Source organism: Coregonus lavaretus (assembly GCF_964263955.1).
Source record: "Coregonus lavaretus genome assembly, chromosome: 1".
Classification (NCBI taxonomy): Eukaryota; Metazoa; Chordata; class Actinopteri; order Salmoniformes; family Salmonidae; genus Coregonus; species Coregonus lavaretus.
In genome coordinates, this window is record NC_139988.1 from 67,450,929 (window position 1) to 67,523,017 (window position 72,089).

At 42.5% G+C, this 72,089-nt stretch overlaps 2 protein-coding genes across 2 annotated transcripts in view; both read right to left on the minus strand.

The window, feature by feature from the left end:
* Window positions 1-14,001: 14,001 nt before the first annotated feature.
* Window positions 14,002-58,444, minus strand: LOC311099584 (carnitine O-palmitoyltransferase 1, liver isoform). The gene is made up of 19 exons (XM_084140278.1): window positions 58,302-58,444; window positions 31,792-31,934; window positions 30,238-30,377; window positions 29,831-30,002; window positions 29,341-29,442; window positions 28,591-28,728; window positions 27,995-28,072; window positions 27,500-27,607; window positions 25,408-25,495; window positions 21,989-22,184; window positions 21,523-21,711; window positions 21,147-21,252; window positions 19,002-19,118; window positions 18,520-18,684; window positions 18,169-18,297; window positions 17,703-17,858; window positions 16,990-17,103; window positions 16,638-16,730; window positions 14,002-16,441 (listed from the first exon to the last, which is right to left on the minus strand). The coding sequence occupies exons 2-19, from the start codon at window positions 31,930-31,932 to the stop codon at window positions 16,322-16,324; spliced, it is 2,352 nt and encodes a 783-aa protein (XP_083996404.1). The 5' UTR covers window positions 31,933-31,934; window positions 58,302-58,444; the 3' UTR covers window positions 14,002-16,321.
* A 9,016-nt stretch (window positions 58,445-67,460) lies between these two features.
* Window positions 67,461-72,089, minus strand: part of LOC311133799 (serine/threonine-protein kinase BRSK1-like) — a gene marked incomplete at both ends in the record, with an annotated part of 10,826 nt that continues 6,197 nt past the window's right edge. The window contains 8 exons of the mRNA XM_084167371.1: window positions 67,461-67,684; window positions 68,150-68,226; window positions 68,635-68,852; window positions 69,219-69,342; window positions 69,513-69,561; window positions 69,847-70,474; window positions 71,316-71,376; window positions 71,673-71,826. Coding sequence (XP_084023497.1) covers window positions 67,461-67,684; window positions 68,150-68,226; window positions 68,635-68,852; window positions 69,219-69,342; window positions 69,513-69,561; window positions 69,847-70,474; window positions 71,316-71,376; window positions 71,673-71,826 — 1,535 coding nt within the window. The remainder of the gene's footprint in view (window positions 67,685-68,149; window positions 68,227-68,634; window positions 68,853-69,218; window positions 69,343-69,512; window positions 69,562-69,846; window positions 70,475-71,315; window positions 71,377-71,672; window positions 71,827-72,089) is intronic.

A 72,089-nucleotide genomic window follows, 5' to 3' on the forward strand; every position in this document is an offset into this window, starting at 1 on the left:
CCATACGTCGGGACTACCGGCCGTGGTGACTCCTTGCTGTCCCCAGTCCGCCTGGCCTTGCTGCTATTCCAGTTTCAACTGTTCTGCCTGCGGTTATGGAACCCCTACCTGTCCCAGACCTGCTGTTTTCAACTCTTAATGATCGGCTATGAAAAGCCAACTGAGATTTATTCCTGATTATTATTTGACCATGCTTGTCACTTATGAACATTTTTGAACATCTTGGCATGGTTCTGTTATAATCTCCACCCGGCACAGCCAGAAGAGGACTGGCCACCCCTCATAGCCTGGTTCCTCTCTAGGTTTCTTCCTAGGTTTTCGCCTTTCTAGGGAGTTTTTCCTAGCCACCGTGCTTCTACACCTGCATTACTAGCTGTTTGGGGTTTTAGGCTGGGTTTCTGTACAGCACTTCGAGATATTAGCTGATGTAAGAAGGGCTATATAAAATAAAATTGATTGGTTACGACACCGAACTGCAGTCAGGTCAAGACCCTGGTGAGGATGACGAGCACGCAGATGAGCTTCCCTGAGACGGTTTTTGACAGTTTGTGCCAAAATACTTTTGTTGTGCAGACCTAGTTTAATCAGCTGTCCGGGTGGCTCATATCAGACCATCCCTCAGGTGAAGAAGCCAGATGTGGAGGTCCTGGGCTGGCGTGGTTACACGTGGTCTGTGGTTGTGAGGCCGGTAGGACGTACTGCCAAATTCTCTAAAATTACGTTGGAGGCGGCTTATGGTAGAGAAATGACCATTAAATTCTCTGGCAACAGCTCTGGTGGGCATTCCTGCAGTCAGCATGCCAATTGCACGCTCCCTCAAAACATGAGACATCTGTGGCAGTGTGTTGTGACAAAACTGCACATTTTAGAGTGGCCTTTTATTGTCCCCAGCAGAAGGTGCACCTGTGTAATGATCATGCTGTTTAATCAGCTTCTTGATATGCCACACCTGTCAGGTGGATGGATTATCTTGGCAAAGGAGAAATGCTCACTAACAGGGATGTAAACAAATGTGCTTTTTAGGCATATGGATAATTTCAGGGATCTTTTATTTCAGCTCATGAAACATAGGACCAACACTTTACATGTTGCGTGATATTTTTGTTCAGTATATTTGCTTGAAAATAATTTTTTGCCAAGAATGCTATTTTTTTCTTTATTTTAGAATTTGTATTAATGGAAAACTATTACAGTAAGACAGTGGTGTAAAATGTACTGAATTGCCATACCTGAGTAAAAGTAAAGATACCTTAAAAGAAAATGACTCAAGTAAAAATGAAAGTCACCCAGTAAAATACTACTTGAGTAAAAGTCTAAAAGTATTTGGTTTTTAATATATTTAAGTATCAAAAGGAAATGTAATTGCTAAAATATACTTAAGTGTAAAAGTCTAAATCATTTCAAATTCCTTATATTAAGCAAACCAGACTGCACCATTTTCTTGTTTTTGTTATTTTTGGATAGCCAGGAGCACACTACAACACTCAGACATCTTTACAAACTAAGCATTTGTGTTTAGTGAGTCTGCCAGATCAGAGGCAGTAGGGATGACCAGGGATTTTCTCTTGATAAGTGCGTGAATTTGACAATTTTCCTGTCCTGCTAAACATTCAAAATGTAACGAGTACTTTTTGGTGTTAAGGAAAATGTATGGAGTCAAAAGTACATTATTTTCTTTAGGAATGTAGTGAAGTAAAAGTTGCCAAAAATATAAATAGTAAAGTAAAGTACAGATACCCCAAAAAACTACTTAAGTAGTACTTTAAAGTATTTTTACTTAAGTACTTTACACCACTGCAGTAAGGTACTTATTTGTTACCCAGAAATGGTTTGATATGGAGATAAAAACGGCTGCATTGGGTCTTTAAAGAGAATTGTTCAAGACAATTTGCCACCATGGGAGTTTGGGTGTGGATTGTCCTGTTCAGAGCAGGGGAGCAGAGCATCATTATTTTCCAATCATTCCGTTCCCGAACTGAGCTGATATTTTTTATATTCCGAAGCCGAAAAGTGTCCAGACCAGAGTAGTAACTCCCCTTGCCAACATCACAACCAAAGTAAAAAGGGCAACAGTCAGGGGCGGTGTGTTCATTAGGGCGATATGGGCGACGCACTGCCAAACGGGAAAAGGAAGGGATTTTTTTCTAATCAATTATATCACGGCAACAGTAGTTATCAGTGTTCTAATCTAGACGTCTGATCTGCCACTAAATGTCCAATCAGGCTAAAGTCGTGCTTCAAATGCCCCCCCCCCCCCCCCCCTTTTGGGGCGATTTCAGTCAGGTTGAAAATCGCCCCAGAAGTCTCTCATAGACTCTCATGTAAAAAAATTTTTTTTCAAATATCAGAGCTTTCAATACAATCTCTATGGGTTTCTGAGGGCTTGCACTTACGCGCTTTCGTCATACGTAACATAACCATGAACGTAACTAAGAAAAGAGCGGGTAGCAGCGTCAATCAATTCACGTACTACTATCAAGATGGCTAACGTTCAGTGCAACTCGATTGTCTCTTTGAAAGAAGTTCACATCAAAGACCATTCAAAACGAGCTACTGGAGTGTATGCTAGCGGTCATGAGGGAACATATTGTGGAGGAGGTGAAGTCGGCGAACTTCGTAGCTATCCAAGCTGACGAGACCACGGACGTTTCTACACAGACACAGCTGGTGCTTGTGCTGAGGTACATAGATAGCAACCACAAAGTGCAGGAGCGCTTTTTTGAGTTCCTTCCCATCTCAGAATCAACCTCAGTCTCAATCGCCAGTGTGCTTTTGGAGAGACTGAACGGTATTTTTGCCGATGACGAGAAAGTCAAACTGTGGTGCACTGGCACTGTACCAGGTTCTCATGAGCTACAACCTCCAGGAGACGTTCTCTGAGACTGTGACTCTGTTGAACATCCTCATAACTACTCCAATGACAACAGCTGAAGCTGAGAGATGTTTCTCAACTTTGACACGAGTTAAGACATTCCTGCGAAATTCAATGGGCCAGGAACGTCTGAATGCACTGGCCATGCGTTCCATGGAGAGGGAACTAGTCCTCAGCATGCCTGATTTCAATGAGAAAGTCATTGACCGCTTTGCTGCATTGAAAGAGAGAAGAGAACAGTTTCAGTACAAGTAATGTAGCCTCTCTCTCTCTTTGTCCCTCCCTGTCTGTCTCTTTAACACACACATGCCCAAATCAGTTCACAGTTGATGTTGTTTAAAATAGTTATTTTTCATTTTAAAAAAATAATAATAATCTGTTCATGTTCATATTTACAAATCTATACAATTGGCCAGAATATGGTTGTTCATATTTACAAATCTATACAATTGGCCAGAATATGGTTGTTCATTTTTACAAAGCCATACAGATAGCTGTGTTTACCTTTTCTAGAAATTATTTTCAAATTCTGTTTTCAGGCAAAATGTCTATCACTGTTCATTTTCACAAATATATACAAGAGGGCAGAATATGGAAGTCTATAAAAATTTCTTATTACCAATAACTTGCATCAATGTTTTCAGTAGCCTCTATCAAAAGCTCCTGCTTGCTTGTTGTGAATTATGCTCAGGTGCACATATTTCCAATTCAACCATGAGGCAAAAAATGTGGTAAAAGCTCTTGTTGATCCTGCAATCTGAACAAATACCAAGATGCTGTATTTTCAGCTGATATTTAATTTGTTTATGGAAATGCATATTGTTTATGCAGTGTTGAGGAATGTGAAAGAACACCCTTGATTATTTTTACTGTGATAACTTATTTTGCTTTTGTAAGCCAACACTTTTGAGATCAGTCAATAAATGCTTCTGGCATTGACTTATATGCTGCCCCTGTCTTCATGTTGTTGCTGGACATATCTTTTTGAAAATGTGTGTAGGTCACCTAAATCATCAGAAAAATTGCCCCCCCTGAGAATTTTTTCAGGAGCCGCCACTGGCAACAGTGAAATGTAAAAAAAAAAAAAACGTTAAATCGCCTGGGTTGCCCCTATCACTCCCATAGATTTTTAGCTAGCGGTGGCTGAAGTTAGCTTAAGTTTGTAGTGGCTGTTTAGAGAAAACCAAACCATACAGTTTCTCCTGGCCCATAAACTTCTTTCAGGGTGAGGAACCATCGAACAATAAATTGTAAAATACTGAATTTGCCCTTTTAAAGGCCATTGTAGAATTGAAGTTGGACAGAGACTGATAGTTTAGTAGACTCCTGAATTCTTTAGTGGACTCCTATATCAAAATTGGGTAGTATAATAACTAATGTTACAAGTGGAGGTTGCTTAGAAGCTGCAGTCTGTGATTAGTATAAGCACAAAGATCAAAATTGCAGATTTTTGTTAAAAATCTGATCTAACAATCGGATGTTTAGAATGTTGAAGAAATCCCATTAAAGCAGATGGAAGGTTTTTGGGAGCACAAAAAACGTAAGAGTTGAAGCAACAGAGACCATCTTCCTCAATGTTATAAAGAAAATGTGTGTGCTTGCTACAGCAGTCATCATTTTTCATGGTAGTGGAAGAAGTAGTTATAGTTTATTTTATTGCAGTAACAGTACACTCTTAGCACCTTTTTTTCTATCTAGAACCAAAAGGGGTTATTCTGCTGTCCCCATAGGAGAACCCTTTGAAGAACCACTTTTGGTTCCAGGTAGAACTCTTTTGAGTTCCTTGTAGTAGTACAGCATCAGTAATGTAATGTACTGTAATGGTAGTAGTAGTGACTGTAGTGGAAGTAGACTGTACTGCCTGAAGTACAGTAATATTGACTTTATAATGTTTTATTGAGTATTTTCAACAGTCGGAAGATTTGGTTTGAACAGTGGATTCACTCCACAGAGACCCCAGCGCTGAGCTGAGCGCAAATGCAGATCCGAGTCACATGGAATCATGGTAAACGATGTCACGCTGCTTGCTTACCAAGTACCGCTTCCCCCTAATTTGGCTATTAACAAAGCTCGAACTCAGGACCTCTGCCTCGCAAACACACGTGACCACCCTCCTGAAGCGTCTCTACCCATTGCTATATTGAAAATTGCGTAAGGTGAAACACTTCAGGCTGAGGAGTGAATTTCACATATTCCCCATCTGCTTCACATGCTTATGTAGAGGGATAAATTATGAAAAGGGTATTCTGACTTTGATTCACTTTTTCTATTCTAGTGACAGACGTAACAGAACCAGTAAACGAAACTATGACGGCTGCCCCTACACCTGTTATGACAACAAGAGGTAATAATGCTGCACCCCATGTGATATGATAAATAGGTCTACAGTACCCTATAGGGGAGAGTGGGGTATGTTGAGCCATTTTTTACATTTAGCATCACTACGTCAAGGAAATATAGTATTCTTTCTAACAAATATATATACATACAGTGAGGGAAAAAAGTATTTGATCCCCTGCTGATTTTGTACGTTTGCCCACTGACAAAGACATGATCAGTTTATAATTTGAATGGTAGGTTTATTTGAACAGTGAGAGACAGAATAACAACAAAAAAATCCAGAAAAACGCATGTCAAAAATGTTATAAATTGATTTCCATTTTAATGAGGGAAATAAGTATTTGACCCCTCTGTAAAACATGACTTAGTACTTGGTGGCAAAACCCTTGTTGGCAATCACAGAGGTCAGACGTTTCTTGTAGTTGGCCACCAGGTTTGCACATATCTCAGGAGGGATTTTGTTCCACTCCTCTTTGCAGATCTTCTCCAAGTCATTAAGGTTTTGAGGCTGACATTTGGCAACTTGAACCTTCAGCTCCCTCCACAGATTATCTATGGGATTAAGGTCTGGAGACTGGCTAGGCCACTCCAGGACCTTAATGTGCTTCTTCTTGAGCCACTCCTTTGTTGCCTTGGCTGTGTGTTTTGGGTCATTGTCATGCTGGAATACCCATCCACGACCCATTTTCAATGCCCTGGCTGAGGGAAGGAGGTTCTCACCCAAGATTTGACGGTACATGGCCCCGTCCATCGTCCCTTTGATACGGTGAAGTTGTCCCGTCCCCTTAGCAGAAAAACACCCCCAAAGCATAATGTTTCCACCTCCATGTTTGACGGTAGGGATGGTGTTCTTGGGGTCATAGGCAGCATTCGATTTTGGTCTCATCTGACCACAACACTTTCACCCAGTTCTCCTCTGAATCATTCAGATGTTCATTGGCAAACTTCAGACGGCCCTGTATATGTGCTTTCTTGAGCAGGTGGACATTGCGGGCGCTGCATAATTTCAATCCTTCACGGCGTAGTGTGTTACCAATTGTTTTCTTGGTGACTATGGTCCCAGCTGCCTTGAGATCACTGACAAGATCCTCCCGTGTAGTTCTGGGCTGATTCCTCACCATTCTCATGATCATTGCAACTCCACGAGGTGAGATCTTGCATGGAGCCCCAGGCCGAGAGAGATTGACAGTTTCTTCCATTTGCGAATAATCGCACCAACTGTTGTCACCTTCTCACCAAGCTGCTTGGCGATGGTCTTGTAGCCCATTCCAGCCTTGTGTAGGTCTACAATCTTGTCCCTGACATCCTTGGAGAGCTCTTTGGTCTTGGCCATGGTGGAGAGTTTGGAATCTGATTGATTGATTGCTTCTGTGGACAGGTGTCTTTTATACAGGTAACAAACTGAGATTAGGAGCACTCCCTTTAAGAGTGTGCTCCTAATCTCAGCTCGTTACTTGTATAAAAGACACCTGGGAGCCAGAAATCTTTCTGATTGAGAGGGGGTCAAATACGTATTTCCTTCATTAAAATGCAAATCAATTTATAACATTTTTGACATGCGTTTTTCTGGATTTTGTTGTTGTTATTCTGTCTCTCACTGTTCAAATAAACCTACCATTAAAATTATAGACTGATCATTTCTTTGTCAGTGGGCAAACGTACAAAATCAGCAGGGGATCAAATACTTTTTTCCCTCACTGTATACATTTCCCTCTGTAATTATTGAGAGAGTGAAGCATTTTTTCTTCTTTTGTCTCTATACTTCAAAACCTTGGATTTGAAATCAAACAATGATTATGAGGTTAAAGTGCAGACTGTCAGCTTTAATTTGAGGGTATTTTCATCCATATCGGGTGAACCGTTTAGAAATTGCAGTACTTTTTGTACATAGTCCCTTCATTTTAGGGGAACAAAAGTATTGGGACAAATTCACTTATATTGTATTAAAGTAGTAAAAAGTTTAGTATTTGGTCCCATATTCATAGCGGTTCACCGGATATGGATGAAAATACCTTCAAATTAAAGCTGACAATCCGCACTTTAACCTCATAATGATTGTTTCATTTAAAATCCAAACTTTTGCAGTATAGAGCCAAAAGAAGAAAAGATTGTTCACATCTCGAGTTCATATGCATGACATTTTTCTAAAATACTATGCATATTACTGACAAAATGTAATCATCATTTGTATGGGGTATGTTCAGCCTTTGGCTCAACTTGCCCCTGGCCAAATGGCACAATTGCCACAATTTACCCCAAAGCAACGTTTTGATTATATTAGCCCACACAGCTACAAGTATTAGGGTTGCAAAGCTACCGGATAATTTACCAAAGTTACCGGAATCTTCAGTAATTTTGGTAATTAACTGTGATGAGGTGTGAATGACAGAGTCAGGCGAAGGAGGTAAAACACCGAAATCCAGAGTTTATTCAGTGTACATGAATAAAGTGCAGCAAGCGTCAAAACGAAACTAGCACAAGGGAAAAATCCACCTTGGCTACATACAAGGAAAGAGTAGCTCAACCGAGCTACTCACTCTACCAATGAACAATCACTCACAAAGGACAAGCGGGCAGAAGGAACACTTATACACAGACTAATGAGGGAATGAGTACCAGGTGTGTGTGATTGACAAGACAAGACAAGACAAGACAAATGGAGTGATGATAAATGGAGCGGTAGTGGCTAATAAGCCGGTGACGACGAACGCCGAAACCTGCCCGAGCAAGGAGGAGGGGCAGCCTCGGCTGATTTCGTGACATTAACAAAAAACCTATGGCAATCTATTGTAACTTTGGTCATTTATACTTGAATAACTTTTTTTATGTATTTATATATAGTATTAATTTATTATATCTGTGTCCACATTGTCAATGAGTTTGTAGTGGATAGACCTTATGGTTCAAGAGAAAATAACCTAATTAATTAAAAAAAGAATTACATCAAATGACATCAAATCCTTGAAAGATACCAAAATTCTGGTAGTTTACTGGTAAACATCGGAAGTTTCCAGTAATATACCCTCCCTTTGCAACCCTAACAAGGATGCACTTTCATGCTAGGTTTAGGACCTCATATTGTAGCTTATAGAGAACCCAACTAATGTATAAAACAGTCTTAAAACTATCTACTTTGGTTTAGATACAAGCATCATGAAACGCAAACACAAATTCATTTGACATTGTGAAAATCAGTTTTTTGGACCTAATTAGCTAAGATTTTTCATGTGGTTTCTTCCTTCACAGACAAATGATGATCGATGACGATTTATCCCACTCTCTCCTACTGCTTGTAGTTGAATCAGAGCCCTCTCCCCTACTTTTAGTTAGTGATGGAAAGATTGGGTCTTTTTACTGACTCTGATCTTTTCAACTTTTCAAAAGAACAAATCTATAGACTCTTTATATTAGTTCCTTTGATTCAATAATGCCCAGAAGCCAAAGCATGCAGGACCCCTACCAGCGAACGATGAACTGAAAACTTGAAAGAATCATGATTCTACAAGACTCTCATTCACATTAGGAGGCTTAGTGGAGCTGTCATTTGTTACTGAGACTAATAAAAGTGTGCTTCAAACAATGTACATTTGTGATTGCTAAACATACAAATAAGATTAGTTCTTGATGCCTTTAAAACTAGTTTTAGTTGCAGCCGCAACCGGACTAAATCGCGAATGACTCGTTTTGGCGGAATGCAATTGCTTGGCTACTGCAGGGAGATTAGCAGATTATCGCTAATATTAACTGCAGCGACCCCCCCGAAACAATTAGTTATTGAGTTTGAGTTTGTTGAGCAGAAGCAGGCTCTGTATGTTTTGGTATTACACAGCCGTGTCCATCAATAACCTTCAATTATAAATTCATTGCATTCAAAATTAACAAATTACTCGTAAAAACAAACCATGACTCGAGTCAGTAAAAAGAGTTGTGCAGTTTGAGAACGATTTGTTCTCACTACTTTCAGTGAGCGTGAAATAAACACCCCAGAGGCTAATGGGTAGGCCAACAGCTTTTTTAGACATTGGGATATTTACTTATTATTCATAATGATGTACTACTTTATTTTCTATTTATAGATTGTGCAACAACACCTTTTTGCCATCAAGCACACCATGAAGACTTTTCTCTTCTCTATTTTGACATGTACCCCTGTCAATCTTTATGTCTTCTCCAGAGATGCCCACCATCCGCATGGTGAATGGCATCAACAGCTGCCAGGGCCGTGTGGAGGTGTTCCACATCAACCAGTGGGGCACGGTGTGTGATGACAGCTGGGACCTTCAAGATGCCCAGGTGGTGTGTAGGCAGCTGGGCTGTGGCCCCGCCATCTCAGCCATGGCTATGGCCTACTTCGGCCCCGGCTTGGACCCTATCCTCCTAGATGACGTAGACTGCAAGGGAAGTGAGATAGATCTCACACACTGCTCTCACTTGGGCTGGGGAATGCACAACTGTGTCCACAATGAGGACGCTGGAGTCATCTGCACAGGTAAGGTATTCGATTCTGAGGAGATGTGCGCTTTTACTTATCAATGGCGAACATGTACAGTTGAAGTCAGAAGTTTACATACACCTTAGCCAAATACATTTAAACTCAGTTTTTCACAATTCCTGACATTTAATCCTAGTAAAAATGTCCCTGTCTTAGGTCAGTTAGGATCACCACTTTATTTTAAGAATTTGAAATGTCAGAATAATAGTAGAGAGAATGATTTATTTCAGCTTTTATTTCTTTCATCATATTCCCAGTGGGTCAGAAGTTTACATACACTCAATTAGTATTTGGTAGCATTGCCTTTAAATTGTTTAACTTGGGTCAAATGTTTCGGGTAGCCTTCCACAAGCTTCCCACAATAAGTTGGGTTAATTTTGGCCCATTCCTCCTGACAGAGCTGGTGTAACTGAATCAGGTTTGTAGGCCTCCTTGCTCGCACACGCTTTTTCAGTTCTGCCCACAACTTTTCTATGGGATTAAGGTCAGGGCTTTGTGATGGCCACTCCAATACCTTGACTTTGTTGTCCTTAAGCCCTTTTGCCACAACTTTGGAAGTATGCTTGGGGTCATTGTCCATTTGGAAGACCCATTTGCGACCAAGCTTTAACTTCCTGACTGATGTCTTGAGATGTTGCTTCAATATATCCACATAATTTTCCTTCCTCATGATGCCATCTATTTTGTGAAGTGCACCAGTCCCTCCTGCAGCAAAGCACCCCCACAGTATGAAAAATGAATGCACTCACTAAAATTGTAAGTCGCTCTGGATAAGAGTGTCTGCTAAATGACTAAAATGTAAAATGTAAATGATGCTGCTACCCCCGTGCTTCATGGTTGGGATGGTGTTCTTCGGCTTGCAAGCAATTCCTTTTTTCCTCCAAACATAAAGATTGTCATTATGGCCAAACAGTTCTATTTTTGTTTAATCAGATAAGAGGACATTTCTCCAAAAAGTACAATATTTTTCCCCATGTGCAAACCGTAGTCTGGCTTTTTTTATATGGCAGTTTTGGAGCAGTGGCTTCTTCCCTGCTGAGCGGCCTTTCACGTTATGTTGATATAGGACTCGTTTTCCTGTGGAAATAGATACTTTTGTACCTGTTTTCTCCAGCATCTTCACAAGGTCCTTTGCTGTTGTTCTGGGATTGATTTGCACTTTTCGCACCAAAGTACGTTCATCTCAAGGAGACAGAACGTGTTTCCTTCCTGAGCGGTATGACGGCTACGTGGTCCCATGGTGTTTATACTTGCGTAGTATTGTTTGTACAGATGAACGTGGTACCTTCAGGCATTTGGAAATTGCTCCAAAGGATGAACCAGACTTGTGGAGGTCTACAATTGTTTTTCTGAGGTCTTGGCTGATTTCTTTTGATTTTCCAATGATGTCAAGCAAAGAGGCACTGAGTTTGAAGGTAGGCCTTGAAATACATCCACAGGTACACCTCCAATTGACTCATATGATGTCAATTAGCCTATCAGAAGCTTCTAAAGCCATGACATCATTTTCTGGAATTTTCCAAGCTGTTTAAAGGCACAGTCAACTTCTGACCCACTGGAATTGTGATACAGTGAATTATAAGTGAAATAATCTGTCTGTAAACAATTGTTGGAAAAATTACTTGTGTCATGCACAAAGTAGATGTCCTAACCGACTTGCCAAAACTATAGTTTGTTAACAAGAAATTTGTGGAGTGGTTGAAAAACGAGTTTTAATGACTCCAACCTAAGTGTATGTAAACTTCTGACTTCAACTGTAAGTGTTGTTATTGTGAAGTGGAAACGTCTAGGAGCAACAACGGCTCAGCCGCGAAGTAGTTGAGCCACCCCTTGTTTCTAGGAAACCAGAATGTGCTTGAGCACTCTGCGGTCCCGTTCTGTCAGCTTGTGTGGCCTACCACTTCGCGGCTGAGCCGTTGGTGCTCCTAGACGTTTCCATTTCACAATAACAGAACTTACAGTTGACTGGGGCAGCTCTAGCAGGCCAGAAATTTGACGAACTGACTTGTTGGAAAGGTGGCATCCTATGACGGTGCCACGTTGAAAGTCACTGAGCTCTTCAGTAAGGCCATTCTACTGCCAATGTTTGTCTATGGCGATTGCATGGCTGTGTGCTCGATTTTATACACCTGTCATCAACGGGTGTGGCTGAAATAGCCAAATCCACTAATTTGAAGGGGTATCCACATACACTATATATACAAAAGTATGTGGACCACTCTTGCTTTGGTACCACTGATGAATTCAGCCTTATCCCCAGATAAATAGCATGATGGTCTACCTGTCTGTGCTGTCTATTGACAGAGACAGAAACTAAGAGGAAAGTGATTGTGAGAGTGGAGCTGACCCGATTCACCTACGAACTTCAGTGATCCTGCCGTGAGTGAGGCCATCTTGCAGCAGGTGAGTCTCACCCTCTACTCAACTGTATGTTGGGCTTTCTCAACTGGCGGACTCCCGTCCCAGCAGGAACAGACCCAAAGTCCAATGCAATTCTTTACAAACATATTTCAGCTTTAAAATGCAGTCATAGATCAATTAAGAGTATATTATGGAACCCTACAATAGTATATCATATATTCAGTAAATGACGGTCTCTGCTTTTCAGATGAAAGCCAAACTGAGAGCTCAGGGGATGTCTGACGACATCAAACTGAGTTGGAAAGTGCAGCCGGATGAAGAGATTTTCCACAAGAAGGAGAAGGGAAAGAAGAGCCCGAAAAAGAGGAGGAAGAGGTCAGAACTTTAAATACACATAGGCAAATATACACAGTGTACAAAACATTAAGAACACCTTCCTAATATTGATGTACTATGCACTGTATTCATTGATTATTTATTTGTTATTATCTACAGTAACTGCTATGATAATGCTTGATATTGAACTATAAAGCTTACTATTGAATTTCTTTATATAATCATAACATATATTATTCTTGCTTAGAATAATTCAGAAAAAAAAAGTTATTGTAAATGTGTGATATACAGTTCAATAATTGAAATAAAATGTTTAAAGGACACAGGACTATTTTTATCTATAATTTACACGATAATGAATTACTTGAATTAGCATGGAGCCTTACTTGAAATGTGAGTGAGATATAGGAGTAACGATGAAAGACAGGGACAAACTTGCACACATTTATCTAGTAAAACATGGTCATTCTTTGAACTTACATTTCTATTTGAGGCATACCTCAGAGCTTTTCTCATTGCTTCCGAGGTGGAACTGCTTTAGAGCTGTCAAATCCACAAGCGGCTCCCGGCGTTATACCTAAAGCGGACATTGCCATAACCCAATGCAGTGCCACCTCCAACACCGTCAAAATGACGTCTGGGACCGTCAAGATGCCAAGGTGGTGTGTAGGCAGCTGGGCTGTGGACCCACCCTCTCAGCCAAGACTCAGGCCTACTTCGGCCCCGATCCTCCTAGACAACATGGTTTTGCGAGGGAAGTGAGATAGATCTCACAAACTGCTCCCACTCAAGCTGAGGAAAGCCCAACTGAGGACGCTGGAGTCAACTGCACCACATGTAAGACTGGGGCTCTGATTCAGGTTTTATGTAGACCCATCACAAGAGGGTTCTAAGTTGAACCAGGCGTCTAAGTAGGAACCTTTTTGGTGCTACTTAGAACCTATTTTGGAACTTTTTGTTTTATCCCTGTAGGCAGGTGTCAAACCAAAGATGTAAATATAAACTCAACTACCTACTTTGGCAAATAACAGTAGTGTTTTTGCTTTCAGCAAGCACACTAATAAGTCACAAGTATGTCAAGTAATAGCACACTAATAGCATGATGGTATATCCGTTTGTGTTGCCAATAGGTACAGAGACAAAGTGTCACAGCTCCTTCCCCCACTAAGACTCCTGTGGAGAAGAAAGAGATCGTACTTTTCCTTGTGCGAGCATGTGCGTGCTTTCTTGATCCCATTGTTTAGGAAGTATATTGGTAGTGGGGTAGGTTTCTCAAAACAAACTGAAATCACAAAAGAAGTGTCTGGACACTTCTATAACATGCCATTTACATGAAAAATTGAAATGTGGTTAGCAAAAAGTGGACTGCTTTAAGTCAGATTTTCACACAAATGCATTAATGTTAATCAGAGATTTGCGCAAAACTCAAGTTATGCGAACGGATCTCAAGTTAGGATTCAGCCCTTCATGAATAGCCCTATATAAACCATTAATATATAGTTATATACACAGCAGTGATGAACACCAATGAAATACTAATCATAACCAAATAGGAAGAGGAACATATGCATATCTGTCACAGATGAACTGACACAAAAAGTGTGACTGAATCTCTTTTTAATAAAATAGAAAATTCATACGTTTTTGTTTTTCCATTACATTTAAGAAAAATAAATGCAGATAAAATAGTGACACACTCAGCTGTTCAGTGGTTGATCTGGAGTGAGAAAAGATAACCAGCAAAGACAAAAGGAAAATGAGTACGTACGTATACATACGTATTATGAATGCAAAAAATACAATTTTGTACACAAAATGTGCCACTGGTAAAATGTACTGGCCGTTGAATCATTCAATTTAAAATCAGGCCGATGGACAGAAAGAGGAAAAAGACACACTAACGCAAATCTCCAGACTCAAGATCACTGCGTTCACTGGACTATTAGCACTTAAATCACTCAAAAAATATTATCAGCTTGCTGAAACGTAACTGAAATGTACAAAGAAAAAGCATCATTACCTAGTAGAGGTTTACATCTGGTAGTGAAATGACTTGGTGAATTCAGAAGAGATCACAGCTACTGTAATACACCATCTCTGGCCATGGAAAGTAAACTGTAAAATATTTGAATATATAAAAACAATATTAGGGGTGCTAAACAAATCCAACATTGCATGGACCGTATCATTCAAATGGATACTCATAACAAAAGTCGTTTTATTTAAATCGGAGATAAGAATTCCTACAGTTAAAAGAAAGATAAGAGGGGTCGAAGTTGACTTATTGCTTTATAAATGGCTTTATAAAAAGGTTAGAATCATTTGGTGAAGAGTACAGAATAAACCAGGTCATTTCACCACTGTGTAAAAGTAAAAAGCCTCCTGGACAGTGCAGTAACGATCTAGCAACATACACCATAGTACAATCATGTGTTACTCTGCAAAACAGAGTTAAATATGAAGAGAAGATTTAGCTAGGAAACCCTGGTGTTTCCGGGTCCACAGAGTTCGTTTGTTTCGTTTTGAGACTCAACATTCAAATTGTTGAAATGGACATTTCTCTTTTCTTCAACACTTTTCTACAAGCAGTTGCTTCACAGCCCAAAGACCATAGGGAGAAGCAAAGTCCCACTAAAAACAATACTTGCCATGATGATGCCAATTAAAACTGTGCTGTGCGTTAATAGCGGCAGTCCTATAGCGCTGCAGGACTAGTACTTCAACCCTCTTTACATAGACATTTTGTAACCTGAGGAGAAAACCTCTACCATCAACATGGATTATTAAAATGGTGTAAAACAAATGCCATTTTATTTGCATTGTTGTGCCTTTTGAACCAATTGGAGCAGAAAATTAAAAACACTTTTGCACTAGGAGTCGCGTCATAATGAGAGGTGATTTGTAGGGTCCTGTGTTTTGCGAAAACATGTGACATGCCTGGATTTGAGCCTTTATTTAAAGCTTTAACATCAAACTGTCACCTTTTCTTTTTATGTCAGATGATCCAGCACCATCCTCAGACAATAGCTTTCATTTTTGGTGCAATTCTCATTTCTGGATAAGGCTTAAAATACAGGTTCAAATCTTGCTATGACACATGAATGTGCAAAACATAGGGCCCTAGAATTTGGTAGATGTGGTTCTAATCTGTGTTCCAACGTAACGGTCATGGTTCGGGCACTGCGTTCAAGTAAAACGTTAATAATGCTTTGGAAGTTAGGTCCCATCTTACAATAAGTGTCCCTAACGACTACCTATGGTAGTTACATAGGCAGGTACAATGTTATTACCGTGCAGGCCTATGTACTGTATTGTTAGAGTACTTCAACAGTCAGGCCCCTTGGCAGTTTGTGTAATTATAAATATTAAGATTTTTAAACAAACTCAAATAAATTGTGGCTAAACCTCTCATGCAAATTATTTTTGAGGTATTTGTAAATACTTTAAATTGTGAATGTCACTAACAATGTGTACCTACACAGCAATTTAGTTTTTGTAAGTACTATATACTATTAGGCACACTTATTGTAAAGTTAGACCAGAAATCATATTCAGTTGTAAATAAAAAATAAAAAGGTTTAAGGATTTACCTATATATCCATATCCCTCTTTCACGATTTTATAAATTCATGTTTAAAAAAAAAAAGGTTTTCATCTAATTCATTTTTAATAGATACTGACCCTTCAATCACCTAACACATCCATCTTAAACCACAAACACACACTAAAACGCCAGTCTCACCCTATACCACTCATTGACATCATCCAAACGTTCTTCAACGTTCTTCCGACGCTCACCATCAAATTATCACAACCCCCTTTTCTTCTCCCCCCTCTTTCACCCTCCCCCCCTTTCATCCTCCCCCCTCTTCTCCCCGTTTCCTCCTCTTCCCCCTTGATTCTGTTTCTCCTCTCCAGATCTACAGGTCCTTCTTGGTCTGGCTCTGGTCTGTTCTAGAGGGTTCTCTTTGGTCTGGGCAGAGCAGCTGAAGCAGGTCCAGCAGGGCCTGCCTGATCTGACCTCCATACTTTTGGGAGCCCTAAGAGAGCATGAGAGAGACAGAATAAATGAACAAGAGAAAGACTAGTCCCAAGAATTGTTTGCTTAGCCAAAATATGTATCCGTTATCAAACTCAAAATCTCAATTAGCTTAGGAAATGAAACAATGAGGGCATTGTTTAGGTTTGGACATGTGGTGTAAAGTACCTCCCTGTGGACCGATCAGTGGTACTCACAGTCTGTGGGCAGGAGTGCTTGCAGGAGATGTGGAAGTTGATCATGTTCTCTCCCATGATGATGTAGGACACCCCGTAACCATCGTCTGCCACCTAGGAAAGACGAGCACATACTTCGCTCTCTCGAAGCCCAGCTTTGTAGCACAACACAGCTACAGTATAGGTTGGCATATGCTATAACACGATGTCTTGCGCATGCAGGCTTCTGCACGGAAACACAATCTTTCTCCAAGTTGAGCTGATATGCTCGTTGACAAATGATGTACTAATGTTGTAAGCATTCGGTTATTCCACCAAGTTATGCAATTAAAGAGGTGTTTGGAGACAAAGTGAGAGACCGAGAGGTACTGACCGGGCCAAAGCCTCCGCCACAGGAGATGTACTCTGGGTGGTTGACCATGTCAAACAGCTCCACCTGCTGGACAGGAGTCTGACTGGTGGAGAGATGCCATGGCTCGGACAGCACCTGGGACAACACAGGCAGGGACAGTGTTGTTACTCTACTAAGCTAGACATGTCACCACAGAGATGATCAAACATGGCTGATGTTATAATTAAGCAATAAGGCCTGAGGAGGTGGTATATGGCCAATATACGGCTAAGGGCTGTTCTTAGGCACAACGCAAACCCTGAGGTGCCTTATTGCTATTATAAACTGGTTGGTTACCAACATAAATATAACAGTAAACAAGTATTTTTGGGTCATACCTGTGGTATATTGTCCATTATACACACTGCTGAAATGCTGTTTCAGCCTATCAGCATCCAGAAACCACACTACCCAGTTTATAATACAACGTTGTTGTAACAAAGGCTGTTGCGCAAAAGGTGTTTCTGACTACTGCCAAATGAATATGTCAGTGCAGATTTTTCTCTGATTATAATATATACCACTGTGTTTTCTGGAACTATTTATTTAAAAAAGACTATCTTCTGATATATATCATGGATATAATTATTATTTATTTGTGTAAGACTGAACTGCTTAAAAAAAGAACAGAGCCATGAGTCAGTCGTATGGAATCGAAATGTTCTTACAGAAAAGCAACACAAAAAAACCCACACCTCTTTCAGGAAGGGAGAGTCCACGCCAAGGTATTTGGAGACCACGTAGAGACAGAAGAGGTGCCTGTCGATGCCGGCGCCGGTCATGGCATGTTTGTACAGGTTCTGGTGCTTCTCTGAGGCTTGGCGGAAAAGCCTCCTGCACACCTCTACCCCCTGGTGGACAGAGGGGGGAGAGAGCGGGAGGAGGGAGAGAGCGAGCGAGCGAGCGAGCGAGTTAGGACGAGAGGGGGAGAGAGGGAGTTAGGGGTAGAGAAGGAGTTAGAGAGAGAGGGAGTTAGAGAGAGAGGGAGTTAGAGAGAGAGGGAGTTAGAGAGAGAGGGGAAGGGGGGAGAGGGACAGAAAGAGAAAAGGGTAAAGAGCGAGAGAGATGAGGGAGAGTAATTTTTTTACGAGTTAATATTGAGTAAATATCATGAGGAAGTATTGTGAGAAAGTATTCCGAGTAAGATTCCATGCTCCCTACCTCTCCTCCCTCCAGGGCTTTGACGAAGGCACAGCTTTCATTGGAGCAGGAGCGCACAGTCTCGGTCCGGCCCTCCCTGAACAGACGGGTCATGGAGGCCTCGTAGGTCAGACAGAACATGCCCCTGTCCTGAGAGGGGAGTGGGGAGAAGGATGGGATGAGAGATTGTAAGGAGGCAACAGAATCGATCATGTTTTGTGCTCATTTACTTTAGTTTACATTTGCCAATGTTAAATTGTTGTTACATTGAAGCCACACTAAGTAACATAGTGCATAGGTCATCCCCCACCACAAAAAAAGTATACGCGTGTGTGTACGTGTGTTAATGTCCGCCTAGAGCGGTCCCCTCACCCTGTAGTAGGCCAGCTGAAGGGCCAGCTGGATGTAGGCGTCGGGACTGATGCGGCACTTCTTGATCCTGCCCTTTCCAAAGTCCCGGAAGGAGAAGACGTGGAAGTCCACATCATCGGCCAGGGCCTGGGCCACCCCCAGAGACTGGGAGATCTGCTCCTGACACTGGGACAGAGAGAGGATGGGAAAAGGAAACACTGGATCATAAGACCACTTGGTGTCAAAGAAGAGTTTAGCGCATGGCCATTGAGGTGTACATGTATATACATTGATGGGAAGAGAATTTGTGTTCTCATTGGAATTACACATTCGTATGATGCACGCATGACGCGTTATGAAATGAACGATTAAGAATATGGGCATTACAATGTCCAGAAAATATTCCTATAGTCAAGGAGAGATTTCCAAAGGATGTGGATGGATAATTGAAAGAATGGATAGATAAATGGATGGATGAAGAAATTAAAGGAAGGATGGTTCACCTCTGGGGTGATGTCCCAGCTCAGTCTCTGAGGTCGGGGTAGAGAGGCATCCACCTCTCCCTTACAATGGCCCTCTTCATTGTACCCCAGCTGGAAACTGTCTGTGGCCAACACATACTGAAAACAGACAGACAATTAGCTAAGAAAAATGAATTAACTTATTTATTCAGTATATATATATATATATATATATATATATATATATATATATATATATATATATATATATATATATATATATATATATATATATATATATATATATATATATATATATATATATATATATATATATATATATATATATATACATACACACACATACACACATATACACACACACAACCGTTCAAAAGTATGGGGTCACTTAGAAATGTCCTTGTTTTTGAAAGAAAAGCAATTTTTTCCCCCATTCAAATAACATCAAATTGATCAGAAATACAGTGTAGACATTGTTAATGTTGTAAATGGCTACTGTAGCTGGAAACGTGTTCCAATGGCACGTTGTTTGCGCTAATCCAAGTTGATCATTTAAAAAAGGCGAATTGATCATTAGAAAACCCTTTTGCAATTATGTTAGCACAGCTGAAAACTGTTGTGCTGAATAAAGAAGCAATAAAACTGGCCTTCTTGAGACTAGTTGAGTATCTGGAGCATCAGCAATTGTGGGTTCGATTACAGAATCAAAATGGCCAGAAACAAATAACTTTCTTCTGAAACTCATCAGTCTAGTCTTGTTCTGAGAAATGAAGGCTATTCCATGCGAGAAATTGTCAAGAAACGGAAGATCTCGTACAACGCTGTGTACTACTCCCTTCACAGAACAGCGCAAACTGGCTCTAACCAGAATAGAAAGAGGAGTGGGAGGCCCCGGTGCACAACTGAGCAAGAGGACAAATACATTAGAGTGTCTAGTTTGAGAAACTGACACCTCACAGGTCCTCAACTGGCAGCTTCATTAAATAGTACCCGCAAAACACCAGTCTCAACGTCAACAGTGAAGAGGCGACTCCGGGGTGCTGACGTTCTAGGCAGAGTTGCAAAGAAAAAGCCATATCTCACACTGGCCAATAAAAAGAAAAGATTAAGATGGGTAAAAGAAAACAGACACTGGACAGAGGAAGATTGGAAAAAAGTGTTATGGACAGACGAATCATAGTTTGAGGTGTTCGGATCACAAAGAAGAACATTTGTGAAACGCAGACCAAATGAAAAGATGCTGGAGAGGTGCTTGATGCCATCTGTCAAGCACGGTGGAGGCAATGTTATGGTCTGCTTTGGTGGTGGTAAAGTGGGAGATTTGTACAGGGTAAAAGGGATCTTGAAGAAGGAAGGCTATCACTCCATTTTGCAACACCATGCCATACCCTGTGGACGGCGCTTGATTGGAGCCAATTTCCTCCCACAACAGGACAATGACCCAAAGCACAGCTCCAAACTATGCAAGAACTATTTTGGGAAGAAGCAGTCAGCTGGTATTCTGTCTATAATGGAGTGGCCAGCACAGTCACCGGATCTCAACCCTATTGAGCTGTTGTGGGAGCAGCTTGACCGTATGGTACGTAAGAAGTGCCCATCAATCCAACTTGTGGGAGGTGCTTCAGGAAGCATGGGGTGAAATCTCTTCAGATTACCTCAACAAATTGACAACTAGAATGCCAAAGGTCTACAGGGCTGTAATTGCTGCAAATGGAGGATTCTTTTGACGAAAGTAAAAATCATTATTTCTAACCTTGTCAATGACTACATTTCCTATGCATTTTGCTATATTTCCTATTCAAACTCATTTCATGTATGTTTTCATGGAAAACAAGGACATTTCTAAGTGACCCCAAACTTTTGAACGGTAGTGTATATATTGTATATACCCCTTAAACTTAACTCTGGACCTCGAAGCCAGTTCCACTGCATTTTTTCGTTGTTTCCCTCTAATCAGGGACTGATTTAGACCTGGGACATCAGGTAAAACAGAAAACCAGCAGGCTCCGGACCTCGTAGAGTAAGAGTTGAGTACCCCTGGTATATACATTGTACATACGTTTGGAATATATTTAGATATAAATAAAAAAAACTCTTACCCTACGAGGTCCGGAGTCTGCTGGTTTTCTGTATATTCATATACATCTATCTATTGTTATATCGTACCTCCCATAAGTGTGCTACCACCGGTGCATCGGCCCATGAGTGCTCAGCGTTCAGACCGATCTTCCCGTTTTTATAGATCACCACGGAGAAAGACTTGTCAAACCACCTGGCAAAAAGAGGACAGTGTGCACAACTTTGATAACCAACGATAACTCTAACAAGGGTAGAACCATGTGAGTGATTGAGGAGGATAGACCTTATTTAATTGAGGTATTAAAGGAAAATAATGAATGAAACATGCTAAAACTGGCTTTGTGGCAAGTGCGCCCTCTATCCATCTCTATGGCTGGAAATAAGCTTTATTTATTTTTTTAAAGGTAACTAGCTACCTTACAATGTCTTAACATTGTGGAAACCATTAGTCTGGATGACTCACCTGTCGTAACACTTCCCGTGGAGCAGGGACTTGGCGTAACGGTCCAGACTAGCAGCTGAGTCTTCTCCCATCACGCCTTGCTCGTCATCGTCCAAGGTCACAAAGAACGCTGCTTTCTCGATACAGTCGAGCGACCGCTTGTTCACGCCCGAGCTGAAGTATTCCTTCCTGGCCTTAGCCCAGGGAATTCTGAGAAACAAAAGATATTGCTTAGGAGGGACAGGTACAGCCAGGCACACAGACCTGGGTCATGTTCAGTAGGTGGAAAACATTTCCAGACTGAGTGAAACAGAGAGGTACTACCGGAACCTGTCCAATAAGAAGACCGATTTTTCATATTCCGTTGCAAACTGTTTTGCTATGGTGTGCCCTACTGAACACAACCCAGATATTTTCCATAGGGGATGTTTTGAGCCACTGCTATCAATCAGTTGACTGTATATTTACCAAAACATCTATGACTCACCTGTCTCCAGCCGTCAGGGCCCCCAGCTTCTCCTCTCCCGGGGAGGGGGGCGACGGGTCATCCAGGATCCTCTGGAGCTGTGACTCGATCTCTCGTGGTGACAGCGGCCGGCTAGACGAGTACATCCTCAGGCGGAAGTAGCGCCCCCGGTGGTACACCGCCACATAGTCACTATCCTGCCAGTGCTGCACCGTGTCTACACACAGGAAGAGGGAGAGAGGGGAAGAGGGAGAGAGAGAGAAAGGGGAGAGAGGGAAGAGACAGAAAGTGGGAGGGAAGAGAGAGAGTTATAGTACAGATGCCTTGGAGCAGATGGACAGGGGCAGAGGGTGAGGAAAGGGAGGGAGACTGACAGCCTACAGAGGAAGGAGTAACTGACTGGACACTACAGGACCAGCTGTAGACAAGGGAGCTTTCAACATGACCATCACGGAACAATAATACAGGACCTATATTGATATCAGTAATGCCAATGTCAAAAGCCCCACTTGCTCACAGTGTTTGCTGGCTGGAAAAGAAGATTGAAGTGGGAAACAAATTGCCAGAGTAGGGGACAATATTTTATAGTCATGACAAAGCAATGGTACAGGTTTACAATTCTGGCCATTGGAGGGCGCTTACATCTGCAGGTTCTTATTGTAGTTTCAGCTCAAATCAATAAACTGAAAGATTTGGTTTGAGAGTGTGTATTTAGCAAAGGGAAATAAAGCGGTAGCAAATCGTCCAGTAGCTAATAATTCCCACCAGGAATTCAAATACGATGTGACGCAAGTCCCTAAAATCAGCTTTAAATTACAGTACCAGTCAAAGGTTTGGACACACCTACTCATTCAAGGGTTTTTCTTTATTTTTACTATTTTGTACATTGTAGAATAATAGTGAAGACATCAAAACTATGAAATAACACATATGGAATCATATATTTACCAAATAAGTGTTAAACAAATCAAAATATATTTTAGATTCTTCACAGTAGCCACCCTTTGCATTCTCTCAACCTGCTTCATGAGGTAGTCACCTGGAATGCATTTCAATTAACAGGTGTGCCTTGTTAATTTGTGGAATTTCTTTCCTTCTTAATGCATTTGAGCCAAATTAGTTGTGTTGTGACAAGGTAGGGTTGGTATACAGAAGATAGCCCTATTTGGTAAAAGACCAAGTCCATATTATGGCAAGAACAGCTCAAATAAGCAAAGAGAAACGACAGTCCATCTTTACTTTTAAGACATGAAGGTCAGTCAATCCGGAAAATTTCAAGAACTTTGAAAGTTTCTTCAAGTGCAGTCGCAAAAACCATCAAGCGCTATGATGAAACTGGCTCTCATGAGGACCGCCACAGGAAAGGAAGACCCAGAGTTACCTCTGCTGCAGAGGTTAAGTTCATTAGAGTTACCAGCCTCAGAAATTGCAGCCCAAATAAATGCTTCACAGAGTTTAAGTAACAGACACATCTCAACATCAACTGTACAGAGGAGACTGCATGAATCAGGCCTTCGTGGCCGAATTGCTGCAAAGAAACCACTACTAAAGGCAATCAATAAGAAGAAGAGACTTGCTTGGGCCAAGAAACACGAGCAATGGACATTAGACCGGTGGAACTCTGTCCTTTGGTCTGATGAGTCCAAATTTGAGATTTTTGGTTCCAACCGCCGTGTCTTTGTGAGACGCAGAGTAGGTGAACGGATGACCTCCGCATGTGTGGTTCCCACCGTGTAACACGGAGGTGGTGGAGTGATGGTGCTTTGCTGGTGACACTGTCAGTGATTTAATTAGAATTCAAGTCACACTTAACCAGCATGACTACCACAGCATTCAGCAGCGATACGCCATCCCATCTGGTTTGCTCTTAGTGGGACTATCATTTGTTTTTCAACAGCACAATGAACCAAAACCCACCTCCAGGCTGTGTAAGGGCTTTTTGACCAAGAAGGAGAGTGCTGCATCAGATGACCTGGCCTCCACAATCCCCCGACCTCAACCCAATTGAGATGGGTAGGGATGAGTTGGACTGCAGAGTGAAGGAAAAGCAGCCACCAAGTGCTCAGCATATGTGGGAATTCCTTCAAGACTGTTGGAAAAGCATTCCAGGTGAATACCTCATGAAGCTGGTTGAGAGAATGCCAAGAGTGTGCAAAGCTTTCATCAAGGCAAAGGGTGGCTACTTTGAATAATCTAAAATCTAAAATATATTTTGATTTATTTAACACTTTTTTGGTTACTACATGAATCCATGTTTTATTTCATAGTTTTGATGTCTTCACTATTATTCTACAACGTAGAAAATAGTAAAAATAAAGAAAAACCCTTGAATGAGTAGGTGTGTCCAAACTCTTGACTGGTACTGTATATCAAAGTGATTTGTTGATAACTTGTAAATGTTTTACTACAACAATTGGGTAGTAAATCCTAGTCAAGCGCTTCAATACCTAGTGAAGAGCACTATAAACAGGCTATCCATTGTCATTGTCAACATAAACCAAGCAGGTGGGGAATTATTAAATACTGGACTGATTTATAAAATAAGGGCTCCTGTTTGTAACCGGGCAATGGCGCGGTGGTAAACGCAGGGACTTTGCAGAGGGATGTCACAACACATGGGAGATACAAGGACAGGGATACTACATGTGTGTCCCAAATGGCACCATATTCCCTATGGGCCCTGGTCAAAAGTAGTGCACTATATAGGGAAAAGGGTGCCATATGAGACGCAACCTACATGTATTGAGGAAGTGTTAATACCTGTGATCGTCCCGGGGATTCGACAAGAGTCAAACATCCTCTCAAACTGATAGGAACAGCAAGGAACCGAAGACATCAACAACCACTGAGCGATAGAAAAAACAAAGAAATATGGGGAGGATAGAGGAGAGGAAACAATGGGATGACAGACAAAAACAAGGGACCAAGTGAAAGGAAAGAGAGGAATAACAACAGAACAGGTGGGAATAATGAAAAGGAAAGAGGTGAACCAAACAAATATAAAAGTGGATAGATAAAAGAGAAGTCAGTTAGAGGCAAGCCCTTTCCAGAGTGACGGCACAGACAACAGACTTGAAACAGGAAGGATGAAAGACAGTGAAAGATGACAGACCAGTTTTGTGGCGGACATTTTGTGACTGTGTGAAGTACAAACACCCCTCTCTTCATGCAATGGACAGGAGACCACACACATTACTGCAAATGTCCAGTCAGTTATGGTATGGCTACCCTCTCCAAATAACCCTTCCTCCATGATGAAAGGGGGGCTTGAGTAAAAAAGTTTGAAAAGCACTGTCTTATTTGAATGGCTACTGATATGTGTACAGTAAAACCTATAGGTCTGTGTTAATGTGTGCTTTGAACGCGAGGCATGTATTGTACATATAGGTACTGTGTTCAGAAGTGTGTATTGATGTAGATGACTCTACATATGTGTTTACCGGTCTCCTCTCCAGGAGTGCGTGTGGTGTTGAACATCCTCTCACACTGAGCTGCACACAGAGGAATGACAGTGCCTGGAACACGACTCTGGGGAGGAACAGGAGGAGAGGGAGAGAGGGGGGAGAGCAAGAGAGAGCGAGAGTTCAGAGAGCGAGAGTTCAGACCAGAGAGCGAGAGAGAGCGAGAGTTCAGACCAGAGAGCGAGAGAGAGCGAGAGTTCAGACCAGAGAGAGAGAGAGAGAGAGCGAGAGTTCAGACCAGAGAGAGAGAGAGAGCGAGAGTTCAGACCAGAGAGCGAGAGAGAGCGAGAGTTCAGACCAGAGAGAGAGCGAGAGTTCAGACCAGAGAGCGAGAGAGAGCGAGAGTTCAGACCAGAGAGCGAGAGAGAGCGAGAGTTCAGACCAGAGAGAGAGCGAGAGTTCAGACCAGAGAGAGAGCGAGAGTTCAGACCAGAGAGAGAGCGAGAGTTCAGACCAGAGAGAGAGCGAGAGTTCAGACCAGAGAGAGAGCGAGAGTTCAGACCAGAGAGAGAGCGAGAGTTCAGACCAGAGAGAGAGCGAGAGTTCAGACCAGAGAGAGAGCGAGAGTTCAGACCAGAGAGAGAGCGAGAGTTCAGACCAGAGAGAGAGCGAGAGTTCAGACCAGAGAGAGAGAGTGAGAGTTCAGACCAGAGAGAGAGAGTGAGAGTTCAGACCAGAGAGAGAGAGAGAGAGAGCGAGAGTTCAGACCAGAGAGCGAGAGAGAGCGAGAGTTCAGACCACAGAGCGAGAGTTCAGATCAGAGGGAGAAGGACAGGAAAAGAAAAGAGAGAAAGAAAGGCCAAGGGAAGGTACAGAGTGTGGGGGTAGGGAGGAGAGATGGGGATGGTATGAGACCATGAGAGGGAATGGGTTTCAAATAAACTGGAAAATCAAACCTCTACACACGGAGGGAGCTATAACAAAATGGACGGATGGATTGATGCAGCTCACACACGAACATGATCAGTCCACACCAGCACACACTCAAAATGTAAACAGACAAACACACATGGATGAGTTCATACTCAACACATCTTTCCTAGATCGGTATGTATTTAAAAGTAATCACAATAAAAACATGTACACACCTTGGCACAGGCCCATATGTAAAATGGGTTTAGAGGGTTTTGATTAGGGGTGTGCCGACATGGCCATACTCGTATCCGTAAGTTGTCAGTTGCTAGTCGGATCGGAAAAAAGTGTTTTAATATGCCTAAATAGATGTTGGCAAAATACCTCCCTGCACGCTGTCACTGCAAAAAACTCAGTCAGAATGGGCATTAGCGTTTCATATATTTTCCCCCTACCCTTGCCCCACTTGTTAGATATTACGCACATTGATAGCAAACGTCCTCGCCTTGTGATGTATCATAGTAGCAGGCAGCAGCAATCTAAATGATCAGACCGAAAACCTGCGAGGAAAAGTGCTCGGGTGAAATTATGAAGCGAGTGGACGGTGAAAATACAGGTTCACTCTATTCCAATCAGAGCAGCAGCATCAACATACAGCCCGCCCTGATCTGTACAGAAAGGCAAACTAGCCAGTTATTTAAACTATGCACATGACTGACTCAAAGACAGTATGGTTTAGAAACTCTGATTGGCTGACAGGAGAAAGATGCTTGCTGGCACTCCCCCAAAAAAATACTCTGATCATAATCGTATCCAGAAAATTGCCCATATCCGTTATGATACCTCTTTTGTCTGACTACTCGGCACACCCCTAGTTTTGATGTGTCAAATGAAGCTTGCTGATTGGTGCACCAAACCTACCGTGATCACACAGCAGCCATCGAGGCAATACCATGAATTATATATGGTATTCACTGAACAATGCATGATGTTCAAAGGCCAATGGTATTTTCATGCATAGGGCTCCATTTTTAATTGGGCATCAAATGGAAGAAAATGGACAGAAACAGGGAGGACTATCTGGACTTTAAAAAAAGTATATTATATTGTAAAACGTTTGTAAACGTTTTCCATTGCGTGCCCTAATGAATATGACCCAGGTAAAACTCCAGGCCCTATCACGCGTTAATGGTGGAGGTTGACTGGTTGTTGAACTCACAGGCTTGAGCTCCTCTCTGTTGAGCTTCCTGCGGTACATGAGGAAGGCATGGAGGGTGTTGCCTGCCCTGGCAGCCTGGATGGGGGTGGGCGTCACATACAAGAAGTCCTGGGGAGAAAGAGGGGGAGAGACAGAGCGTGTGAGAGAAAGGGAGAGTCACCATCTTGACAACGCAAATAAGCATTGCTAGTGACAAACCAGAAAATACTATTAGTATGTGAAACGCCTTCCCCATTTCCATGAAAGGTGGCAATGATTTATTTGAGAGTATTTCAAGTTTATCAAGTGCTTTTTGGACTGTAGGGGTACTGTTATAAATATATATGTTGTTTAATGGACCAAACCATGGTCATCGTTCAAGTAGAATAGGGAATCGTGTTTGCTCTATTTATTCCATTTCTATCTGCAACGTTGTGAACGTTTCACCTCACTGAACACACCTCAGCTATTAGCAGACAGAACGTGGGGAGTATTCGATGATTTGTTGATACGTACCATGCCGTAGTAGTTGCTGTTGACCATGATAGGGCTCCGTCCTCTCAGGTAGATGTACTCCTCCCACCAGTCGCTCACCTGAAAGGGAAAAACACACCACCAGGGTCGTGTTCAGTAGACACAAAATGGACAACAGGGAGGTACCATCTGAAGTTGTCCAATAAGAAATGGTTGTTTTCTTGATCCATTACAAAATGTTTTTTTACGAAGTACCCTAATGAATACACCCCATAGAAATCCTCTGTAACACAACCACGCAACATCCTGTCCAGGGCCACAGCCCTCACACACCCTCATCACATCCATTACAATGAATAATTCAAAATGGCCTCCGACAAAGATCTACATTGTTCATGAGATTTTTTTATGCGCATCTATTGTCATCAATGACTTAAAACATTACCAGCCGTCAAATCTTTGCTTCCTCCGACCTTTGTCTCACCTCCTGCTCTCTTAAAGCTCATTGGAGGAGAGGATCCAAGAATCCTCCATCAGACCTCCTCCAATAAGGAAGGCCAGAGGAAGCAAGGATTCGACAGCTCGTAACGTTTTTGGACACAGCCATAGCCAAAGTGTACATATAGGGGGTTTCTTACGTAGTTGGAAGCCCAGAGAGCCTTGAGTTTGAGGTACCACTGTAGCCGGTTCCCCAGGCTGCTCTCAAACTGAGTGGCCAGCGACGTCATGCGTTCAAACTCATCAGGGGTCTTCAGCGGCCGCACCGACTCCAGATACTGCAGAGAAACGGAGAGAGATGAACATTAAACACACAGAACATTATACTACTATATACATCATTATAACATTATGCAGTTGACACAGAACATTATCCCACATACAACAAAACTGAAGAGAGAGAGAGAGAGAGAGAGAGAGAGAGAGAGAGAGAGAGAGAGAGAGAGAGAGAGAGAGGTGAAGAGGTGTAGAGAGAGAGAGGTAGAGAGAGAGAGAGAAATCAAGCGAGCGGAGGGAGAGATTATGGCAACTTCCAACATGCGTTTGTCTTTGTCTAGAGGTCCCAACAACCGGAAGTTCCGGGTTTCAGGGGAAACAGAAAGAGAGCCTGTGATGCAACTTCCGCTTTTGGACATTAACAAAGCGACACTCCATCTTAACTCCTCCTCCACATTTACTGGGTTGGTTGAACAGTGCAAAAGAGAACCTCCCAACAGTTTTTTTCCTTCTCGTCAAGACCAGTATATAGGGGATGTAGTTTCAGGCGTTTCAGTGCTACGTTAGGTTAGTCTTTGTCAAGTGTGAATATCTGGTGAGCAGATACGTTGTATCTTTTGTAAACGCTTTTGTAAAATTCAATTCAATCTTTATTGAAATTCAGAGTGTCTCACCCTCTTGACCGTGTCTTTGACGGCCGGCACAGGCTGGTTTGGCAGAGAGCCCTGGTAGCTGTAGAGCAGAGGCTGTCTGCCTGAGAAGATCCGCACCAGCGCCTATAACACACACACACACACACACACACAGTCAGCCGGAGTCCGGGGGTAAAATGCAGCCGCTTTCTCAAGCTCTCCTACAACCACCTTGAAATACTACAGCTTTTAATCTAGCTAGCAGGGTGATTCTTTTCCAATCTATCTAATCACTTTTTACACTGATTGCAATGAGGTAGAAAGATAATTTAGACAAAACTAATTGAGAGGAGAGCTTGCAAGTAAGCATTTCATTGTACAATGTACACTAAGCTGTATTGTGTGCATATGACAAATACAATGATTTGATTTTCAATTGTTGGCAGGAATCTCTACAGATGCACGGTGTACACACACACACACACACACACACACACACACACAGGAGAAGGTGAGGAAGAGAGGTACTGACCACCCAGACTTTGGTGGTGTTGGACATCTTGCCGCGCTGCTCGAACATCCAGCGGTGGTAGGAGAGCAGCTGCTTGAGGCACATGCGCATGGTGAAGATGAGGGAGAGCCAGAGCAGCGTGCTGAACAGCACCGCCGACACCACCGTCTGGCACTGGGCACTCAGAGACTGACTGGGAGGGAGGAATGAATTAAATTAGAGAATGAAAGAGGGGGAGAGAGGGAGGGAGAAATAGGGGGAGCGGGACAGAGAGAGGAGAAAGAGGAGAGAGAGAAAGATTTAAATGATTTGGTGAAAACATCTGAGAAAAGGGAAATATTTTATTTCAATACCAGTCTTTAAGCGATATTTATAGACTTTGAAGACAGTGGGGTGTCTGTGCACGGTTGGTTGCTGGTGCTAGCTACCTGACAGGTAGGTGCTCCTGGATCTTGGCGATGAGACCCATGGAGGGGTCGGAGCGCATGTACATGGTGGCCAGGATGGCGATGACCACAAACAGCCAGGAGGAGGGACTGGCGGGGTACACCCCTGTTATCACACCGTTCTGTTGGGGAAGAGGGGACAAGAGTTTGGTCATTAAGGCGGAAGAAAACAAACTGAAAAAGGGAAGGACTTTATGGACAAAAAAATACATACTTTAATCATTTTCGTTTTACGTTGCATGCCCTAATGAACACAACCCATATGACACCCATTCAAAACCCTATCAACTTCCCAGCCATGTCAACACCGCATATTATTCAACGAGGGCGTTGGATAATGATCTTAGCAGCTTCTACTACGGAACTTGGCCTGATTTTAAAAGCAAAACCCCACAATCTCCCCAAGCTTATCTCCAGCACTAGTGACGGGACAGACAGAGACACAGTCAAAGTTAAGACGGAGAAGAACAGAACAGGGATGAATGCATCCCGGCATTGAGTTGTGACAAACACAGCGCGTGTGCATGTGTTGGTACTAACGTGGGCACCCGGAGGGCATGTTTACCCAAACAGATTCGATAAATGTGACGCTGCTGGCCGTTTACATTCTAGCTCTCTACCATTCAGCAGTACTGTGACGTTAAACCTGACCTCTGCTGAACAGCATGACATTTAAGAGTGTCAGAGCAGTATGTTCCCTTTTGCCATTTGTGATGATATGATTATTATACACATCCAAGGCATGGCATAGTAGAGACGTACGGATGCTGTTGTGCAGAAACCATGTGATGTAATTCTAACCGACAGACAGAGAGAGAAAAGCAGACCGGGAGGAAGACGGAGGCATAGAGAGGAAGACAGGGAGGCATAGAGAGGAAGACAGGGAGGCATAGAGAGGAAGACAGGGAGGCATAGAGAGGAAGACATAGAGAGGAAGACAGGGAGGCATAGAGAGGAAGACAGGGAGGCATAGAGAGGAAGACAGGGAGGCATAGAGAGGAAGACAGGGAGGCATAGAGAAGAAGATAGTGAGGCATAGAGAGGAAGACAGGGAGGCATAGAGAAGAAGACAGTGAGGCATAGAGAAGAAGACAGTGAGGCATAGAGAGAAAGACAGACGGACCAATCTTAAGAGGCAAACAGAAGAAAAGGTGGTAGTCAGGTGGTAGTGCAGTAGAGCAGACAGGCTTACAGACAGACAGATGGACCGGGAGGCATATAGACAGGTGTACAGGCAGGCAATTAAGGCAGACAGAGTTAACTCGGAGAGCTAGTCTGAAGGGATAGCCTAGGCCCTACACTTAGCGGAGGTCAGGTTTAAGCATGTCAGAGCAATTTGTCCCCTTACAGACAGATAGATGGACAGGGAGTCAGACAGAAACAGATAAGCAGGCGATAAAGACCAACAGCGATAACCCAGAAAGCTTGACTGAGAATATGTACATTCAGGCTAGTTAGAGAGAGACATATACCAAAAGAAAGAGAAAGACAGACAGATCAAAGAAAGACCGACAGGCCTACAGACAAGTTCAGTACCTTGAGGCGGATTAACTTCTTTTTCCAGGAGCGCAGGCCTGAGAGGTAGATCTCTGTGAGGGCCTGGTGGGACAGCTGCAGGTCGATGCCTTCCGGAGTCACCGTGAACTGGAAGGCCACGGCCTGGTGGGCTTCAGCCATGCCTGGAAAGAGGTACGAAAGGGAGAGAGAGAAAAATTAATAAGTGACCCTCTTCCATACCATCTACAACTCTTTTGCCTTAGCCTACAGTTGAAGTCGGAAGTTTACATACACCTTAGCCAAATACATTTAAACTCAGTTTTTCACAATTCCTGACATTTAATCCTAGTAAAAATTCCCTGTCTTAGTTCAGCTAGGATCACCACTTTATTTTAAGTATGTGAAATGTCAGAATAATAGTAGAGAGAATGATTTATTTCAGCTTTTATTTCTTTCATCACATTCCCAGTGGGTCAGAAGTTTACATACACTCAATTAGTATTTGGTAGCATTGCCTTTAAATTGTTTAACTTGGGTCAAATGTTTTGGGTAGCCTTCCACAAGCTTCCCACAATAAGTTGGGTTAATTTTGGCCCATTCCTCCTGACAGAGCTGGTGTAACTGAGTCAGGTTTGTAGGCCTCGCACACGCTTTTTCAGTTCTGTCCACAAATCTTCTATAGGATTGAGGTCAGCGCTTTGTGATGGCCACTCCAATACCTTGACTTTGTTGTCCTTAAGCCCTTTTGCCACAACTTTGGAAGTATGCTTGGGGTCATTGTCCATTTGGAAGACCCATTTGCAACCACTTCCTGACTGATGTCTTGAGATGTTGCTTCAATATATCCACATAATTTTCCTTCCTCATGATGTAATCTATTTTGTGAAGTGCACCAGTCCCTCCTGCAGCAAAGCACGCCCACAGCATGATGCTGCCACCCCCGTGCTTCACGGTTGGGATGGTGTTCTTCGGCTTGCAAGCTCCCCCTTTTTCCTCTAAACATACCGATGGTCATTAAGGCCAAACAGTTCTATTTTTGTTTCATCAGACCAGAGGACATTTCTCCAAGAAGTACGATCTTTGTCCCCATGTGCAGTTGCAAACCGTAGTCTGGCTTTTATATGGCGGTTTTGGAGCAGTGGCTTCTTCCTTGCTGAGCGGCCTTTCAGGTTATGTCGATATAGGACTCGTTTTACTGTGGATATAGATACTTTTGTACCTGTTTCCTCCAGCATCTTCACAAGGTCCTTTGATGCTGTTCTGGGATTGATTTGCACTTTTCGCACCAAAGTACGTTCATCTCTAGGAGACAGAACGTGTCTCCTTCCTGAGCGGTATGAGGGCTGCGTGGTCCCATATACTTGCGTACTATTGTTTGTACAGATGAACGTGGTACCTTCAGGCGTTTGGAAATTGCTCCCAAGGATGAACCAGACTTGTGTAGGAGGTCTACAATTTATTTTCTGAGGTCTTGGTTGATTTCTTTTGATTTTCCCATGATGTCAAGGAAAGAAGCACCGAGTTTGAAGGTAGGCCTTAAAATCCATTCACAGGTACACCTCCAATTGACTCAAATTATGTCAATTAGCCTATCAGAACCTTCTAAAGCCATGACATCATTTTCTGGAATGTTCCAAGCTGTTTAAAAGGCACAGTCATCTTAGTGTATGTAAACTTCTGACCCACTGGAATTGTGATACAGTGAATTATAAGTGAAATAATCTGTCTGTAAACAATTGTTGGAAAAATTGCTTGTGTCATGCACAAAGTAGATGTCCTAACCGAATTGCCAAAACTATAGTTTGTTAACAAGAAATGTGTGGAGTGGTTGAAAAACAAGTTAATGACTCCAACCTAAGTGTATGTACTTACGACTTCAACTGTACCCATGTATGCAAAATTATCAATAAAGCTATACTGAATTCAATCGAGAAAAGGGGAGGAAATGGTGAGTTAAGCCTAATTTGTTTACTTTGCTAAAATAGTCTACAGTAGTGGTTCTCAAACCTCTCCTCAGGGGGCCCCACAGACGTTTCACAATATTGATGTTGCCCTTAACTAGCTCAGCTGATCACCTAATCAAGGGCTTGATAATTAGTTGACAAGTTTAAACATATTAGGTGTGCTAGCTCTGAAATAGTTCAATTACATGGAATGGCTGGGGGTCCCTGAGGAGAGGTTTGAGAACCACTGGTCTACAGGACTCACCAGGCGAGTGTCAAGCTAAAAATAAAATTACTCTTAAAAACGCCCACACCAGTAGAAATCCACTTTTTCGAGCTGAAAGACGATGGCCAGAGCTTACCCATGATGTTTCACAATGATGTAAGTCAATAAGTCATCGTATGTTATACAGTGCATTCGGAAAGTATTCAGACCCCTTGACTTTTTCCACTGTTACATTACAGCCTTATTCTAAAATTGAATAAATAGTTTCTCATCAATCTACACACAATACCCCATAAATGACAAAGCTTTCTCCCATTCTTCTCTGCAGATCCTCTCAAGCTCTGTCAAGTTGGATGGGGAGCGTCGCTGCACAGCTATTTTCAGGTCTCTCCAGAGATGTTCGATCGGGTTCAAGTCCGGGCTCTGGCTGGGCCATTCAAGGACATTCAGAGACTTGTCCCAAAGCCACTCCTGCGTTGTCTTGGCTGTGTGCTTAGGGTCGTTGTCCTGTTAGGTGAACCTTCGCCCCAGTCGGAGGTCCTGAGCGCTCTGGAGCAGGTTTTCATCAAGGATCTCTCTGTACTTTGCTCCGTTCATCTTTCCCTTGATTCTGACTAGTCTCCCAGTCCCTGCCGCTGAAAAACATCCCAACAGCATGATGCTGCCACCACCATGCTTCACTGTAGGGATGGTGCCAGGTTTCCTCCAGACGTGACGCTTGGCATTCAGGCCAAAGAGTTCAATCTTGGTTTCATCAGACCAGAGAATCTTGTTTCTCATGGTCTGAGAGTCCTTTAGGTGCCTTTTGGCAAACTCCAAGCGGGCTGTCATGTGCCTTTTACTGAGGAGTGGCTTCCGTCTGGCCACTATCATAAAGGCCTGATTGGTGGAGTGCTGCAGAGATGGTTGTCCTTCTGGAAGGTTGTCCCATCGCCACAGAGGAACTCTGGAACTCTGTCAGAGTGACCATCGCCTCCCTGACCAAGGCCCTTCTCCCCCAATTGCTCTGTTTGTCCAGACGGCCAATTCTAGGAAGAGTCTTGGTGGTTCCAAACTTCTTCCATTTAAGAATGAGGGAGGCCACTGTGTTCTTGGGGACCTTGAATGCTGCAGACATTTTTTGGTACCCTTCCCCAGATCTGTGCCTCGAAACAATCCTGTCTCCGAGCTCTACGGACAATTCCTTCGACCTCATGGCTTGGTTTTTGCTCTGACATGCACTGTCAACTGTGGGACCTTATATAGACGTGTGCGCCTTTCCAATTCATGTCCAATCAACTGAATTTACCACAGGTGGACTCCAATCAAGTTGTAGAAACATATCAAGGATGATCAATGGAAACAGGACGCACCTGAGCTCAATTTCGAGTCTCATAGCAAAGAGTCTGAATACTAATATTTTTTTAAATTGCAAACATTTCTTAAAAACCTGTTTTCGCTTTGTCATTATGGGGTATTGTGTGTAGATTGATGAGGAAAAGTTTTATTTAATCAATTTTAGATTAAGGCTGTAACGTAACAAAATGTGGAAAAGGGGAAGGGGTCTGAATACTTTCCGAATGCAATGCATTTGGGCTTGAAGTGACAACCGAACTGCCCGCTTCGTGCAAATTCGTGCCAATTGTGTGTAAATTATTTTGCCTTTGATTCGTTTCATGGCTGGGTTTTATTTGAATGATACCACCCACCAATTTCTGAGGTGGGCCTTTAAACACTGAGACAATAGATGCCTCTGAGCTCAGCTGAAAAGTGACCTCTCAGAGCAAACCAAACCAAACATTACGACACAGCAGCAGCAGACCCACGTTATCTATGGTCAGATCTGCCACTTCCACTTGAGGCAGGCCTCAGGTTCCAGTCAGTCAGTGGTCATCCAGCCTGTTCTACCTGTAATGCTCGAACTGTTATACAATCACCTGCTAAAAGGTTGTGTCAGCAGATGAGCTGCATTGTAACTAAAGATGGGATGACACTTGGGTTGCATCCCAAATGGCACCCTAGTCCCTTTATAGTCCACAACTTTTGAGCAGGGCCCATATTAGTGCACTATATAGGGCAAGGGTTCCCCCAATGTTCCCTCTAAGCTGCTCGCGGGCGCGCAGCTTCCCAGGGACTGCAGTGCAGAAGAAAAATCAGCCTGCGCAGAGAAGCACGAGATTAGAAAGCTGAGTGAAGTTCAGAGTTTTTCCTGTTAGTTTACACTATCAATGTTTCCCTTCACTGTGGGAATTGTGATCAAATCAAAGAGATTTTGTTGTAGGCAGAGCGCATTGGAGTAGGATTCTATTGCATTGACAGACATGACTCTATCCCGTACTCTAGACAGACCGGCGCGCCATAACCAAATCAGAACTGCAGTAGGCCTATATGCAAATAGACCATTGCCATATATGAATCTGTGCCATTCACTTTGAACTGGACTGTTTTACATCATGAGCGGTCGCAATTATTATGCACTTGTTTTGAGATCAAAGCGAGAAATGCTTGTAGCAACGTGTGCACATTCTAAATGAAATCAGACAGACAATTTTAACATCTACTAGCCCCCCCAAATAAATAAAATCAGTTCCAGTTTTCATGGTGTATTTCAGTCTTTCCTTTTAAATCTCCATAGAAATGGCCCCTCTCAACATTTACCAGTACTTCACTACATTCTTGAGTAGTGAGTGAATAACCTACACTCAAACCTGCATTTGTATAACCTAGGCAGTTGATGGAGTGAACCTAGGCATTACAGGTAGAACAGGTTGGATGACCACTGACTGGAACCTGAGGCCTGCCTCAAGTGGAAGTGGCAGATCTGACCATAGATAACGTGGGTCTGCTGCTGCTGTGTCGTAATGTTTGGTTTGGTTTGCTCTGAAAGGTCACTTTTCAGCTGAGCTCAGAGGCATCTATTGTCTCAGTGTTTAAAGGCCCACCTCAGGAATTGGTGGGTGGTATCATTCAAATAAAACCCAGCCATGAAACGAATCAAAGGCAAAATAATTTATATGTCATTGGCACGAATTTGCACGAAGCGGGCAGTTCGGTTGTCACTTCAAGCCCAAATACAGTGCATTCGGAAAGTATTCAGACCCCTTCTCCACATTTTGTTACGTTACAGCCTTATCTAAAACTGATTAAAAACAATTTTTTCTCAATCTACACACACTACCCCATAATGACAAAGTGAAAACAGGTTTAGAAATGTTTGCAAATGTATTTAAAAAAATATATACCTTATTGACATAAGTATTCTATTTACATAAGTATTCAGACCCTTTGCTTTGAGACTCGAAATTGAGCCCGGGTGCATACTGTTTCCATTGATCATCCTTAATGTTTCTACAACTGGATTGGAGTCCACCTGTGGTAAATTCAATTAATTGGACATGATTTGGAAAGGCACACATGTCTATATAAAGGTCCAACAGTTGACAGTGCACGTCAGACCAAAAACCAAGCCATGAGTTTAGAAGGAATTGTCCGTAGAGCTCCAAGACTTGATTGCGTCGAGGCACAGATCTGACGGAAGGGTAGCAAAAAATGTCTGCAGCATTGAAGGTCCCCAAGAACACAGTGGCCTCGATCATTCTTAAATGGAAGAAGTTTGGAACCACCAATACTCTTCCTAGAGCTGGCTTCCCGGCCAAACTGAGCAATCTGGGGAGAAGGGCCTTGGTCAGGGAGGTGACCAAGAACCAGATGGTCACTCTGACAGAGCTCCTCTGTGGAGATGGGAGAACCTTCCAGAAGGACAACCATCTCTGCAGCACTCCATCAAATCAGGCCTTTATGGTGAAGTGGCCAGACAAAAGCCACTCCTCAGTAAAAGGCAGCCCACTTGGAGTTCGCCAAAAGGCACCCAAAGGACTCATCAAGATTCAAGGACACTTGAGGATTATTCTGACACCCCCCAACTCCCCCGGTATCCATGGACATGGTGCTCCTTGCACTACAACCTAATACAAACACATTCCAATGTAACAATTTGTTAGCCTCTACTCATTATCACTCTGTATCTGCAGCATTTTTTTCCTAAATACATTCACTGTAGGCTACTACTGTACATAACAGAACCGCCATACCTATTTTCTTGTATATTTGAGTTTTAATTGATGTGAATCGTGTGAATGCCTTGTCTATATTGTGTACGGTACATTATGTGCAGCGAACTGTACTGTGTTCTAAAAAAATCAATAATTGTCATCTTTGCCGGTTCATCAATTGAATACCCTATGTTTTGTTGGGTCTTCGCCACACCGACGGGCCGCAGTGGAGAAGGTGAAACGCTTCAAGTTCTTCGGCGTACACATCACTGACAATCTAAAATGGCCCACCTACACAGATAGTGTGGTGAAGAAGGTGCAACAGCGCCTAAAGAAATGTGTCTTGGCCCCTAAGACCCTCACAAACTTTTACAGAAGCACCATTGAGAGCATGCTGTCGGGCTATTTCACCGCCTGGTACAGCAACTGCACCGCCCGCAACCGCAGGGCTCTCCAGAGGGTGGTGTGGTCTGCCCAACACATCACTGGGGGCACACTGCCTGCCCTCCAGGACACCTACAGCACCCGATGTCACAGGAAGGCCAAAAAGATAATCAAGGACATCAACCACCCGAGCCACGGCCTGTTCACCCCACTATCATCCAGAAGGCGAGGTCAGTACAGGTGCAAAGCTGGGACCGAGTGACTGAAAAACAGCTTCTATCTCAAGGCCATCAGACTGTTAAATAGCCATCACTAGCCGGCTACCACCCGGTTACTCAACCCTGCACCTTAGAGGCTGCTGCCCTAGGTACATAGACATGGAATCACTGGTCACTTTAATAATGTTTACCTCATTTCATATGTATATACTGTATTCTAGTCAAAGCCACTGACATTGTTCATCCTAATATATATACACTACCAGTCAAAAGTTGACACACCTACTCATTCAAGGGTTTTTCTTTATTTTTACATTGTAGAATAATAGTGAATACATCAAAACTATGAAATAACACATATGGAATCATGTAGTAACCAAAAAAAGGGTTAAATAAATAAAAATATATTTTATATTTGAGATTCTTCAAATAGCCACCCTTTGCCTTGATGACAGCTTTGCACACTCTTGGCATTCTCTCAACCAGCTTCATGAGGTAGTCACCTGGAATACATTTCAATTAACAGATGTGCCTTCTTAAAAGTTAATTTGTGGAATTTATTTCCTTCTTAATGTGTTTGAGCCAATCAGTTGTGTTGTGACAAGATGGGGGGGTATACAGAAGATAGCCCTATTTGGTAAAAGACCAAGTCCATATTATGGCAAGAACAGCTCAAATAAGCAAAGAGAAACGACAGTCCATCCATCATTACTTTAAGACAAGTAGGTCAGTCAATACGGAACATTTCAAGAACTTTGAAAGTTTCTTCAAGTGCAGTCGCAAAAACCATCAAGCGCTATGATGAAACTGGCTCTCATGAGGACCGCCACAGGAATTGAAGACCCAGTTACCTCTGCTGCAGAGGATAAGTTATTATTATAAGTTCATTAGAGCTACCAGCCTCAGAGATTGCAGCCCAAATAAATGCTTCACAGAGGTCAAGTAACAGACACATCTCAACATCAACTGTTCAGAGGGGACTGTGGGAATCAGGACTAATTGCTGCAAAGAAACCACTACTAAAGGACACCAATAAGAAGAACAGACCTGCTTGGGCCAAGAAACACAAGCAATGGACATTAGACCGGTGGAAATGTGTCTTTTGGTCTGAATGAAAATGGTCTTCTTCTACCTCAAAGTACAACATGACTTATCAAATGTTATGATTTGCCAATAAGCAAGCTAGCTACTTTAGCTACTAGAGTAAGCAACAGCTGGCTGCCTCACGGGAGTTGTTTACAAAACCAAACGAAGTCTCGTGGGAAGAGAGCACAGACAGAACCCAAAGTAGTCCATAAATGTGGAAGTTGATAGAAAATAACTTTTTACAAATCAGTAAAATTAATGAATTTCTAGAATATTGATTACTATGTATAGCTTTGTAAGACAATACAATTACCAACCACCCAGCTTTAGAGTTGTTAAGTCCATTTCCCTGCTTTTGAAAGGAGCAGGCTAGTAGTTACCGATGACTTCCAGCAATTGCACTAAGCTAACGATATGTTACCTTCAACTTCCTCAAACTGCACGCAGAGACATATGGTGTCCCTGAGTTCCTCTGACTCTGGGTAAGTAGGACATTGCCCATCCCTTTAATACAGTAAGTATTGCCCATCCATTAGTAAAGGCAGACTGACCAGGCACCCTGTCAGTCATTAACAAAAAACAACAAAGGAAAAAGGTTTGCTTTACTCTCCATAGCTAAACTGGTTCATGATGATAATGGGCATTCAAGCAGCCTCAGCTGCTAATGGGAGATTGATGCCCATAGATGGGCTGGGCAGGACTGTGTGGTGAAATGACTGACGGCTGATTCGTCCAATGGAAACGGCACGCTATTCTCAGATAAGCGATCGGATTGGCTGAAATCAGAGGGCCAAATGATAGCTCCAACCATTACAGGGATCATGTAAATGCCTTTCCCTTGCGAACGCTCAGTGTCCACTAACCAGTGATGCTTTGCCTAGCCAGCGATGCTTTGCCTAGCCACGCTAGCTTCGCCCAGAGTGGCTCGCCATGTGGGTGATAGCAAGCCAACAGTATGCTAGGTATCAACAGCCAATCCAGTAGGGCTTGAAGCTATAGTGCACTTTGATTTGTCAAATCGTACCGCAATATCGCAGAGCATTTGCATAATATCGATCTTTCCCAAACTTAAGTCCCACCCTGTTAATGCTCTGTTCGCCATCCAGGACCTCTACAACTGCGGAAAAAATTAAGAGACCACTGCAAAATGATCAGTTTCTCTGGTTTTACTATTAATTGGTATGTGTTTGGGTAAAAAATAACTTTTTTGTTTTATTCTATAAACTACTGACAACATTTGTCCCAAATTCCAAAAAAATATATTGTAATTTAGAGCATTTATTTGCAGAAAATGACAACTGGTCAAAATAACAAAAAAGATGCAGTGTTGTCAGACCTCGAATAATGCACAGAAAATAAGTTCATGTTCATTTTAAACAACACAATACTAATGTTTTAACTTAGGAAGAGTTCAGAAATCAATTTGGGTAGAATAACCCTGATTTTCAATTACAGCTTTAATGCGTCTTGGCATGCTCTCCACCAGTCTTTCACATTGTTGTTGGGTGACTTTATGCCACTCCTGGTGCAAAAATTCAAGCAGCTCGGCTTTGTTTGATGGCTTGTGACCATCCATCTTCCTCTTGATCACATTCCAGGAGTTTTCAATGGGGTTCAGGTCTGGAGATTGGGCTGGCCATGACAGGGTCTTGATGTGGTGGTCCTCCATCCACACCTTGATTGTCCTGCTGGAAAAACCAATCCTCAGAGTTGGGGAACAATGTCAGAGCAAAAGGAAGCAAGTTTTCTTCCAGGACAACCTTGTACGTGGCTTGATTCATGCGTCCTTCACAAAGACAAATCTGCCCGATTCCAGCCTTGCTGAAGCACCCCCAGATCATTACCGATTCTCCACCAAATTTCACAGTGGGTGAGAGACACTGTGGCTTGTAGGCCTCTCCAGGTCTCCGTCTAACCATTAGACGACCAGGTGTTGGGCAAAGCTGAAAATTGGACTAATCAGAGAAGACCTTACTCCAGTCCTCTACGGTCCAATCCTTATGGTCTTTTGCAAACCTCAGCCTGGCTCTTCTTTGCTTCTTATTGATGAAGGGCTTTTTTCTAGCTTTGCATGACTTCAGCCCTGCCCCTAGGAGCCCGTTTCGAACCGTCCTCGCCGTGCACTTCACCCCAGCTGCCGTTTGCCATTCTTTTTGTAGGTCACTTGATGTCATCCTACGGTTGTTGAGTGACATTCGAATGAGTTGTCGGTCATCCCGGTCAGTAGAGAGTTGTTTTCACCCTCTACCGGTCTGTAGCTTTGTTGTCCCCAATGTCTGCTGCTTGACCTTGTTCTTATGAACCGCCGTCGTTGACATTTTAAGGATGGAAGCAACCTGACGCTCAATGTATCCCTCTGCCAGTAAAGCCAGAATTTAACCCTTCTTTTCCTCACTCAAAACTTTCATTTTCAACTCTTTTGGCATGACCACAGCAGTGGTTTTTATACTTTTCCTCGTTAAATAAGATTTGGTTCATGTGATCACCTAATTCAGTAGAATGAGGTGTGCCTGTGTTGGAATTCAACAGACACTGAAACGGAATGGCTGTCATACATGTAGATATGCTGATTTAAGAAAAATTTGCAGTGGTCTCAATTTTTTCTACAGCTGTATATCAGGCGGTGTGAAAAGAAGGCCAGGAAAATTGCTGAAGATCCCAGCCACCCAAGCCATAGACGGTTCTCTCTGCTTCCGCACGGCAAGCGGTACCGGAGCAACAACTCTGACACCAACAGGCTCCTGAACAGCTTCTATCCTCAAGCCATAAGACTGCTATATAGGTAACAAAATGGCTACACGGACTATCTGCATTGACCCTTTTATTTTAGCACTGACTAGGCACACTCACAGGACTCTACACACTCACTTCATTGACGCATGCACACGCACACACTGCTGCTACTCCATTTATCGGATGCCTAGTCACCTTACCCCTATACATATCTACCCCTACCACTCCAGTATACCCTGCACATTGTAAATATGTGACTCAGGAAACTAGGCGTATGTAGCGCATCACTACTTCTCAGGAGAGGCATTTGAACATAATTTCATTTTTTGATCAAAATGCTTTTTTTGTGTGGCAGAAATGCCTTCTGGAACATATTAACTTTTTGTGCCTTAATCACAAACTTGTATGCCATCTGTAAATAAGAATACAATTGTTAAATTACGAGCCTAGTTGGTTTAGCCACGGAAAAAGACAGGAACCTTCCCGCTAGCCAATCTACATTTTCAGACATTATACGTTTCTACATTTTCATTGCAAGTTCAAGTGCACTGTTAGTTGGCTGGCTCACTAGTGTGTGATCTGTGTAGTAATATTATTCGTATCTCAGAGCCATTTGCATGGCTAGTTATAGCCTAATCTTAGCTAGCTAACATTGAACCTAGTTAGTTAGCTTTACCTACCTGTAGATTCATGCAGGGTAGTAACGTTATGAGTTGGGATTATGGTTCATTGTTTAGCTAGCTACATGTCTAAACAAAAGACTCCACTATGCAAGTAACCATTTCACTGTACTGTTTACACCTTCTGTAACCTGTCTGTGACAAACTTTATTTTTATATAGTGTGTTTACCAGAGACCGTAATGTGAATAACACCAAAGTCAAATTAGGATATAATGTTAGGCCAACAAGATAGTTTTAGAACTTGGACACTGGTAGAATGCCCTGCTTTTATTTAAATCACACTGACAACCGTAAGCAATTTTCTGTAATTAGCTCGCCATTAACTTTAAAAAATGATTGTGAGTTTATTTTCCTGTAATAATGAATACAAATTAGCTAAAGCTAAGATGTTGTCAGCTATATGATATGGTCATTATTTGAACTGGCTAGCCAGAAGCTAGAAACGAACCAAAACATTGTTTAGGAAGTTGTTTTTAGTTGCCTGGTTTGCTAGATTGACATATAGTAAATTCATTTCTAAACAGATGGTTTATTGGTGTTAAAATACACCAGTTATGCTATTTTGGACCACCAGGCTGCTGATGTCATGCAGCGTGTCACTTTTGTATTTATACTTTTTCATAACGACAACGACAATTTTGATGTTGGACGACAATTGAATGTTCATGATGTCACTGCGACAACTGTATACAGACATGTCGATAGACGTAGTATAAACCAGCCTTTAGTCTTGAAATCTTTGGTTGTTTAGTACACTACCGTACTCACTGTTTAGCCTCACATGTGAATCCTTAAAGAGATGGGTGGGGCTAAGCCTAAAGAGGGTGTGAACAATGCTGAATGGTGTAGACAAAGAGCTCTCGAGTAGGTGTCCCAAAACATTCAAGGGCCATTCTCTCAAAAGTGGGGTTACAAGTTTATCAACTTTCAAAGCAGAATTACTTCCCTATTGTTCTTCAACTGTAGTGTATGATATGCCATTTTATAGCTGTCTCTACTTGAGCCTCTACTTTTATCCAATGTAAAAAATACCGTATGTCGGTCACATACGGTATTGACACTGACCCTGTATATTGCTTACTTACTTTCTCGTGTTCTTCTTATTTCTCGTGTTTTTGTTCTACTTTATATTATAGTACTACAGATATTGATTACTGCATTGATGGGAAAGCGCTTGCAAGAAAGGCATTTCACTGTATTTGTGCACGTGACAAAACTTGAAACGTTTCGCCTTGCTTACTGTAACTTGCCTCCTTTGAAAATGGGAGTGGCCTATGTGATTTTGTCGAAGGCCAACGCCGTAGTGGACATTGCCGGTTAGACTCAGACTGATGCTACAAAAGTTGATAGGGATGTTGACTGACATGGTGGAACGAGTGTCTCTGAGCCAATCACCCTTTTCACCACTGAAAGGATTGATTTTGCTCTCCACAAATACCGATAATGGCCTGGGGAACATAGACAATCATTCCTATAGGTCACATACAGTATCTATTAATTCTCCAAAAACACACACCTCCCCCATGCCTTTGATTCCCTCACCCTCTGCCGTGCTCTTGAGGGTCCATCCCAAATGGCACCCTACTCCCTATAGGCCTATCGTACACTGCTTTTGACCAGGGCCCATAGGACCAGGAATCAGATATATTAAAAACTGCCAACATTTGTCTCCACCCTAAGGCAAAATGTGTAGAGATGCATGAAATGAGTTATAACATTGCTAAATCTTCTCTACAGACCATCGCAAAATGTGTAAAATTGCAGCAAACTTGCTTTAAAACTGCAAAATTCTCTTTGCTGCCCCCCCCCCTTCTATAGGAGAGAGCTGGCATATGAAGCAGTGGGTGTCCATGCCAGGGACTAACAGCAGTGAATTTCAGCTCTGATCACTTCACTGCAGCCCTTCTCTAGTTGATTGCCAACCCCCCCAAAAAACACCTTCTGTTTAGCTCAGCACTGACTGCCAGCACACGGAGGGTTTCCACACTAGGAAATGTTGGCTCGGGTTCACGTCATCACTGGAATCAGTTTGATCTCATTTAATGCAGCAGGCATGAGAGCTTCATCTATTATGATAGCACTTTATCCTTCCATATCTTAGGCAACGTTTATTCGCTGAGAGTTCTAAGGGACATTGTTTTATGGTTGTTAAAATGATTACAGTAGCCAATTGCTTCAGAAAAAATAAATTATAATCGGTATCGGATGTGACAGGATAATGGATCCAGAATGAAAGAGAACAATATGAAAAAACAAATTGCTGTACATTTTCCTTCTTCAATCCAAGCGCAAATCGACAGAAAATGTATAACTTTGTTCTATGCAATTATATCAAGAACTTCTTAAAAACAACAAAAGGCTCCCTCTTTTCACTTCAACCCTCCATCCTCCAGCACAGACAGATGGAAAACTACAAGCAGGCAGAGTGGAACAGCAGGGAGGAGAGAGGGATGGGGGAGGGCGTGGTGTAAACTAGGTAAAAGGTGAGTGTTCCCACAGGCTAGAAGACATAGTGACACAGTCAACATATGGGACCGGAACACCGACTGACTGCAAGTAGTCTTGTTTGAGCACGATTGCCCTGCCCCCACCACCCCTTCCCCATGGGCATGAAAGCAAAGAAAGTAAAAAAGATGAAAGTAGGTAAATATATTTTGTTTGGGCTTCATAAATTATTTATTTATTTGTGTGTTGGGCTTTAGCTGAAATTATTATTTACAGTCAAGTGTAATTGTCCAGGCCTCAATTGTTTGACTACCACCATTCATTCTCACTGTCGATAATTGTAATGTTATAACTTCTAATAACCGTATCCACTGGTGAATTGTGAGGTGATTGCCATCTAAAAACAGTGCTGCCTGCCAGCAGTAGTAATTTCTGATTTATTGAGAGATTCAAGGAGCTATCATCGTTAACATAGTAGATGCAAAGCATTTAATATTTCCATTCATGCACTTCTAAATTAATTTTCTAATTTTATCCCAGAAGCATTTAACTACAGGGCACTCACACATCATATGAAGGAATGTGTCTACCTGATTTAGGGGGCACAGGGAACAGTTGGGAGTCTGGGCCAATTTCATCATAAAAGGTTTCTTTGGTGTTAAATACAGTCTGTGAATGAATTAACTTCAAAAACGTATAAGTTGATGGTTCAGATTACGTTGTGCCAATGTGATATTTTTCCATATTTTGTTCCGGTTAAAGGGTTGTTCAGATTCACTTAGCCATTAAAGTATTGTCCACAGTTCTCTCTCAGAATGAGCTTTTCCAAAACAGTGTTTCTTTGACAGACAGATAAATTACAAGAACAGAAAATTATAGCCATATACAATCTAGAACTTTGCGTCACTCCGGCAACAGCAAGTAGGCCTAACAATTGATTTCATTTCCATCATATAGGCCTACTCTCTCTTTAAGACACCATAAAGCACAAAATAGATGATAAATATATAACAATTGGACACACCAAGGCACACCTCCATTGTAAACACTACTGCAATTCTGAACTTGAACAAATAATTACCTATGACTTCCAGCAGCTTTTAGACAACATGCATTACAACTGAATACAACCACTAACAGTAGAACGCAATACATGGAGGGAGATAAATTGGCCAACTGCGGTCCAGAGTCATGATGACCTAACTTTTCTCAAGTTCATGGACAAGAGCCCTATACTACGTACCTGGTTTGAGGAGTTAGAGGTAACTTTGGTCAACTCTGAGTTCAACTCAGGATAACCGGTACCAAGAAAGTGGCTCACCTTTTAGCCAGGTACATTTCTATGGCAACAAATCTTTCAGAACTAACCTGCTCCCGGGCAGGCTAACTCAGGGCTAATTCAATTTAGTCTGAATGAAGTGTCGGAGCCGTGAGTTGAGGACCAATGAAATCAGATTCCCTCCCTCTTGCAAAGATTGCCTCATCCCCTTCATTTGATGAAGACGACTGATTAAAGAGTGACTGCCCCAAAAACCAACTAATCCCTTTGAAAACGGCCTGTAGCATTAATAAGAGTCAAACATTTATTCTAGTGTCAAAATTGACAACAAAGTGTACATAGGATAACTTACACTTACATTTTTGCCACTTAGCAGACGCTCTTATCCAGAGCAACTAGGGCTGTCCCCGACAACAACAAAAAAAATCTTGGTCAACCGAAAGCAGTGTGTTCTTTCGACCAATCGATAGGGCAATTTTTTTTTAAACATGTATTTTTCCATATATAGACACACCCTGTGTTTCAATAAAATCAACTATACGCATTGAGCTTGTTTCACTGCTTTGAGCCTTGTTGGGCTTGCCCTTTGGTGGGGGCAACTCTACCACATAATCCTTAGGATAACCAGGTGGTTGTCTGCTTGTTTGTTGCCTGGTTCTCCTGGTGGTTGAGGATGTAGCCTTCTTCAGTGCTTTAGGCCTAACTCCTGGATCTTTTATTCTTTCCCCTCATCTCTAGCCCCAGCTGCCATTTTCTCATATTTCCTCCCTTCCAGTGGAGACAATTCTTCCTTCTCCTACATTTCATTTTTACCAGTCTTTGGTTCAGTCATCATCCGGTTAGAAGGACCATTGAAAGATTCTTGGAATCTGTGTGTGTTGCCGGACAGGTAGGACGACTGACAATAGTGAAGGTGAACAGGTGGTCACGGGTCAGGTGACTGAGAGGAGTGGAGGAGACTGAGGCAGGAATTCCTTTAACCACAAAGTAATATATTTACTGGATAGTTGTGTGCTGCATAACAAAAGGAAACTGAATAACATGTATCAAATGTAAATCATATTCACAAAAGTCAAATCATAATATCACTCAAAATTAACGTAATGAAGTAATTCAGCTCAATATGAAGCACGATTGAGTCATTTAGGATCATAACCATACAAATAAATCGATCAGTTATCAATTATTCAATCTACAATCTCAGGATTATCAATTTAGCAAACAATAATTAAGTTTCATACTTCCACGTTTGTCTTCATATGTACATATCATTTCGTTACATTTTAACCATAGGGCTGTGATACCTGATATAGCACAATAGGTTTGAAGCGTGCGCTCCAAGCCGCGCTTCCTTGTTAATGACGATAAACAATAACTGTTCTCCAGAGCGCAACAGATCGTTCAGATTAAAGATAATAGATTTGGTGGACTTACGTTGATTTGTGGACACACACAATGTCTGGATTCGACGGAGTTGGGGGAGAGAAAGCAGCGAGGTCGGGCGGTGGCCATTTCCTCCTTAATGAGTTGAGATCTGTCGGACATTTCCACCCGACCTAATTAAGCGCACCCGCCCAGCTGCGCAAGCGGCCATGAATTAAAGGGCGATTCCACCAACTCTACGGGCCTTTTCCACTGCTAGACTAAAAAATAAATACATTGCAGTCGACCAACAGCCTATCGACCAAACAATCGACTAGTTGGGGTCAGCCCTAAGAGAGACATACAATTAGTGCATTCCTCTTAAGATAGCTACAGTGCCTTCAGAAAGTATTCACACCCCGTGACTTTTTTGCAAATTTTGTTGTGTTACAGCCTGAATTTAAAATGGATGAAATATAGATTTTTTTTGGTCACTGGCCTACACACAATACCCCATAATGTCAAAGTGACATTGTTTTTACAAATTAATTTTAAAAAATGAAAAGCTGAAATGTCTTGAGTCAATAAGTATTCATCCCCTTTGTTATGGCAAGCCTAAATAAGTTCAGGAGTAAATATTTGCTTAACAAGTCACATAATAAGTTGCATGGACTCACTGTGTGCAATAATAGTGTTTAACACTATTTTTGAATGACTACCTCATCTCTGCACCCCACACATACAATTATCTGTAAGGTCCCTCAGTCAAGCAGTGAATTTCAAAGAGGTAGTGTTTAGACTTCTTCAAAAGATGGGCAGGGAATCCGCTGTCTTGACTTTAGTGGGACGCTTGTTCCACCATTCGGGTGCCAGGACAGAGAAGATATTTGACTAGGCTGAGCGGGAGCTGCCCTCCTGTAGGGGTGGGAGGGCCAAGAGACCAGAGGTGGTAGAACGGAGTGCTCGGGTTGGGATGTAGGGTTTGAGCATAGCCTGAAGGTAAGGAGGGGCAGTTCCCCTTGCTGCTCCGTAGGCAAGCACCAGGGTCTTTGAGATGATGCGAGCCTTGACTGGAAGCCAGTGGAGTGTGTGGAGGAGCGGGGTGACGTGGGAGAACATAGGAATTTTACTAGACGCAACTTAATATTAGGAAGGTGTTCGTAATGTTTGGTATAATCAGTGTATATTCAAATAAATCTATTCAAATATTTCTCTTTCTCTGTTACCCTGTGTGCAGTGAACTGACATGCATGATTGTTGCTGACACGCCAATGTTCAGATGAAGGAAATGAAATAGTCTGTAATGCGCACCACAGCAGCGCTGAACTCAAACCGAGGTGTGTAGCTGCTGGCAAAGTAATTCAAAGGCTATACTTTATCAAGCAGGATGTAACTTTCCAGTGCTACAATTTTTTGCCATGTAATGTTATTAAAACAAAATCAGACAACCCCATAGTAGAATAATTGACCTATTTACCTAGTCTGGTTGTTGTTGTGTGTTCTAAGTAAGAAACATTCCTCTAGAGGCGCATTCAAGTTGCGAGAGAAATAGGAGGGAAATGTATTCTGACAAGCAGTCAATGGACAACAATTCTTAATGCAATCGCAGGAAAACACTTTTGGCAAAATGTATTTTGAAAGCAGTTACATTGCTATTTCTATTCTCCTTCCATTGCACGCGTGGCATTGTTTTGCAAATGCAGTTTTACAAACAGAATTCAAGCACGGAGCTCTTAAAAAAGGGGCAATATCATTACATGCTTTGTAAAAATGAATTGAGTGAATAATTTATAATAACTTATAATAATCATTATTACAATCAAGATGGTGTCCAATGGGGTAAACGCAGATGGGCAAACCCCATGCTTCAGCCCATGTACATTTTATAGCCACTATGATTCATCAGTTGGGCTACAGGTGATAATGCTTATCGCTAATAGCACATCTGATAATATAGAGCATGCATAAGCTATTTGCATGGTCCAATATGTTAAAATACTTGATCATTTTTACCAATGTTATTGGGCCCATTTCTGGAGGTCGAAATTATATTTGAAATGGTGTCAGCATCATTTTAATACATTGAGGAGTAGAATGTCCTTTTAAAAAGTCACCAGAACTGAGCTTCTTAGTCTTAAGCAATGGGACTGGAATTAGTCAAACTTGCAGTTTAACAGGATGTACAAGATGAGCCTCTTTCCCTAAAAGCATGATGGTAATGAATTTCTTACATGAAAGGGTGACATTAACTTGGCCCCAGACAATGTAATCAAGGTTTTTTTTTTTGCTTTAACCTTTGTCCATTACCCCCAGACAAAATGCCGATAGGCACAGTATCTGTATCGGGTGGGAATGACAATGGAAGATGAAATGTGCATATTGTTATATTAGCAGAACACAGCTATGATATTATGTAAAGGCTTGTTTATTCTACATGGACCTGTTACTACATTTGAAAGTTATCAAAAACACTTAGTTTATAATATCTACATAAATTCAGCAATTGCATTCTTCTCATATTACTCTGTAGGCTACCGACCTATTCAAAGCTTCCTCTGACATCTCACCATACACCTGCCTGTAGTTACTGAACTCAACCTGCAGGAGATTTGTTTGTTAAGATTCAGTGGGGGGGGGGGGGGGGGGGGGCTCCCGACGGCGTCACTACAGCCTGGGGTTCCATCCCAGTCATTACCGGCCGTGACTGGGAGTCCCATAGGGCGGTGCACAATTGGACCAGGGTCGTCCGGGTTAGGGAAGGGTTTGGCCGGGGTGGCTTTACTTGACTCATCGTGCTCTAGCGACTCCTTGTGTCGGGCCGGGCCGGGCGTCTGCAGGCTGACCTCGGTCGTCAGTTGAGCGGTGTTTCTTCTGACACATTGGTGCAGCTGGCTTCCGGGTTAAGCGAAACGCGCTTTGGCGGGTCATGTTTCGGAGGACGCATGACTCGACCGTCGCCTCTCCCGAGCCCGTTGGGGATTTGCAGGCATGAGACAAAATCGAAGTCACGAAATTGGGGAGAAAAGGGGTAATAAAAAGTAATGTAAAAATGTTGGGGGAAACAGCTGTGGGAAAGGTTCTGACAGATGGGTGGTGGCAAGGACACACCTACATCAAACCACACTCCCAAGCCAACTCACGCTTGGCTTCTGTCATGGCCGCCAGCATTTCTTGAGGAGCAAGCCAAAAAACGAGGCCAAATCAGCAGGTGCAGTTGCCCTTTAAATATTTTAGTAGCCAGAATGTTTGTGTTAAAAATAGTATTGTTAAAATACCTATCACGTAACATAACACATTTAGTAATGACAGAATGCATTTGAAACGTCACGCACAGTAAAACTTTCGTATTACTTTATAAAATCATTTTGTGGGAAAAACGCCAGAGCAGCGTTTCTTTCTGTTCCCAATGAGGAAGAAAACAACAATCAGGGACGGTTCTCTTCTGCACTGTTCAACCAATACAGTCAAAGTGGATTAGTGCAGTAAAAAAACATGATTTTCCTGTGATATTTCCACACTAGGAGGTTGGAATAATACTGTGAAATTGTGACACTGATGATTATGCCCTTTTATTGTAAGCACTGTTTGAAAAGACCACCTGAAAGTTCAGCCCGTTTTGGTGGGATGGAGTTTTGGCCTGCCTGGCGACATCACCAGGTGGTAAATTAGTTAATAGACCAATATTATTTTTATTAGGAGCCCCATTAGCCAACAGCTAGTCTTACTGGGGTCTAACACATAACATATCCTTCCATATCCTTTTCTGTACATAATGCCCTGAATCTTTTCTACAACGCCCGGAAATCTGCCCCCTTTATTCTCTGTACCCAACGCACTAGAAGACCAGTTCTTAAAGCCTTTAGCCGTATCCTTATTCTACTCCTCCTCTGTTCCTCTGGTGATGTAGAGGTTAACCCAGGCCCTGCAGCCCCCAGTATCACTCCTACTCCCCAGGAGCGATCATTTGTTGACTTCTGTAACCGTAAAAGCCTTGGTTTTCTGCATGTTAATATCAGAAGCCTCCTTCCTAAGTTTGAGTTATTCACTGCGTTAGCACACTCCACCAACCCTGATGTTCTAGCAGTGTCTGAATCCTGGCTTAGGAAGGCCACCAAAAATTCTGAAATTTCCATCCCCAACTATAACATTTTCCGTCTAGATAGAACTGCCAAAGGGGGTGGAGTTGCAATCTACTGTAGAGATAGCCTGCAGAGCTCTATCATACTATCCAGGTCTGTGCCCAAACAGTTTGAGCTTCTACTTCTAAAAATCCACCTTTCCAGAAAGAAGTCTCTCACTGTTGCCGCTTGCTACAGACCCCCCTCAGCCCCCAGCTGTGCCCTGGACACCATATGTGAATTGATTGCCACCCATTTATCCTCAGAGTTCGTACTGCTTGGTGACCTAAATTGGGATATGCTTAACACCCCAGCCATCCTACAATCCAAACTAGATGCCCTCAATCTCACAAATTATCAACGAACCTACCAGGTACAACCCTAAATCCGTAAACATGGGTACCCTCATAGATATCATCCTGACTAACTTACCCTCTAAATACACCTCCGCTGTCTTCAACCAGGATCTCAGCAATCACTGCCTTATTGCCTGTGTCCGTAACGGGTCCGTGGTCAAACGACCACCCCTCATCACTGTCAAACGCTCCCTAAAACACTTTAGCGAGCAGGCCTTCCTAATTGACCTGGCCCAGGTATCCTGGATGGATATAGATCTCATTCCGTCAGTAGAGGATGCCTGGTTGTTCTTTAAAAGTAATTTCCTCTCCATTTTAAATAAGCATGCCCCATTCAAAAAATACAGAACTAAGAACAGATATAGCCCCTGGTTCTCCTCAGACTTGACTGCCCTTGACCAGCACAAAAACATCCTGTGGCGTACTGCATTAGCATCAAATAGCCTCCGCGATATGCAACTTTTCAGGGAAGTTAGGAACCAATATACACAAGCAGTTAGGAAAGCAAAGGCTAACTTTTTCATACAGAAATTTGCATCCTGTAGCACTAACTCCAAAACGTTTTGGGACACTGTAAAGTCCATGGAGAATAAGAGCACTTCCTCCCAGCTGCCCACTGTACTGAGGCTAGGAAACACTATCACCACCGATAAATCTACAATAATCGAGAATTTCAACAAGCATTTTGCTACGGCTGGCCATGCTTTCCACCTGGCTACCATTACCCAGGCCACCAGCTCTGCACCCTCGGCTGCAACTTGCCCATGCCCCCCCCGCTTCTCCTTCACACAAATTCAGACAGCTGATGTTCTGAAAGAGCTGCAAAATCTGGACCCCTACAAATAATCTGGGCTAGATAATCTGGACCCTTTCTTTCTAAAACTAGCCGCCGAAATTGTCGCAACCCCTATTACTAGCCTGTTCAACCTCTCTTTCGTAACGTCTGAGATCCCCAGAGATTGGAAAGCTGCCGCGGTCATCCCCCTCTTCAAAGGGGGTGACACTCTAGATCCAAACTGTTACAGACCTATATCCATCCTGCCCTGCCCTTCGAAAGTTTTTGAAAGCCAAGTTAACAAACAGATCACCGACCATTTCGAATCCCACCGTACCGTCTCCGCTATGCAATCCGGTTTCCGAGCTGGTCATGGGTGCACTTCAGCCACGCTCAAGGTCCTAAACGATATTATAACCGTGATCGATAATAGACAGTACTGTGCAGCCGTCTTCATCGACCTGGCAAAGGCTTTCGACTCTGTCAACAACCGCATTCTTATTGGCAGACTAAATAGCCTTGGTTTCTCAAATGACTGCCTCGCCTGGTTCACCAACTACTTCTCAGATAGAGTTCAATGTGTCAAATCGGAGGGCCTGTTGTCTGGACCTATGGCAGTCTCTATGGGGGTGCCACAGGGTTCAATTCTTGGGCCGACTCTTTTCTCTGTGTATATCAATGATGTCGCTCTTGCTGCTGGTGACTCTCAGATCCACCTCTACGCAGACGACACCATTTAGTATACATCTGGCCCTTCATTGGACACTGTTAACAAACCTCCAACCGAGATTCAATGCCATACAACACTCCTTCAGTAGCCTCCAACTGCTCTTAAACACTAGTAAAACTAAATGCATGCTCTTCAATCGAACGCTGCTGGCACCCGCCCACCCGACTAGAATCACTACTCTCGACGGTCTGATCTAGAGTATGTGGACAACTACAAATACCTGGGTGTCTGGTTAGACTGTAAACTCTCCTTCCAGACTCACATTACGCATCTCCAATCCAAAGTTAAATCTAGAATCGGCTTCCTATTTCGCAACAAAGCCTCCTTCACTCATGCTGCCAAACATGCACTATCCTACCGATCCTTGACTTCGGCGATGTCATTTACAAAATAGCCTCCAACACTCTACTCAGCAAATTGGATGTAGTCTATCACAGTGCCATCCGTTTTGTCTCCAAAGCCCCATACACTACCCACCACTGTGACCTGTACGCTCTTGTTGGCTGGTCCTCACTACATATTCGTCGCCAAACCCACTGGCTCCAGGCCATCTATAAATCACTGCTAGGCAAATCCCCGCCTTATCTTAGCTCATTGGTCACCATAGCAACACCCACCCGTAGTATGCGCTCCAGCAGGTATATCTCACTGGTCATCCACAAAGCCAACTCCTCCTTTGGCCGCCATTCCTTCCAGTTCTCTGCTGCCAATGACTGGAACGAATTGCAAAAATCTCTGAAGCTGGAGACTCTTATCTCCCTCACTAACTTTAAGCATCAGTTGTCAGAGCACCTTACCGATCACTGCACCTGTACACAGCCCATCTGAAATTAGCCCACCCAACTACCTCATCCCTATATTGTTATTTATTTTGCACCCCAGTATCTCTATTTGCACATCATCTCTTGCATCTCTATCATTCCAGTGTTAATACTAATTGTAATTATTTTGCACTATAGCCTATTTATTGCCTTACCTCCATAACATGCTACATTTGCACACACTGTATATATATTTTCTGTTGTATTTTTGACTTTCTGTTTTCTTTATCTTGGCCAGGTCGCAGTTGTAAATGAGAACTTGTTCTCAACTGGCTTACCTGGTTAAATAAAGGTGAAATAAAAATAAGACATTAGACAAGACTTTACAATTTACATCCATTTAAAAACATTAACGTGTGTGCGCGTGCATCTATCAGTTCCACAAACGTGTCAGTACATACACAAAACAAGTAGGTAAGAAAGAGTTCCAAACCTCTTTGCCAATAACAGCTAGTTTTCAGTTTCCCCAGCATGGTCTGAGACTAGCTGTTACATAGTAAATGTAAATCTGAGACCCTCAAATTAGTATCAATTGTTACGTTTGGTTACAGAAGACAGAACGTTACTATTAAGGCACAAACAAAAGTAGGGTGGACGGGTGTTCGAATCTCATCACGGACAACTTTTGCAACTACTTACTAGCCTACTTTTTAACTACTTTGCAACGACATAGCATGTTAGCCAACCCTTTGCCTTTAACATACCGTACATGACCAAAAGTAGGTGGACACCTGCTCGTCAAACATCTCATTCCAAAATCAAGGGCATTAATATGGAGTTGGTCCCCCCGCTTTGCTGCTATAGCAGTCTCCACTCTTCTGGGAAGGCTTTCCACTAGATGTTGGATCATTGCTGCGGGGACTTGCTTCCATTCAGCCACAAGAGTATTAATGAGGTTGGGCACTGATGTTGGGCGATTAGGCCTGGCACGCAGTTGGCGTTCCAATTCATCCCAAAGGTGTTCAATGGGTTTGAGGTCAGGGCTTTGTGCAGGCCAGTCAAGTTTTTCCACACAGATCTCGACAAACCATTTCTGTATGGACCTCGCTTTATGCACGGGGGCATTGTCATGCTGAAACAGGAAAGGGCCTACCCCAACCGTTTGACACAAAGTTGGAAGCACTGAACCATCTAGAATGTCATTGTATGGTGTAGCGTTAAGATTTCCCTTCACTGGAACTAGTGGCCTAGCCCAAACCATGAAAAACAGCCCCAGACCATTATTCCACCTCCTCCTCCAAACTTTACAGTTGGCACTATGCAGTCGGGCAGGTAACGTTCTCCTGGCATCTGCCAAACCCAGATTAGTCCGTCGGACTGCCAGATGGTGAAGCGTGATTCATCACTCCAGAGAACGCATTTCCACTGCTCCAGAGTCCAATGGCGGCGAGCTTGACCACTCCAGCCAACGCTTGGCATTGTACATGATCTTAGGCATGCATGCGGCTGCTCGGCCATGAAAACCCATTGCATGAACATTTACATTACATTTTAGTCATTTAGCAGACGCTCTTATCCAGAGCGACTTACAGTTAGTGAGTGCATACATTATTTTTATTATATTTTTTTCATACCCCCCGTGGGAATCGAACCCACAACCCTGGCGTTGCAAACACCATGCTCAACTGAGCTACATCCCTGCCGGCCATTCCCTCCCCTACCCTGGACGACGCTGGGCCAATTGTGCGCCGCCACATGAAGCACCCGAAGAACAGTTATTGTGCTGACGCTGCTTCCAGAACTCAGTAATGAGTGTCGCAACCGAGGACCGACGATTTTTACGCACTACAGCACTCGACGGTCCCGTTCTGTGAGCTTGTGTGGCCTACCACTTCGCGGCTGAGCCGTTGTTGCTCCTAGATGTTCCACTTCACAATAACAGCACTTACAGTTGACCGGGGCAGCTTTAGCAGGGCAGAAATTTGACAAACTGGCTTGTTGGAAAGGTGGCATCCTATGACGGTGCCACGTTGAAAGTCCCCGAGCTCTTCAGTAAGGCCATTCTACTGCCAAAGTTTGTCTATGGAGATTGCATGGCGGTGTGCTCGATTTTATTTACCTGTCAGCAACGTGTATGGCTGAAATAGCCAAATCCACTAAATTGAAGGGTTGTCCACATACACTATATATACACAAAAGTATATCCTAACCCTTAGCCTAGCTAATGTTAGCCACAACAAATTGGAATTCGTAACATATTATAGGAACTGCAATTCGGAACATATCATACGAACTGGATGGAGATCCACAAATGAATACATACCATATAAAACGTAACACGTAGTAATTGAGTATCCCGGATTTCCATTTACTATGTTATGTCTACCCTTAGTCCAGGTTGGGTTTCCCCTCCCCACTGAGACCACTCCCAGACAGTCCTAGAAAAATGATTGCTTGAGAAATTGCTCTTTGCTAAGAAGCTATGTTTATTTTTTTTACTGTTTTAATTGTAAACAATCACAGTTAGGTACTTCATTGTCCCCCAGAAATGAATTGATATCGAGAGAGAAAAAACGGCTGCATTTATGTCCAAAAGTGGCGGCAGGCAGACGAGCAATATCCTCCGTCGTAGTATGTATGGATGAAGCCTGAAATGGAATGTGAAGCTAACTGAAGCTGGCTAGCTTTAGAAAACCCTGATCGTAGTATACCCCTCGGAAACTTTACTTATTTGGCTAAATGCCTGATCTAACGTTACTGTAACCAAAGCATTCGAGGAACTCAACTTGCATTGCAGAGAGTGACCTAAAGTTATGCTAATCATTATTAGGATGGAGAAAGTACGGTAACCTGTTTGGATAGCTAATCAAGCCGAATCACTAGTTTGCTAGCTAACAGGGCAAGCTACCTAATGGATGCTACTTTTACATACTACCACGCGCTTGTTCGTCACGAGCGAAAAACGGAAACACCGACACGCTTACAAGCATCTTTCCAGAATGACTTGACTAGAATAGCTAAATAGCGAACGCTGAATAACACGTATTGTTAGCTAACGGCTAAATTAGACATCAACCTACAATTTAATAAACTGCAGTCAGCAAAGGCATAAGGATAGCCTGCTAAGACACATTGAACTATTTCGTAACTAACAAACATAACTAACTTAGCTAGCTAACTTTGTTAATTGTCATGAACTCCAAAATAGCCGGCGAGTTTAGCCAGAGAGGATAATCTCTGGTTTAGCAGGCTAACGTTAGCAACTGCCTTCTAATTAATGTTAGCTTTGGCAGACCGAGCCAAAGAAGAGCTAGCCTCCTGCCCATTATACGCGTGCTGACCATTATACGCGTGGATTTTCTAACAGTGTAATGTATGACAACAATTATTTAAAGATGTAAAGGCATTTCGTTAGCATACCTGGAATCTGTGGAAGACGAAAATTCGAGAACTCTGCAGGCACCTGTAGTGACGTCGAGACCTTCTTCGATGAGGTTTAACGGCAGTTGGCATCCAAAAAATTCTCCAATACCCTCCTCTTCTCTCTGCTACTTTCCTTCTCTACTAGTATTCTGCCAGCAGCACAAATTATGATGTCACTTTGTATGGTAATGAGGAAATCTTCAAAATAAAAGCACGCATTTCAAAACATTGCAATGTGGATAAATCATTCAAATTATATTGAATTTTAATCACAGGAGGTTGGTGGCATCTTAATTAGGGAGGACGGGCTCGTGGTAATGCCTGGAGTGGAATTAGTGGAATGGTATCAAATACATCAAACATATGGTTTCCATGTGTTTGATGCTATTTCATTCGCTCCATTCCAGCCATTATTATGAGCCGTCCTCCCCTCAGCAGCCTGATTTTAATCAATGGCCACTTCTGTTGTGCCAAAAAGAAAATGCAATAAGTAATTTATGAAAATAAATACAAAATATTTGTTAAGTCCAATAATGAAAAAAAATACAATGTTGACACAGGTATGTTGAGAAGATTGGGCTGTAGAGAGAAAACGTTTCTACCTGTCTCAGCTAAAGTGGGGTGGGATATACTCAGTAGGGTCCCTACTAACCAAATACGGTTAGTTTTGGAGGGAGACTGTGTCGTACATACCCAGCAGTGCTTCGTTCTCCACCCCCTCCATAGCCCCAAATGCAATATACTGTAATAGACTGTACATGTGATATATATTGGTTTGTAGAGAGAACTTTTATACCTGTCTCAGCTAAAGTGTGGTGGGAAATACTCAGTAGGGTCTCTACTAACCAAATTCGTTTTGGAGGGGGACTGTGTAGTACATATCCAGCAACACAGCTTTAAGTTTTAAGCTCCCTAGCACAGAGAGGCTGCTGCCTACATACAGACTTGAAAATCAATGGCCACTTTAATAAATGGAACACTAGTCACTTTAATAATGGCACTTTAATAACGTTTACATATCTTGCATTACCCATCTCATATGTATATACTATATTCTATACTATCTATTGCATCTTAGCCTATGCCACTCTGATAATGACATTGCTCATCCATATATGTATATATTCTTATTCAATTCCTTTGTTTAGATTTGTGTGTATTAGATATTTGTTGTGGAACTGTTAGATATTACTTGCTAGATATTGCTGCAATGTTGGAACTAGAAGCACAAGCATTTCGCTACACTCGCAATAACATCTGCTAACCATGTGTATGTGACCAATACATTTGATTTTGATTTGATTTGATTTTAAATGATATGGTACTATCCATGGTCCTGAAATCAATACACACTCAACAACAACAAAAAAGAAACAACTTTTTTATCAAAACGAAATCTCATTTATTTACAAGTTAAATGTTATGAATATTAACCAGGCTATTGGGACACAGTATAACCACACCTTCTGAACAGCAATGAAGAAAATTATTTACAATTTGTAGGCCAATATGTGGCTCTTATCTATCAAGGTTTGCAATAAACAGTAAAGGCCTATTGCCTATTTATTTTTGTAAATAACAGAGACAAGATTATTTACAAGCTATATGGTCATGATTATCGATCAAGGTCAGCAAAGTCACTTTTTGTAGAGTTTACAATGTATTACAAGAGACAACAAGGCTACAAGGCTAACAGTACACAGTTTAATCGAGCTTTCAGAACAACAATGGAGAACATTATTTACAAGTTATAGGTCTCTATGTGTTGCTTTTCTATCAAGGTTAGCAGTATACTGTAAAGTCCCATTAACCATGTTTTCAAAACCAATAACAGAGACAAGATTGAAAGATAATACATAATACATAGACGTGTTGATTATCTATCAAGCTCAGCAAAGGCATTTTCTGTAGAGTTTTAAATGTATTACATAGTAATTTCCTCTCTGATAGCTGATATAAAACATACTCTCGCATGCCATTGTATTCACAATGCCCTCAAATAAGACTGCTTTAGAGAATAAGCACACATAAACACCATAACTACTACCGTCTGACTGTTTTCTAAAATGGGGGCACCGATGAGAAAATTCATAGTTTATTGTCACATCCATCACAAGTCCATGCATTGCCAGATACTGTAATGCCTGGTATTGGAAGTGGAAGTAGTGTATCCTTTAAATTATCTTTCATACTGGCTTAAGGAATCCATAATTTTAAGATTTAATGTAATGCAATTACTGCTACTAACTAAATATTGCATATCTATGGCTATAACTGTCCAATGTGACTTTAAGTTCACAGGCACTATCATATGCAATGGAGGGATGGAGTGAAAAGACAGCAGCAGCCCGTGCGACACAGTCCCCCTCCAAAACTACACATATTTGATTAGTAGAGACCCTACTGAGTATTTCCCACCCGACTTTAGCTGAGAAAGGTATAAAAGTTCTCTCTACAAGCCAATATGTATCCCATATACTGTGTATTGTATTGCAGTGAATTGAGTGGGCGGAGTAAGGAGTCACCAGTACTCTGTATTAAATCCGTTGCCTAGCACAAGAGACCCATTTAAGTTGTGACTCTATTGAGTAATTCCAACAACATCTATTTGTATTTTATTAAAAGGGTATTTCTTTGAATATAGACTACACAATAGCTTTCAACATACAAGTATTTGTGTAAACTTTCAAAATAAATGCTGGTATAAAATATGTCAAATTATCCATTTATTTTTTCAAAGGTGCTTGTAAAAAACAGTGCAAACAAAAATCGATATTCCCAAAGTTTAGCCTGTCTTTGCAGAGGGACTCTTATAATTAAAAAAATAAGAAAATCCGCGATCGTGATGCCAGCATAATATCCTGCTGCTAGGAGAACGGTCATTCTTTCTCTAATGGGCTGCTGTGTAGAGTGCGATGATATCTATGCAGGGCAATCATTTTCGATTGGCTCGCAGACAACTGTACTCAGGACCGCCTACAATAATAAGGAAAATGCCCATTTTGCCCATGGTTCAATGATTAAAGGGTGTTAGCATAAATGTAACTGCACATATAACATATGGATATGCATTAGTATACACATCAAAAGTCCCAATTAAAAGTTACACCTCACTTTTCAATTGTTCTAGTTATTACATAAAACTGATCAGAATTCCATAGAATGCAGGAGAAAAAAATTGCATGGTGTGACATAATATGGAGGACCTGGCAAACCAGCCTATTTCCTAATGTAAACTCAAATGTATAACTTAAAATTGAACCAAACCGTTTGCACTCATGACTACTGGTTTCAATAACATTTTCTGCCAACTTACAAGCAAATACTTTATGAATTTATTGTTACAAATCAGCTTGCAAGGTTGCTAGCCAACTAGCCTGCTAACGTTAGCCCTAACAGCCTGCTAACATTACGTTAGCATTGCATGAGTCAGCCAGTTGCTATCAACACCTAGCTTACAGCTACACTAAAGTAAACCAACGTTTTGGAAATACATAAAGCCATCTAAGCAGTTATCAAATAATATTACCGGTATATGCAGTTATCTTAGCCAGTAAGTAAGCCAGCCAGCTAAAGTTAGCTATTTTAGCCTGCTAGCTAGCCTAGCTAGCCAACCACCACGGTCGACATAGCTAAGTAGTAAGCCAGAGAACAACACCAACTAGTCTAGCACAGTCAGAAACCCACAGAACACAAAAAAAGCCAGCAGATATAAAGTAGAGAGAGCAGAGACTTACCGATTGAAGGCTGAGTTACAGTGAGGGAAAAAAGTATTTGATCCTCTGCTGATTTTGTACGTTTGCCCACTGACAAAGAAATGATCAGTCTATAGTTTTAATGGTTGGTTTATTTGAACAGTGATAGACAGAATAACAACAAAAAAATCCAGAAAAACGCATGTCAAAAATGTTATAAATTGATTTGCATTTTAATGAGGGAAATAAGTATTTGACCCCCTCTCAATCAGAAAGATTTCTGGCTCCCAGGTGGTCCTCTGTAGCTCAATTGGTAGAGCATGGCGCTTGTAACGCCAGGGTAGTGGGTTCGATCCCCGGGACCACCCAGACGTAAAAATGTATGCACACATGACTGTAAGTCACTTTGTATGAAAGCGTCTGCTAAATGGCATATTATTATTATTTTATACAGGTAATGAGCTGAGATTAGGAGCACACTCTTAAAAGGAGTGCTCCTAATCTCAGCTCGTTACATGTATAAAAGACACCTGTCCACAGAAGCAATCAATCAATCAGATTCCAAACTCTCCACCATGGCCAAGACCAAAGAGCTCTCCAAGGATGTCAGGGACAAGATTGTAGACCTACACAAGGCTGGAATGGGCTACAAGACCATCGCCAAGCAGCTTGGTGAGAAGGTGACAACAGTTGGTGCGATTATTCGCAAATGGAAGAAACACAAAAGACCTGTCAATCTCCCTCGGCCTGGGGCTCCATGCAAGATCTCACCTCGTGGAGTTGCAATGATCATGAGAACGGTGAGGAATCAGCCCAGAACTACACGGGAGGATCTTGTCAATGATCTCAAGGCAGCTGGGACCATAGTCACCAAGAAAACAATTGGTAACACACTACGCCGTGAAGGACTGAAATCCTGCAGCGCCCGCAAGGTCCCCCTGCTCAAGAAAGCACATATACAGGCCCGTCTGAAGTTTGCCAATGAACATCTGAATGATTCAGAGGAGAACTGGGTGAAAGTGTTGTGGTCAGATGAGACCAAAATCGAGCTCTTTGGCATCAACTAAACTCGCCGTGTTTGGAGGAAGAGGAATGCTGCCTATGACCCCAAGAACACCATCCCCACCGTCAAACATGGAGGTGGAAACATTATGCTTTGGGAGTGTTTTTCTGCTAAGGGGACAGGACAACTTCACCGCATCAAAGGGACGATGGACGGGGCCATGTACTGTCAAATCTTGGGTGAGAACCTCCTTCCCTCAGCCAGGGCATTGAAAATGGGACGTGGATGGGTATTTCCAGCATGACAATGACCCAAAACACACAGCCAAGGCAACAAAGGAGTGGCTCAGGAAGAAGAACATTAAGGTCCTGGAGTGGCCTAGCCAGTCTCCAGACCTTAATCCCATAGAAAATCTGTGGAGGGAGCTGAAGGTTCGAGTTGCCAAACGTCAGCCTCGAAACCTTAATGACTTGGAGAAGATCTGCAAAGAGGAGTGGGACAAAATCCCTCCTGAGATGTGTGCAAACCTGGTGGCCAACTACAAGAAACGTCTGACCTCTGTGATTGCCAACAAGGGTTTTGCCACCAAGAACTAAGTCATGTTTTGCAGAGGGGTCAAATACTTATTTCCCTCATTAAAATGCAAATCAATTTATAACATTTTTGACATGTGTTTTTCTGGATTTTTGTTGTTGTTATTCTCTCTCACTGTTCAAATAAACCTACCATAAAAATTATAGACTGATCATGTCGTTGTCAGTGGGCAAACGTACAAAATCAGCAGGGGATCAAATACTTTTTTCCCTCACTGTAGCTACCAAAGAAGAGCCAACGAGAGAGGCGCTTCTGAGGGAGAGGCCATTTTACCGGCTGAGGGAGTCAGCTAATCCAATAGCGATATAGTGAGGTAAATCCGAAGTAGATCGTTTCCAGAGGCAATAATCCAGAGGCAGCATTGGGCACAGGAGACAGAAGATTCAACAATAAAACGGTGATTGGAGGAAGGCTCCAGGCAGATGGAAATTATCACAACAGCACAGTCAATCAGCTACTGTAGTAAGCCAAGGTTGAAAAACTCTGGTAGCCTACTTCATGGAGAACAGGTCAAAAAGTTGACCAAACAAATTGGAAGACGAAAAACAAACGAAGAACAGACAAGGTACTAAACAATTAAAGCATGCGGAAATGATTTTCCACTTTTCTTTTGAGCCAGAGGCAAGCCTGCCAGTGCAGGAGAAGTCAGAGCTGCCTAGAGCAGCTGAGCAGGATCATGCGGCCCCCACTTGTGGGGAATCTGATTGGTTGTTTACATCACAACTCCTCATGATTGGTGGATTGTAGCTCACCACTGCCAACACTCGTCTGCATGGCTAGTGGCTAACGTTAGCCATCTCGAGCTAGCTAGCTAACGCAGAGTAAATTCTCCATATGACGTTGATAAATAGTGCATTGTGGGTAGTTTAGAAGGTATCTGGAAATAAATTAAGAAATATGTAAAAGAAACTAAAAACATAACTGTTTGTAGTTACAGGTAACCAGATCGTGACTACAACGAAGTTACTAAGTCTTTGACCACACTGCGTTGTTACTTTGGTGAGTAAAAGCTCATGCTTCCTACCCTTTAATGTGGATTTTGTAAATTATTTATGCATTTCAATGGGTTACAAATTCGTTTTGGAACATCTAGCTAGAAACTCAAAGGAAACAACAGACACACTATTTTAGAGTTTATTATTATAATCATAACAATAAGGTGGATGTCTCTTTATTTTGACCATCAATTCAACCATAATTGTTTAGTTTGTTATCACAGGCAATAGTTATAATAGTGCACTTTTATATTTAAATGATGATACAGACATTTCTTTTTTAACACCTTATTCTACTGACCCTTAGGAATGGACAATAGTTTACAATCTTAGCTAGAGTAAGGATGATGAATATGATGATCTTGGTGATGATGATGGTGATGATGATGATGGCGATTATGAAAATAACTGTGAACAATCATAAGGTGAATAGCGACAGTGACGCCCGACTTGTACAGTATGGTCTCTCTCTAAGTCAAGTGATCTGCACAATGATGGCTGGAACTGGTGATGACAGACACATCAGGTCAAGGGGAAAAGCATAAAGAAAGACATGGGAGCAGGATGAGCATTTGATGTTGTTGAGGAAAGGTGTATGATAGTGGTTGCTAGTGTCTGTCAATGAATGTGGATAGTTGAGCTTGCCAGAGCAATGTGCTCATTGCTGGCTCAGTCACTTTATACAGAATGCTTGAAAAGAGTCCCTCTCATCTCTTTGCTTGTAACCTGGTCACGGGTGGTGAAACAGATCTGAAATGTAAACCCCTGACTCAGTCATTGACTCAAGTCTTACAATCCCATAATCAGAACTGGGTCGTATTCATTAGTGCACACGGTAGCAAAACGTAGCAAAACACTTTGCAATGGAAAACAAAAACAGTGTATCTTATTGGACAACTTCAGGTAGTCCCTCCCTGTTTCGGTCCGTTTGCTTCCGTTTCGTTCCTAGTGAATACGACCCCGAACAGAACGTGAAATATATAAACTAATTCATACAATATAAACTAAGACACTAACATTTAGACAGAATGGTGGGAAGGAATGTAAATGTTGTAAGTTCATGATCTAAAACAATATTAGTGTCATGAGAAAGAAATCAAAGATAAATAATGTTGACAAGAAAAACACTCTTTCCCTAGCTCCTGATATATTTCTGTTGGTGCAAGATACCTTTCCCAAATAAATAAATAATATATCAATAAATACATACATACAGTAAATAAATAAGTAAATAAATACGTCAATACATAAATGACAAGGAAATTGAATATCTCAAAACATTCTGCATCTGTTGCATATTGTGCAGTAAGGAAGACTGGTTGGTAATGTGTCTAGTTTCTACCACATAATACTGTTGTAATACATGATCGTCAGAAAAGCTACGTCTGCTTGTAGAGTGGTGATTATTACGGTGACGTGGGCGCAGAGGATGGATCACTTGGCTCATTGGTGACGGCAGAGGGACTATCATTTGTTTGTCTTTTTTAAGTCTTGGATAACAAGGAGTAATAAGTCAGCATTTTGAGTCCAGCTTCATGAGAATGTCCATCGATCAATGAATGTTCCAATTTATGTTTGGAGTCAATATGTGAATAGTGTGGTGATATTAGACAAGCTCAGATGGAGTCTGTCCGATTTGTAGGTCTGGAATGCTCTTCTCATTGAGTCACGACAAACAGTGGAAGTCCAATCCATGTAACTATTTGCCCATGTTTTTTTAAATATATTTTCATATTTCTCTTCAAATCAAAAATACTTTTCTTCAGAGCAAAGGTTTCCGATGACGCATACATCTTGGTTACATTGTATTTGTCTCTGAGTAAAAAGAAAATACAAAAAGAATTCCAAATACATCAATGGTAACTTCGTTCTGACTTCCTTTCAAATTCCCATCGGCTTGGCTTCCATATTTGGATACTGGAGCAGATATGTCCAGGATGTCAATTCTTCCTGTTGTCGTTCCTCTCTCCTATATCTTCACTGCTAGCGTCAACCTCAAAATCAATAACTAAATCATCTTAACTAAACCTAAATAAAAAAATATTTTTCACATTCACTTAGTTAGCTTAATTTGTATTTCTTTACAGCAAAAGAAGACAATGTTGAAATTCATTTTTTTTAAGGACCTAATTTCTCCCTTTTAAAATAGGATCTTTAGGTGTTGTTGTCAAAGTCATTCATTGAATTGGCAGCAGGTTCTAATTTCTGGAATGGGTGGTCTGTGATAATAAGCAAGAGGGTTCTACATGTCTCCATCGTCTTTCATTGTCTTTTGAGTAAATGTACGTACAATGTTGGGCACATCAAGGTATTCATCCTTTTCAGTTATGCTGCTGAGGGGTAGAGGTACGGGAAGGGGGGACGTTGTGTATTTTTGAGAACCATCACAAGATTGTTTAAACCGTTCTTATCTTTTGGCTTGTTATTGCAAAGGAATGGTATGCTAGCAGATCTTATAATCTAAATCAAACATCCTTTATCGTAATGACTGGCTAACTGGCATGCAAATTAGCGCTTCTTCAAAGTTCCTAGTTTGACCTGTGCTGTGTCTGGCTCATCCATGTATCCCCTTTGGAAAAATGTTTTTGTTTTAGTTTTATTACTGGTTTGGATGGGATCCCTGCTTGATTCAGTGAATCAACATGAATGTATATTTTAACACAGGTGAAAAGCAGAAAAAATATCAGCTTGTGTTCAGGCTTAATCTTGTTGAGACATCTTCTGGGGGCGGAATGGGAGATAATGTATATCTCATGGATTGTGAAGGGTTGGGGTTTTGTCTGATTACAATTTGTCTTCTTTTTTTCACCAATGGAGTTTGGACACCTGCTACCCGACTGGTTTCTCTCCATCTCTCTCTCTCTCTCATTTAGGGTTGGGACTGTGTTCCATTGGAGGACAGTAGTCGTGTTCTCTCTTTCCCGGAGCCTCGGCGTTGCAGGACCCCCCCACTGCCTCCAATGCCTCCTCCGATGCCTCCTCCATCACCTCGCTCACCCCACTCGCACCGGTCGCCCCCGCCCTCGGAGCGGCGGGAGTTCTGGCGGGTGGGGGTCCCGTGGGGCCGACTGTTCTTCTCATCTGGGAAGGGGTCTGTAGAGAGAGAGAGAGAGAGAGAGAGAGAGAGAGAGAGAGAGAGAGAGAGAGAGAGAGAGAGAGAGAGAGAGAGAGAGAGAGAGAGAGAGAGAGAGAGACACACACAGAGAGAGAGAGAGAGAGAGAGAGAGAGAGAGAGAGAGAGAGAGAGAGAGAGAGAGAGAGAGAGAGAGAGAGAGAGAGAATAAAGTGACTCCATTCATGTAGGTGAAACCAGGGTGTGTAAGAATGTGGGGAAACACTTTATAATAATCTTAATGAATAATTAATAAACTACTAATAGTGTGCATACTATTAATACATTCAAATTTCATTATTTGTAAACATATACAATCATTTATAACAATTACAATAATTTATAAAGCAAATCATGGATTTTTAATTTAGGTTATTATGAAGTGTAACTGGATGTGGGAAATAGTGTGTGAGGTTGGTGAGTAACAGAGAATGTGTGTGACTCACCAGAGACACCCATGGGCTGATCGTGGGAGCTGAGAAGCTGGGCCTGAATGGTCTCCACCACTCGTTTGAACCTGCGACTAGGACCTGCGAACACACACACACACACACACACACACACACACACACACACACACACACACACACACACACTCCAATGGAACACAGTCCCACACACACACACACACACACACACACACACACACACACACACACACACACACACACACACAGGCATTGATAAGAAGCAAGCTTTTACCAGCACTAAAGACACACACACCTGCACCGCACATACATACACACACACACACACACACTTAGCATATACCAAAAGCACAGCCAAAGCTCTCCCTTCCACCATAACAAACCTGCCCTACTTTAATTAATTCGCAGAACTGTAACAATTAAATCCACCATATAAACCAGATGCTGTAAATCACCAACTAACAGCATTAGAATGAACACTTTGTCCTTTCCATTCCAAGCACCACTTGCCTGATATGAGGGTAAATGTCACGCTGTAGATGCCTGCCTCTCTCTTGCCCTCCCTCTCGGCTTTCTCCCTCTCCCGCTCTCTCTCTCCCTCAGAGAAGGCAATGTCCACCTGGAACTTAACGGGCTTCTGGAAGACGGAGGGGCCGCCGGAGGTCTTATACTCGGCCCTGAAGCTGGTCTGGGAGATGACGCTGTGGCTGAGGGAGGGGATCTGGGGGGGGTTGATAGGATAAGTAAAGGGAGGGATAAATACGTGGGGTAATGAAAAGAAAGAAAGGGAGAGGTGGGTAGAGAAAGTAAGAGGGAGAGACAGAGAAAGAGGGTCAATGTGAGATGGGGTAGTAGAGAGAACATTTACTACCATCTGAAACTTTGACACGTTTTTCATGTCAATAAAACGGATTGTATTGAACATATAAAGGTTCACAAGAGAAATTCCTAACACTTCAAAAACATGAACATATTACTAGGACTGAAGTGTGATTCAGAAAAACAAGGAGATAGAATGTAGGCCTTTCTCAAGACAAGTCTCGGACATTGTTAATTGAGGATGTTCAGAGCAGAGTCAGATACTCACAGAGAGGAAGGCGTGGACGATGTCTGCCTTGACAGAGCTCAGCGGTTTGTCTCTGATCACCACGAAGATCTGCTCCTCCTTCTCCAGGCTGATGAAGTTCCCAAACCACGACTTCTTAGCCAGCCTGAGGGAGCATGACACACATACACAGACAGACAGACAGACACAGGCAGACAAACAAAGAAAAGGTTATAGCGAGGTAAAATGAGTCGGTCCTCGGCGTAGGGCATCTGGGAGGCATGTTCATGAGTGTGTGTGTGTGTGTGTGTGTGTGTGTGTTTGTGTGTGACTTACTCAGGGCTGGACTCTGGGGTCAGGCTGGACATGTCCTCTAATGTGGGTACTGAAAAAACAGGACATTTGTTCATGTAGCTATGTATACTAATTTGCTCAAACTCAATTTAAATTGTTTAAAATCTATTGCTATGTAGTTACATATATTATGTCTGCGTATTCTAAGTCAATTTATATTCATTTGTTCTATATTGTCAATCGTGTCAAAATTGGGATGTTAACACTGTAAAACACAGGCTCTGATTTTCCCTTTTCAATGTAAGACTGCAACTTCCTAAAGAAACACCAAAAGAAAGTGACTTTATTATGACCGTATGACCTTGTAACCTCTCACCCTGCATCTTGCGGCGGTGGAAGCGGGGCGAGCCCAGCAAGTTGTTCTTGAACGAGTTGAGGCGGGTCCTCCAATGGGCTGAGCTGCTAGCTGCCATGCCGCCGCTCCCTCCGGGGCTGGAGGGCGGAGTCAGGGACAGGGAGCCCACCCCTCCGCCTCCCTCCGCCCGCGAGGAGGAGGACGAGGAGGAGTTGGAGGGAGGGGTGGAGGAGGGGTGGTGGGGGTGGTGGACGGGGGTGCCCATGGGGGTGGGCAGTGGAGAGCCCTGGGGGGTAACCTGCGACACAGAGTTGGGGTAGAAGCTCTTAGTGACCGATTTGAGCACGGAGGGCGAGGGGAAGAAGAAGAAGCGGGGGATGGGTGAGAGGAGGGGGGAGGGGGAGCGGGAGGGGGAGTTGTGGATGGGGAGGGACTTGATGGGCTGGAGGTGTGGCCGGTTGGCGGCGGGACCGCCCTTGGTGGTGGTGGGCAGGGTTTGGGTTTTGGGGTTCTGGGCCGCTTTGGGTTTGTCGTGGGCTCGGGCCGGCCGAGGCGTGGTAGCACTTCCTAGTTTGGATGGGTCCTTAGTGTGAGGGGTGGCAGAAGTGACGTCTGATTGGCTGAACGTGAAGACAGGGCTCTGATAGGACTAGGGGGGGGGGGGAATGGAAATGAAGAAGAGAAAGAGGGGGATGGAAAAAATGGGAAAAGAAGGATGGAAATGAGTGTTATGGGTTATGACAAAGGAGTGCTTCTTGAATGATGGTGAAGAAACTGCACTGATGGTGTGAGATATTTGTATAACTGATTGTAAAATCATTAGTTCTGACCCTGCATTCAACCATTTGCGTTCCAACCTCACTCTTTTTTTAGATAACCCAGCACACAAAAATCCCTCCATGTCAGAAACCGTACGGAAGACAAACACTACAAAATGGCGTAAAGCCATTTTATGACTCTGAACTTAGTCTTTCGGTAGTGACTGTAGTAAAATAGGGTTTCTGCTTTTGCTGATACGGATAAAATAAATTGAATCAGTATGTTGACATTTTCATGGTTACAGTGGAACACAACTTCAAAAATTTTTTATAATAATAACTTAAAAAAACAATGACTACCAACGATGATCAACATCGTATATCTTACATTTCTGCAACCCAAACATGTTTATAAAAATATGCATGTTTTAAGTTGGACCATATTGTAGAAAGTGTGGTGTAGAAAAAGCAGAAAAATAAGATAAATGCCAAAGAAACTCCAAATGGGTGAGAATTATTCTGATAATGTGGTATGACATGTAAAATGGCTCAGAATGACCAAGGAGCTTGAGTGAGATGGACAATCTCAGAGGAAACGTTAAAGCAACATTAACGCAATGTTAAAAGACAATCTGACATATACTGTATATGAAAAGACAGTTCAGAGTCAAACGTTGTATACTTTATAATTTCAGAGTGGATGTTAAAAGTGTTGGCCAACAAGCCTCTTACCCTGGGACTGCTGAGAGGGCTGGAGGAGAGGCCGGTGGACGCCCCACTGACTGATCGAGACCTGTAGAGGGGTCACAAGAGGTCATATGGTTAAAGGTCATCATCATAAAGGTGAAGAATATTCCACCATCAAGTAAAATGTGACAAATAAAATGACAATATTTGTACTGGTTTATTATAATGTATACTGTGTGTATTATTTTTGGCTGGCAAAATGTTTTTGGCTAGTAAGAATGTAATATGTGTGTGTGTGTGTGTGTGCATGTGTGCCTGTCTGTCTATGTGAGTGTGTGCCTGCATTTGCTATTTTTTGTGTGTTTGTGTTTCTGGACCATGTGTGTGACACCCCTCCAGTACCTCTGGCTGTGTGCGGCCGTGTCAAGGGCCCTGCGGGGCGGGGTGGGAGACCCCTGCTCGGTCACACTCAACACCTCTAGGCTCTTCCTCTCCGGGCGGCAGCGGCCATGACGCGTCAGCATGGGAGAGTCCACGCGCTTACGAGGGGGGTCCGCTGAGCGACACCAGGGTGGAGTTAGTACATTACGCAGTAAGACCCACCCCAACCCCACCCCCTTCATCAGAACATACAATGTACATAGTAAGCCTATCACAACTACTCAAAATATCCCCAGACACACACACACAGACAGCCCCTACACACACCTACCCCCCCAACCCCCACACACACAATCAATCAATCAATCAATTTTATTTTATATAGCCCTTCTTACATCAGCTAATATCTCGAAGTGCTGTACAGAAACCCAGCCTAAA

What these genes read in the sequence shown, in the direction of transcription:
- LOC311099584 (XM_084140278.1), bottom strand. Translation starts at nt 31,932, where the DNA reads ATGGCTGAAGCCCACCAGGCCGTGGCCTTCCAGTTCACGGTGACTCCG. An exon ending in CAGGAGCACCTACCTGTCAG is followed by an intron (nt 30,003 to 30,237) that starts GTAGCTAGCACC and finishes CCTCCCTCCCAG; the next exon opens with TCAGTCTCTGAGTGCCCAGT. An exon ending in AGCACTCCTGCCCACAGACT is followed by an intron (nt 16,442 to 16,637) that starts GTGAGTACCACT and finishes ATGCTCTCTTAG; the next exon opens with GGCTCCCAAAAGTATGGAGG.